Raw genomic sequence first — 72,089 nt, forward strand, 5'->3', positions numbered from 1 at the left:
CACATTCGTAATGATGTGACACAAGATGTAGATCTGGCTGTTCAGTCAGGCTCACATGTGAACACTTTAAGATCCGCAGGCACCCAGCCTTTGGCAGTTTTGTGAGGCGAGAAGTGAGTGTGCGGCAGAACAACCTCACACTTCAGCACGGATTCATTGTCACCGGAAGCTCAGTCTTTCACATTAAGACACCGTGAAAGGGTCGTGTGAATCAGCTTGCGGGAGATGCCAGCAGTTACAGCCAGCTGCACGGGGATTAATTTCAGGGCATTAACGGGCATCACATCTCTCTGGATGGTTGAGCTTCACTGACTTTAGTGCAATCTCAGCAAGGTCTTTCGAGGCTAAGATGGGCTCCGGCCAACCCTCATATCCTTGATCATTGTAGGGCACCATGATACGGAGGCTGCAGCTCGCTTATGGGGCTCCAGCGCTGTCTCTGACCACGGGAAAGATCCGTCTACGGCAAGAGGTAGAAATCAGGGTCTACGGGGATCATCCGCATGGCGCCTATCAGCAACTCCTTGGCATTAGAGCTGTAAGTATTGGATCAGCCAGGTCAGCTATGGCTTTGACTTAGAGAGGGCTCAGGAATGCTTTTGACTTGCAAGGTTCTACAGTCTGCCACGAGGCGGCCCAAGACAACCTTGGTGATGGCCCAGTCTGAGAGATGGACCCCAATATCCTCCACAACATGGCAGACAGACAGTGGGCATGCCTGTCAGTCTGTGTGCCAACCCATGCCATTGCCACCCCCACTCCAAAATTGCCACTACAAGGGAGGGTGTGGTTGCAGTCATGCCCCACTTGTAAGCTTCCCACAGGTAGCTGGTTGGCCATTGTGTGAACAAAATGGTGGACTAAACAGTCCTTTGGTCTGATTCTACAGGGCTCTTCTGAATGTTCTTCCGTTCTCTTGGCTTCACTGTGTTATCAGTCTGGTCCTGACATGTCAGGCATGTGGACTTGGGGCTGTGTGCTCTGGGCCTCCCAATACATTAAAATCAGGGGCCATAGCTAGACCTAAAGTTTATCCCTGGATCATCCAGGGGTCAAACCTGTTCATCTAGGTGACACCCAGGGGATCCAGTGCTCAGGCAGGGGCGGACCCTGGATGATCCCAGGATAAACCTTAGGTCTAGCTGTGGCCACAGGGGATCCAGTGCTCAGGCAGGGGCGAATCCTGGATGATCCCAAGATAAACCTTAGGTCTAGCTGTGGCCTAAGATGCCAAGAAAAGCCATATCCTGCACTAAGCAAATGTTTGCAAATGTGCAAAATTCACGTAGTTCCCAATTAGGTCTCCGTGTCTTGATTTTGGCATGGGAAAGTACTTCCTTAAAGTGCAACTAACGATGCAATCCCAAGCGTGTTTAGTCAGACATCAGTCTTATAACGCCCAGCATCACCCAGCCAGTCACGTTTTTTTTCAGAATGACCTCACTGGGAGAATTATGAAATAATGCTCCTTGTTCATGCTGGGATTTCCTTTGCACAGGTAAATGCACTCTTCTCGATCCTCCCAGAGTGCAGGACACAGAATAATGGGCTCAAGTTAAAGGAAGCCAGATTCCAGCTGGACATCAGGAAAAACTTCCTGACTGTTAGAGCAGTACGACAATGGAATCAGTTACTTAGGGAGGTGGTGGGCTCTCCCACACTAGAGGCCTTCAAGAGGTAGCTGGACAACGATCTGTCAGGGATGCTTTTGGGTGGATTCCTTCACTGAGCAGGGGGTTGGACCCGATGGCCTTGTAGGCCCCTCCCAACTCTACTATTCTATGATTCTATGATTCTATCTTTGCTCGTATCTTTTTCCCATTGTAATTCCTGTGCTGCCCTTTGGAATGTTGAGCTCCAAGCTTACGAAGAGCAACGCAGGAACAAAGAAGGGACAATGCAGACAGTGGGGGGAAATCAAAGTACAGCGGGAGCACATTAACCGAGAGCAAGCCAGTGCCCAAAGAGGCCAACCCTAGAGGCCAATTAAATTGAGCGAGTCCGGCCAGCCAGCCTTGGTCCATACATTCTGCGGTGGCGAGGAGTCACATAACTTGTCCTGTAACAGCCCAGTCCACCCCGCAAGTGGGGTTGTTTGTGCACTTAATTCCGCCATAGTGGGTGAGCTTAATTTATTAAATAATACATAAACCAATAAATAGCTTTGACTTTCCGCTTCTGTCTTTCTATTCCAGCATTTCTTTCTTTAGGATGTAGAATATCAGAATATCTGCTGGATCGCACCAAAGGTCCACCTCGTTCAGCACCTTCTTACCCACAGTGATTAACCAGACACTGCTAGGAAGTCCCCAAGCAGGACTGGTTGGGAAGTGCCCCCTCCTCCTTTTCAGGTTTCAGGCCAGAACGCAGCGGCATCAAGTGCTAACAGGGATCTCCTTTTTGAATTTCAGAAAGTGACTTGGCATGTCGCTGCTGCTGTTGTTGACGGCAAACTGAGATTCACTCTTAGCCTTGAAAGGTAGGTGTGTGTGTGTGTGTGCGTGCGTGCGTGCGTGCGTGCGTGCGTGCATGGTTAAAGCTTTCTTCTCTGGGCTTTTTAAAATCAGGTTTTTATTCTGGACTGAGAGCTTCATCCCACGTCCCTGCTTCCCTTAGATTATCCCCGCAGCGCTAAGCTTTCACGGTTGTTGTTGTTTTTGCTACCAGGCGACAGCGATCCTTTGCATACCAGGAAGTGAGTTGAAGGGGGGAAATGTTAAAAAAATCATAAAAAATCAACGGATGACCCAATTCAATTCAAATTTGGTATGCTTAAAGCTCTCGCTAATATCTATTACTGTGCCAATCTTGGTGTCTTTAGCTTTAAAGCTTACGCAGATGTAAGCATTTCTTTAAAATCCTGCTCCTGCACCCCAGCGGCGGCTCAGAAGATACGCTCAAAAAGTAGGAGCTAAATATGGCGAATCTTTTTGCTTTGTTGCACAATTAAGGCAGGATGCTTGGGAGTACGTCACAATCAAAGCAGATTATAAGGTGGAAAACTTCAGAGTCCTTTGCATGCAATTCGCAGTGATTGAGCAGTATAACGCTGGTGTGATCAAGCTCTGATCCTAGATACCAAACTACCCCCCTAGACAACCCTTTTCTGCTTTCTGGATCTGTTGTACTTCTTGGACTTTATTTTGCTGTGATCTTCAACAGTGAGAATAGTCCTGTCATGGTCAGCAGTCTGTGTTCATTTGGAGTGCAGAGAGAAAGATATTGGCTCAGTTCTAACAACACGTTTCTCAACGTTAGTTGAGAATTCCATGGTGGTTTTACACCGCCATTGAGAAATGTATTGTCTGGCAGGAAAACTCCACGCAACGGTGGAGGGTTTTTTTTTTTTAAAAAAAACCACTCCATGCTGAATATCCACGCTGTACAGAGAAGAGTTCCTGCACAACCGTTGTGTTGCATGTTGTGTGGAGGCTCTTGCCAGCAGGCTTGAATAAACAGCGGGAGCATTTCTTTGCCTCTACATCCTCTAAAAAAAGAAAAGAAACAGGTACAGAAAATCAAATAAGTCTCAGGCCTTAGCGAGACCTACCGGTCTGGTGGGATGGAGGGGTGAAGATCTCGTGATATTTTTATCATGAGATCTCCCTCTCTGTTTACATGCAGCGCTTGATGACCTCAGAAGGCGATGACATCACGGCTGCCATTTTTTTTCTTAAAGAAGAAGAGTGCACGAACGCTCATGCGCAGGAAGGTCGTTTTTTAAAAATTTAAACATTGGAGGGGATTTTCTGAAAATTTTGATGTTCCTCCCTCCACCACCACCCTGCCGCAAGTTTAATTGCCAAAAATACCATCACCAATTTTCCAAAATCAGAACAAATGTTTGGTCTATGTTTTTTGAGTTCTTTTTAATGGTGAAACTCTTTAGCTTTTATATTTCTTTAGCTGTTTAGGGAAAAATACATTAATTAAAAAATAGCTGTAGGTTTCTTAATTTTAATCAAAAGGAAAAGCGACATGTTGATATCTTGCATCTTATTGTTACAATTGATTTGTTTATATTGCATGTCCCGGTTGTTGGCTTTCAGTCGAATCTGGCTGAGATTGTTAGAACCAGGGCCCTGGACTACAGCTCATGGCCATGCTGTGTGGGGATGATGGGAGTTCTAGTCCATCACCTCTGGAGGATGCCCACGTGGGGAAGGCTTCTCTAGACCTTCATAATATGCTCATGTAGCAAGGCTATTCTCCCTTTGCAAACACAGGAACAGGCACACCAGACTGCAAGATCGCAGCATCCAAGTCATTGCCACTTGATTGTCTCTTCCACAGGCTTTCTTTTGCAAATCTTTGAACTGTTTCTTTTCCATTGCACCTGTCCCCACTGACTGAAATAGTTGAAGTTTGGCTTTCTTCTGAATGTTTTCAATTCATCCTCCCCACCCCCAGCCCCCCATCTGAGCTTTTCACTCTTGGACGTTTTATATTAGGGATGTGCTCCGCTTCTCCTCGAACCGAAGAAGCAGGAGCGGAGCGGGGGGCTTCGCCTGCCCTTAAGGCGGAGGCGAAGAGGATTGGGGGTCCGGCGGAGCATGGCAAAGAGGATCGAGGTGAAGGCGGATCCTTCGCCTCGATCCGGAGCTCCGCCAGAAAGGTAAGTGGGGTTTACCAGGCCCTGCCGCTGTCACTGTCGCCCATGCGGCCACAGCGGCAGGGCCCGGTAAACCCCCCCTCCTCTCCCTTACCTGCATCCGTCCACGGTCCGTCGGCTTCTTCAATTGAGCCCACGGTTCAACCAGGAAGTCTAGGCCGCGGCCCAGACTTCCTAGTTGAACCGCGGGCTCAATTGAAGAAGCCGAGGGACCGCGGACGGACGCAGGTAAGGGCCCCTCCCCCTTGGTCCCTTACCGGGCTCTGCTGCCGTCGCCGCACGGGCGGCGATGGCGGCAGGGCCCGGTAACCCCCCCTGTCCTCCTCTCCCGGCCTTACCTGGCGCCACTCCCCTCCACTGCGGAGCTCCGATTCGGAGCCGGAGCTCCACGGCGAAGAGGAGCGGAGTATGGGCGGAGCGGAGCGGGCCGATCTGAAATTTTCGGATCGGCCCGCGGGGCGGAGCGGGGGGTCCGTGCACACCCCTATTTTATATACAATGTTTCACATGGTTTCTTAGATTCAAAAGAGATATTCTTCAATAAATGTAAACTTTTAGCCAAGAGAGAACAATACTACTACTACTAATAATAATAATCTTTGTTCTTTCTTTTCAGACTTGACCATGTCTCCCTAATTCACTCTTCTTTTGGAAACTTTGATGTAAGTACCAAATCACAAGCAAGCTATGGCTAAGATGGTCAGGCAGAAGGCCTACAGTTCGAATCTCGTCTCAGTCACACAGATGGGCAGGAGAAATATCCAAGCCCCTGCCAGGCTCAGGCCAGCAAGATGAAAGCGAGGGAGGAGCTCTTTTTTTAATGCTCTTGCTGCAGGGTTTTTTGTTTTGCTATTTCCCTACCATTTCATGCAATGGGAGGGAAATAATTCAGGGCACAAGTGGGTCTTCATAGAATCATAGAATCATAGAATAGCAGAGTTGGAAGGGGCCCACAAGGCCATCAAGTCCAACCCCCTGCTCAAGGCAGGAATCCGCCCTAAAGCATCCCTGACAGAGGGTTGTCCGGCTGCCTCTTGAATGCCACTAGTGTGGGAGAGCCCACAACCTCCCTGGGTAACTGGTTCCATTGTCGTACTGCTCTAACATTCAGGAAGTTTTTCCTGATGTCCAGCTGGAATCTGGCTTCCTTTAACTTGAGCCCGTTATTCCGTGTCCTGCACTCTGGGAGGATCGAGAAGAGATCCTGGCCCTCCTCTGTGTGACAACCTTTCAAGTATTTGAAGAGTGCTATCATGTCTAGTTCTTTCAGTCTCTCTTCATAGGGCTTTGTTTCCAGACATAAAAATAGTTGTACAGCTCCCAGAATTCCCCAGCCAGCCCACCATATGAGCTGTAGTCAATTAAGTGTTTTGATCAAATTTGCATACATTTGCATTTGAGTTAAAACAATAGTTCTGGGGGAAGAAGTATACTCTGTCAGGGATGCTTTAGGGTGGATTCCTGCATTGAGCAGGTGGTTGGACTCGATGGCCTTGTAGGCCCCTTCCAACTGTACTATTCTATGATTCTATACCTTTGTTTATGGCCATGCATATATGTACCCATGCAGGCATTGTCTTAGGAGAGCTAGGCCCTCCTCTGTGCCAAAAAGTGGGCCTGCCTCTTTTTGGATGCTGTTCACCCTTTGTTAAGTCACTGCATTCAAAAAAATCTGCTCTCTAGTTTGTTGTTGTTGTTGTGTTGTATAAATGTTTGATTGTATAAATCTATCCTAACCATTTTCCTTCCTTGGTTTGTGTTTCAGATTCGGCATTTGAGTGGCACAGTTTCACACCTCTTGTCCTCTTACCTTTTACCGCATGAAAACAGTAAGCACTGCGTGATGATGGTGGAGAGCGTCTGTGTTGATTGCATATGTCACAGTGTGAAAGATTGTGTCCTGGGGCCCGGGGCGATGGCAGGCTTACCTGGGTGGTGGCGGGGGGATTGTCTCTGGCACTGGGGGACACTTGAGAAACAGACCTGAATTTGAACTTCATGAATTCTGATTTTTTAAAAAAACTGACCTCATTTCAACCCTGTGGAATAATGTGCAGAGTGGAACTTAGACATGCACAGGCTTCCACACTTCTCCAAATGTTCAGCTCAAAATACGTCTCAAAAATGCATAAAAAAATGCATATGTTGAGAGAAAAGAACTGTTGAGACGTGTGTTATGTTTACGTGGATTAAAGACATTCACAGATAACAGATAAATGCAGCATGAACAGAGCCCATGCAGAAGTGACACGGAGCAACGAGAGATAGGGTTACACAAGAAATTTGTTTCTGTTTGCAAATGATGCCAACGTGTCCTGATCCCAATCTCAAATGTGAACACGAGTAGGAGCGATCATATCCAAATCTGCAATCACATTAGAAAAATTTATGTTTTTTCAAAAAAAAATCTCACTTTGAAATGCACATTTTTAAACACGCACACGCGCATTTTCGCACTTTGGTCAATGAGAGGAGGCGAGACCTCATCAGTTCCATAGAACATTAAACCTTTTACATGTTAGATTGGTTGTGGGGATGGGGGGCACAGGGTGAGGGAGTGGGGTTGTGCATTACCTGTCCCCACTCCAGACCTCCACACATTCAGGTGCATATGTACGTTGCTTCGATGAAGACATTCAACTCAACGTGTAGATGCTACACAGGGGGAACCTCTGGCCCATTGACTAGGAATGGTCTGTGGAGGTTCCCCATTCAGCCTGCAAGCTTCTTCCCTAGGCAAGGGAAAGCTCTTATCTCCCATCAGCAGCTGATTGGAGATAAGAGCTTTTCCCTGCTGTGCAATCAGAAAGGGAGCTGATTGCAGATACTCAGGTTGGGTTTTCATCCCTGTCGATCCAGATTTAAACCTGTCTACTCAGTGAAAATGACCCCCTCCTCCGCTGATCTACATGGCTCAAAGGGTGTGTGCATGAATGGTATACTGTATGTGTGCGTGTATGTGAAATGTGCAGATAGAGTGTGAGTGTATGAGTTGTATGGATGGTGCGTGCGACTGTGAAGGCTGTGTGAGAGAGTGGGGAGGCCACGGCCACTCCGGGCTCTAGCCACGGCCACTGCTGGCATGGGGTGGGAGCCCCAGGTAGCATTCCCACCCAAGGGCAAAAATGTTCCTCCACACCTGGGTTAGAAGTTGGGAGCGGGTACATTTGCATGTGATCCTCTCACATACCTACTTCCTGTGTTCCATGTAACGTGTGCATAAAAAGGCAAACTGCCCCTCCTCTCTTTTGGGTTCACACAAGTGGGTGCATCTTTCCCTTTCAGATTTGCTGGCTCCTGGTATCCCATTACCAATGGTGCAACAGCTTGGTGTGACCCATCTGAGTGTTGCCTCTGGCCAGGTAAGGACAGTGGAATGGACCAAGCCAACCTCTCTAGGGAGGGTGTTCCGGAGTCTTGGTGCCCAAACTGAGAAGGCCCTGGTTGCCTCTGATGGCACAGACATCAGCAAGCGGGCAGGTTTATTTGAGAGAAAGTGGTCCTTCAGGTACCTGCATTGACTTGCGGGCATCTCCAGCTAAAAGGATCAAGTAGCGGCAGATGGGGAAAGACCCTGCCTCTGCCGGAGAGCCACTGCCAACCAGACGAGATAATAGTGGGATGGATGGGCCCAATGGCCCATTATAAGGCAGCCTTGAGCCTTCATCAGCACTGGGAGAAAAAGAGGATAGGAGCCGCTTCAGCTGCTTCTGCTCCGAGCGCCCTGGAATATCTGAGGCTGCTCGTGCCTCCTCCCTGCCCTTCCTGAGGAGCAGATGCTCCCCTACAGGCATGTAAATCCATTCCGTCCATGTTTCCTGGATAGCCAGGTGTCTTTTGTTCTGTTGTCTGCTCCTTGACGGAATAAAAATATATATAGAATCATAGAATCATAGAATAGCAGAGTTGGAAGGGGCCTACAAGGCCATCGAGTCCAACCCCCTGCTCAATGCAGGAATCCACCCTAAAGCATCCCTGACAGAGGGTTGTCCAGCTGCCTCTTGAAGGCCTCTAGGGTGGGAGAGCCCACCACCTCCCTAGGTAACTGATTCCATTGTCGTACTGCTCTAACAGTCAGGAAGTTTTTCCTGATGTCCAGCTGGAATCTGGCTTCCTTTAACTTGAGCCTGTTATTCCGTGTCCTGCACTCTGGGAGGATCGAGAAGAGATCCTAGCCCTCCTCTGTGTGACAACCTTTTAAGTATTTGAAGAGTGGATTCCTGCCTTGAGCAGGGGGTTGGACTCGATGGCCTTGTAGGCCCCTTCCGACTCTGCTATTCTATGATTCTATAATTCTATGAATACCTACTCAGGGCTGCAGTCCTGGCTCCTTCAAAAGACATGGCAGTTTTAGTTTTGTGAGCCTGCAGAGAAGCCTCCCTTAAAGAATGCCAGACCTTGATGGATGATGGTGGCGGCGGTGACATGGTGTTTTGCAAAGTACACCACCCTATGTCCCTGCCCCAGGGATCTTCCAGTCTAAGACACAAGGAAGACAATAGGAGGGTGGGCCAGGCCAATGCCTTTGGAAATAAATGGGGAAATGGGCATTCAGTTCTGATATACAGTTTATAGGCGTCTCTTGTGATAGCAACAGAGGCTGGAAATTGGTTTAGCCTTGGAGTATGGACAGAACTAACATGATTCTGATGTCTTGCATTCCACAGGATGCTCTCATGCTGTATGCTCCACAGGAGATGTAGTCTGAGTAGCCCTCTGCATGGGATTAAGCAGCCTGATCTGAGACAGGGAAATGATGAATGTGCAACAAAACGGATTATTGCAGCTGCTTCTCCGCCCCGCGGCCTTCATTGTTTCATTCACTCTGCTTTGACCCTTTCAACCCTGACCCATCCATGGACTGTGATCCTCTGGAGCTAAAGAGATCTCTTGCCATCCAAAGAGCCTTCATTTTCAAAGCTGGACTTGTCTCCTACCATTTCCAAACGACAGAAGGTCAGAACTAACAGCAAATGCAGCCAAAGCTTTGGCACTCTTGGCCTCCCCATCAGTCTTTTGCAAAACCTTCCCTTAAATTTCTGTGATTTGAAAGCGGTGCTGTGTTGGCAGCCCAGAAATTGAGTTTGTCTATGAAGTGACCTCTGTTCATTTCTAAGATGTTCTGCTTGCTTCTCTTGCGCTGATAATAAAACATCCTTCTTCACAACTTTGTCATGATTCCAGTGTTTATTTATTTATTTATTACATTTCTATACCGCCCAATAGCCGGAGCTCTCTGGGCGGTTCACAAAAATTAAAACCATTCAAAGTATAAAACAACAGTATAAAACCATAATATAAAATACAATATAAAATACAATGTTGGCTATTTTAACACAGCTAAGGCAAGAATTTCCCCTGCTCCTAACCAAAGGCAAGGCCTCCCTCTTGGAGATTCAGGACAGATACAAAATAGTAGGTGCATAGTTAAACTATGGAATTCACTACTACAAGATGTGGTGATGGCCACCGATTTGGGTGGCTTTAAAAGGGGGTTGGACAAATTCCTGGAGGCGAAGGCTATCCATGGCTACTAGTCCTGATGGCTCTATGGTACCTCCAGTATCAGAGGCAGTAAGCCTGTGTGCACCAGTTGCTGGGGATCATGGCCGAGAGGTTGCTGTTGCACCATGTCCTGCTTGTGGGTTTCCCATGGACAGCTGGTTGGCCACTGTGTGAATGCTGGACTAGATGGACCCTTGGTCTGATCCAGCAGGGCTCTTGATATGTTCTTATGATTTTGAGGTGGTGCATCTTTGGGAAGCTGGGCTCAATAATGGCTTAGCCCCAGAACCCACTTTCCATGTCAGGCTCCCCCAAGAGATGTGAAGTAGGGCTGTGCACGGACCCCCCCCCCCGATCCGCTCTGGATCCTGATCTGCAACTTTCGGATTGGGTCCGCTCCGCTTTAGGACGATCCGCCTCCGGTCCGCTCAGCTCCACAATCCTATGGGGGGGGAAATCCAACATGGCGGGCGGAGCTCTGTGAGTGAGCGGATCGCTTCGCAAATGAGAAAACTGCTTCGCAACGCTCTGCTGGCCACCCAACCCAATTCGAATTCGCCTTGGGCGGAGGCGAAGCAGGCCACTCTGCTACCGCTTCTGTGACCCGCAACGGAGCAGAGCACAGCCCTAATGTCAAGGGCTAATAGAGAAGAGGAGGGGCTGTGGGTCGGTGTGCCTTTGGTTCATCCCTACGTGTCCCGAGCCTGGGGGAAGAGCAGCAGCGGCTTGCTTGCAGGGGGTCCCTGTCATCTCCAATGAAAAGGATCTCAAGTCAAAGGGCTGGGGAAGACCTCTTGGCTGGTGGCCTTGGAGAGTTGCTTGCAGCCAGAAGAGCAGAGGCTTTGGGCTGAGATCAGGAATGGGCAACTTGCAACACACCAGATGGAAGCAGCCTGATGCAGGTGCCCAAGCTCCGCACCACCACCACCACCACCACCACCACACACAGTTCTCGCCTGTTAGAAGGAAGGAGGCAGGCGTGGAGAGCCTTGCACACACCTCCTCTCCCCCAGCACAATCAATCCTGATGCAGCCAGGATCCCTGGAGGGAAAATGGCTCCAGAGTGTTTAGCATCTCCTGTTCGGGCCCTGCAGCCATGGCAGCCTTGAGACAGAGAGTGATGGTCCACCAGACTTGCATTGGAAGTAGAGCACATCGGCAAGACTCTCTGGATCCTTGCTGTGGAGGCCCAGCCTGGCCCTATGGATCAAATGCCTCTTGCCATGAAGTAGGAGGAGCTTCATCAGGAAACCAAGTCAGTAAGCATGAGGGTTCGAGAAAGAGAGGTGAAATAGGATCATACTTAAGAGGACTCTTCATTACTATTATTTAGCCAGTTTACGCACTGCTTACCATATCAAAAGATATCTCTCAGCAGTTTGACAGCAACAGATTAAAATATACAGTTACAAACACAAAACAGCATCAGTTAAAGGGTTAAAAAAAATTAAAACCAAAGCTAAAAGTACAACAATGAATGAGAAGACTAACATTGCAGCACAGTCATTAAGGGAAGGCAGCCTAGGTAAAGAGATGGGTCTTGAATGGACACCTAAAACATGCCACAGATGGTGGCTCACAAATTTCATGTGGGGAGGGCATTCCAAAAGGTGCGTGTCACTACAAAGTAGGCCCATTTCAGATGGCTGCAAGATGCTGCAACCAGCAAGCCCTCTCCCAATGAGATAAGATAGTTCTGTACGGGGGAAGTTCAAATATTATCTCAGCCATGAACTCATTAAGGAGGTGGTGGTGTGGGGATATAAGCAAACCACCATTCCCTGAACCCCAAACTTCCTTCAGCAAAATTTATTTAACTTATTTCTACCCCATCTTTTGGTCCACCAAAGCAGCTTCCAGATTAAAAATAAACCAAATAATTAAAACACCAGCATGAAAGAGTACAAAAGAACTGGTTCAGTTTAAATACAGATTGGCGCTGCAATTTTCAGAGGGCAGTAAACAACCAAGCATCTAGTCGCACCTTAAAAACAAACACATTTATTTTTGGCACATCTTTTCATGGGCTATAGACCACTTCGCCAGACGCATGGAGTGTTATGGAGCGTTTCATGTTTATATACAGTACCTGTGGGGTGTGTGTGTGTGTGTGTGTGTGTGTGTGTGTGTGTGCAGGTAGAGGAGAAAGGAGGAATTTTAAACAATTGCACTGTGAATGACCACTGTAAATAATGTAATGCAATTGTCGCTTCCTGCATTGATTAATGCTCAGCTAGTAAAAAAGGGCTCACAGGGAGACTGTCATTACACTCTTCAAATACTGGAAAGGTTGTCACACAGAGGAGGGCCAGGATCTCTTCTGGATCATCCCAGAGTGCAGGACATGGAATAACAGGCTCAAGTTAAAGGAAGCCAGATTCCAGCTGGACATCAGGAAAAACTTCCTGACTGTTAGAGCAGTACGACAATGGAATCAGTGACCTAGGGAGGTGGTGGGCTCTCCCACACTAGAGGCCTTCAAGAGGCAGCTGGACAACCACCTCCCGACAGAGGTCATCCCACAGGGCGACCAAGGCAGTTTCCGTTCCAAAACCAGGCCAGAAGCCCGATTGAAATGGATCTAGATAATCCGTTTCATTCAAGAGTTGTCTGGAGTTGTCCTGCAACCACCCGCTCAAGCACCTTGCCCAAGAAGGGGATATTAGCTGTTGTGATGACAAGGGATTGTTGTTTCTTTATTGTTTGCTGTGATGTGTTGGGTAGCCTTGAGGGTATTTTTCGAACAATTTCCATTCATCTATTGTGTCATTTGAAGGATCAAATGAAGGATCAGGTCCGTAGTTTGGGGGTGCTCTTGGATCCAGAAGTGTCACTTGAGGCACAGGTGAACTCAGTGGCAAAGAGCACCTTTTATCAGCTTAGGTTGATATACCAACTGCACCCTTATCTGGACAGAGATAGCCTAGCTACAGTGATCTATGCTCTGATAACCTCTCGCTTGGATTACTGCAACGCATTGTACGTGGGGCTGCCTTTGAAAACGGTCCGGAAGATTCAGTTGGTACAAAACAGGGCAGCACGGTTACTAACAGCGACTGGCCGACGAGACCACATCACGACAGTCCTTTTCCAGCTTCATTGGCTGCCAGTCCAGGTCTGGGCCCAATTCAAAGTGCTGGTATTAACATTTAAAGCCCTAAAAGGCTTGGGGCCAGGCTATCTGAAGGAACACCTCCTCCCGTATGTACCTGCCCGGACCCTAAGGTCATCCTCAGGGGTCCTTCTCTGCAAGCCCCTGCCAAAGGAAGTGAGGCAGGTGGCTACCAGGAGCAGGGCCTTCTCTGCTGTGGCACCCCGGCTGTGGAATGAGCTCCCTAAGGAGGTTCGCTTGGCACCTACATTATATGCTTTTAGATGCCAGGTGAAGACCTTTTTATTCTCCCAGCATTTTAACAGTCTATAAATAAAGTTTAACTCGGTTTTTTAAATTCGTAATTTTGCATTGCTGCTGTTTTTACCTGGTTGAGCTTTTATACTGTATTTTATATTATGGTTTTATACTGTTGTTTTATACTTTGAATGTTTTTAATTTTTGTGAACCGCCCAGAGAGCTCCGGCTATTGGGCAGTATAGAAATGTAATAAATAAATAAATAAATAAATAAAACAGTGAAAGCTGCAGGAGCTATACTAGAGTGACCAGATTTAAAAGAGGGCAGAGCTCCTGCAGCTTTAACTGTTGTGATGAAGGGGGCAGGTGCTGCACACCTACAAATGACACCTGCCGAAATTCCCTTTTCAATACACCTATTAAAGATAAAGGAGCCCTGTCCTCCTTTCCACATGGCCACCCTGCCCCTGGACCTCCTCCTCCTCTTCCTGAGTGTAACCTACTTGTTCACCTGTATCTCGCTTTGACCCAAGCAACAGTGCTGGTGAGAAGGAGGAACAGGAGACACCCCCAAGGCCTCCTTGCTCACCAGGCCCCTGTCTATACGACATGGGATGGCTCCTCATTGAATATAAACCTGAATTTCCGTAGATTCAAATCTACGCAAAGCGAGTCACACTGCAGCAGCAGCAGCGATTTATCTCCTGATATTTTTTTTGTAATGCAGTTATTAATGCAGACACACGCACATACACGCATACGATGCTATGGAGTAGGGACAAGAGAAGCTATACATTTTGTATGTGGACCTGCGCAGATTCATAGAAGAGAAAAACCGAGGGCGGCGTCCTCCCCTCTTTGTTTTAATTTTAAAGCTCCATCAACATGAAAACGGGGGAGGGGAAGGAAAGAGGTCGCCAGAAGACGCGATAGGAGGGAACATGGGAAATCGGCCAAATCACTTTGTCCTGTCCGCAAAGTTACGCCCACATGTCAAAATGCAATTTAACTCCCCCAAGGTCACATAACTCTAATGCGGTACAAACTCGGACATTGACCCAAAAGTCGTAGTAATTTGTATCTACGAATATGCGCATCATCGCATTAAAAACCCGGCGCTGCGGAGAATGGGCAGGTGCGTCATGTGTCCTGAAACGCGAATCTGCGCATTTATGTCGGGGTAAAGAAGCCGTCTAGACAAGCCCCCGCTCTCTGCTTGTCAAGCAAGCAAGTGGCAGCAATTGTGAAAAAGACAATGAGGAGCAAGAGTGAGGAGGTAGATTCACTGAGGGAGGGGCTCCATTGAAGGCGTCTTGCCAACCCCCCCCCAATAACCTAGATCCAGCATTGAGAGAGTGGGGGGGGGAGAGAGATCCTTTTAGGCATTGTGGGCTTTTGCTGTGTACAGAGATAGATAATACTCTTCATTGTCTTGAAAAGCACTTGAGAATTAATGCAAACACTGATATGCTTTCATAATGAAGCAAAGAAATTGGGCAGGCGAGGAGGAAAACACTTCTCCCTTTGTCTCCTTGTTCTGCGTTGAGTTTCCGCTGTCACTCTTATCAACTTCTTTTCTATGAAACAATACACAAAGGGAATCACAGTAGTTCGTACGGACGTCACATCAATGCTTCCGGTTCTCAACGCAAACCTGGCTTTGCTGGTATCTGCAGGTGGAACGGGTGCTTGTTTTTCCTTCCTCTTGCAAGCCTCCAAAGAAAAGCCAAGAGCGGCCTCTTTCTGTCAAAGCGAAGAACATCAGGAGAGCCTTGACGCTGGAACGGAGCCACGCTCCATCTGGCGCTCTGTTGCCAACCGTAGGCACCTTCCAGGGCATCCCCAAGCAGGACGGCAAGGCAAGACCTATGCTATTGTCCAACCCCACCCCACCCCTGGTTTGGATTACTGCAAGGCCTTGTAGATGGGGCTGCCTTTGGAGATGGCTTTGAAACTTCAGTGGTTACAGAACTCATGTTAAGTCAACATGAACAAATTCTGACACTGTGGGCTTTGCGAGACCTACCTTGGAATCCGGGCCTGTAGAGGGGCCAGGCCGCGTTAGAAGTAGGCATGTGCTCCGCTCCGATTAGAAGCGTAGAAGCAGGAGCGAAATGGCCTGCTCCGCCTTGCCCAGAGGCGGAGTAGAAGCGGACCACGGACCCCTAGAAGCAAGGCGAAGAGAAGCGCCCATTTTCGGAGCGCTTCTCTTTCCGCAGACCAATCCGATCGCCATTTTGAAACATTTCGCCCATAGGATTGCATTGCGGAAAAGAAGATAACTGTGTTGTTTTTGAAGCTATCTTTCTGAAACTTCTTGTGCTTAGAGAGTCATGGATGGGGGTCATTTTGAGCCTACTCTCAGCTCTTTGCGTGGTGCGGTTCACTTGCTAGAATTTTTTTAAAAACCGGTGGGAAAAATACCTTTTAGGTATTTTTCAACTCCCGGTCATGATCACATGATCCCAAAGTTGGAGGAGGGGATAGGCAAAACGGGTAACTTGGGATTCTGGAAACTTCTCTTTCTTAGTCTGAACGGATTTTTCCCAGTGTTTTTTTAAAAACAGTAGCCCCACCAAATGCACAAACACAACCTGAAATCATATACTAAGCCAATAATAAGAGAGCACTGCTACCCACCCTAACTTTGGGGAACAACTGAAAAGATGTGGTGCAAGGGGATGAGCTCCCCTAGGGCATGCCATGTGGACGTGCCCCCACTCTCTCCTGTACTTGGAAGGCCATCAGAGCCCTCCAAAGAGAGTAACCTGGTGGAGCAATGCCTTTCATGAGTTGAACTGAGAGTGTTGCTTCTTAAAAGACTGGTCACTACTAGGACCAGACAAATTGGCAGATGCTTCCCCCTCCCCTGGGCACGTCCCCCTCTTACTGGTAAAGACAGATATAGCCTTTTTTAAAAAGTTCTTCTTGTTGTTTATTCAGCAACACTGCTGCTTTTAATTCCACCCCTCCTTCGTTTATTTATTTATTTCCATTTTATATGCATTACTGGCTTATCCTTGGCTCACTTCCTTATGCCCCCAGAAATGTCTGCTGCCTGCCTGCCTTCCCTCCCTCCTCTCCTGCCCGCCTCGCAGGGATGGTTTGTGTCTGGCTTTGACTCAGGGGAGAAGTCCTTCCTGCTCTCACTTGGAGTTTTGGAAGTTCCAAATACATTTTTCAAGTGTGGAAGAAGATTCATATTAGGTTGATGATCTCTACTCCCCAATTCATGTCATCTTGGGATTTCCTTTGAAATGGCCCCATTGAGCTGTCTGCAGGTTTAAGCCCCGCCAAAAATCAGGGGATGATGAGATTGCCTTGTACCTTGGCATGATTGTGGGTCTAGATGGCATCTGTGAGTGTGCCCACTTCCCTTTTTTTATATGTCCAAATGTCAGAGAACAGTCCATGTCTGCAAATGGGGTGCCCGATTTTCATAAATTCCCCAAAAATCAGGGCATGATGTGACTGCCTTGAGTCTTGGCGTGCGTGTGTATCCCTGGATAAGCTGTCATGGTGCCGAGTTTGAGGTAACTTTCTAACGTGCAAATTGACAGAGCTATCGAAAGGGGTGTGAATGGGGTGTTGGATTTTCATAAATTCCCCAAAAATCAGGGGATGATGGGATTGCCTTGAGACTTGGCGTGTGTGTGTATCCCTGGATAAGCTATCATGGTGCCAAGTTTGAGGTTTCTAACGTGCAAATTGACGGAGCTATCGAAAGGGGTGTGAATGGGGTGTTGGATTTTCATAAATTCCCCAAAAATCAGGGGATGATGGGACTGCCTTGAGTCTTGGCGTGCATGTGTATCCCAGGATAAGCTGTCATGGTGGTGAGTTTGAGGTTTCTAACTTGCAAATTGACGGAGCTATCAAAAGGGGTGTGAATGGGGTGTTGGATTTTCATAAATTCCCCCAAAATCAGGGGATGATGGGACTGCCTTGAGTCTTGGCATGCGTGTGTATACAGACATGACGGGATCTAGGAAAGCCCCGTCGCGTCTGCCATTTCCTTTTGTAGTTAAAGGGGCCACGTGAGCAGGAGCACACCAGCGCTAAAGGTAGGGATTTTTTTTTTTAAAAAAATTGGGATCCCTGCTCCCCCCTTCCCCCGATTCCCCCCCCACGTGATCTCCCCTGGCCTCCGATCCCCCCAATCTCCCATAGCCCTCCGTTTCCTGCCCCCGATCTCCTGTAGCCCTCCGTTTCCCACCCCCGAAGGCCTCCGTTTCCCGACCCTGATCTCCCTTAGGCCACGATTCCTGCCCCCCATGTCCCTTAGGCCGTGATCCCTGCCCCACCCCATGTCCCCCCCTAGCCCTAATGGCTGCAGCGCTCCTGTGCAGCGCGGCGGCCTGTCTGCCGCTTTCTCTGGCTACTCAGGAGTAAATGCGGTAGCTGGGAAAAGCAGCGGACCTGGTTACATGCCTGCGGTTTCGGGCTCAGCCCGAAACCGCAGGAAAAACCAGGCTAAAAGAAGTGCCGGTTACCCCGGGCCCAGGGAGGGTTGACCCCTGCCAGGATACCCTGTGCGTCATCTGGACGCACAGGGATGAGCCCAGGCCTTGCACTGGGCTAAAGCCTCGTCTAGCAAGGCCCTGTGTTGCCATCAGCATCGACTCTCAATCCATGTCTGGGACCAGTTCAAGTGCTTCTGAGGCTAACAGCTGAGGCTCCTGTCTGAGTACCACCACCAAAGAGATATGGCTCGTGACCCCCAGAGACAGAATCTTTTGGCCAGGGGCCCCTTGATGGAGGAATACCCTCCCCAGAGAGGATTGCCTGGTGCCTACTAATATTAGCCCTTTCTTTAGCCAAAAAATGCTTCCAGAGCAGCTTACAAAGATTCACTTGGGACTTTTTGTGCAAGCCTTCATCCAAATAAAAGAGAGCCACACATGAACCCATTCTTGGCTCAGGTGCCATTCCTTTTAGTGGAGCTGGCTTGAAAACGGTTCCAAATAGGTTGGGCTTATTAGGCTTAAAGTCACCTCTTCTGTTGTCTTCTGATGGATGAACTGAGCATGGAATTCTTCTGAAGGATGTCTATCTACAATTCCTCATGTATCCAAAAACCAATCAATACCTGATGAGTATGTTTTTACCCAGATTTGACCAGTGTGCCAATTGTTCTCCTGCCTGGAGAAGGTAGATTTTCTGGCCACAGTGATCACGATGATCATGTACTAAAGGGGGCTGCGACTAGTGGGAAATGCAATAGCCAGATGGCTCTCTTTGCACACTTTGTGCACACATTATTATTATTATTTATTTATATAGCACCATCGATGTACATGGTGCTGTACAGATAACACAGTAAATAGCAAGACATTACACCAGCCTGATATGGGCACACTTTAAGGTTCTGGTGCTTACCTATAAAATTCAGTTCAATTTCTACAGCATGAATACTCCCAACTCAGCAGAAAACTGGGGGGGAAACTAATATTCCTTTTGGATTAAACTGCCAATTACCTGAATATTTTGGCTTCTTACTATGGTTGTTTTGCACCAACTGCTTCGAGCTCATGGACCTAATGAAATGTATCCATTGTAAAGAAAAAAATCATCCCATATCCAGTTTCTGGTTGATGCAACCTGAATGTCTCTATCGATGCTTCCAGAAAGTAGCCAGAGGTGGCAGGCAGAGCTGAAGGGGAGTCTCTCTTTGATGTGTCCTTGTTATTCTGACATGACTCCCAAGAGTTGGATATTTGCCCAAAGTAGGACGTGGAGAAGTAGACACGTCATTTGCACAAATTACTAGAAGATATTGGAAATCTTGGTGGTTTCTTCAAAGTAAACCATACAGCCCAATCCTAGCCAGTGTTTAGTCAAAAGTAAACCCTACTGAAGTCAATGGTACTTAATCCCCAGTAAATATACATACAGTGGCAGACTTAAGGTCCTGCCCTTGGGCAAGTCCAGGTAGCTCCATAGTGGCCAGAGTGGAGTCACACCCAATACAATTTGCTTTGGAGTTATTCAATAGGTGGGTTTTGCTCTATGGATGAGGCGGATTACCATGTTTGGCATCAGGGAGGAATTTTGCCCTGGGATACACACTGTAGGTCAATGACCCGGAAGGATTTGGTCCTCCCTTTTCCACTCATCACCATCGTCATTGGTATGAAAGAATCTTCTCAGTTTCCATATAGAGTTGGATTCCATTCATTGCTCTCTGCAGGGGTAGATGAGTGGGACAGCCATATAAACAGGAAGCTACCTCATACTGAATCAGCCCAATAGCTCATCTGGCTCAGTTTTGGTTTACTGGGCCTAATCTACACCAAGCAGGATATGGCACTATGAAAGTGGTATGAAAGTGGTATAAAGTATGTGTCAATGGGCCCCAACAGTTGTCAGTGTACTTCAATATTGCTATAAAGCAGTCATGTAGATCCTGCCTTTTATACACTGCTTTCATAGTGCAATAACCAACTTGGTGTGGATTAGGCCCATCTCTCAGGCAGCAGTGCTGCAAAAGACAACTCTCTCAGGTTCTTTCAATCCAAGCTGGCCTTAGAGCAGAGGTGCAAAAGGTGCAACCCCCAAGCCCTGTCTGATGGCCCCCAAACCCTGAGCATCTGCTGCCACCTCCAAGCTCTCTAGGAATAGGTTCTATGTTCCTTATCACAAAGCAGGAACCTCATTCCTAGAGCATCCCAGGAAGCAGAGATTGAAGAACATAAGAAGCGCCATGCTGGATCAGACCAAGGGTCCATCTAGTCTGGGATCCTCTTTGTAGTGATCAACCAGCTACCTGTGGGAAACCCACAAGCATAATAAGAGTAAAACAACAGCCTCCTGCCCATGGTATCCAGCAACTGCTGTACATTGGAGTACGGCCTCAGATATTACAGAAGGCAGCGAACAGACATCCAAATTAGTGGCCATCCCTACACCTTGTGGTAGCGAATTCCACTTCTATCAGTCCTGAAATGGGTTGTAATACTGGGTGATGATAATACTGGATTCTAGTATAGGGAGAATGTCTCCCGATCCACTTTCTCCATATACTACTAGCTTCATCACACCAGCATTATACTGTGCAATCACTGCGAATTGCGTGCAAAGGACTCCGAAGTTTTCCAGCTTATAACCTGCTTTGACTGTGAAGTACTCCCATGCATCCTGCCTTAATTGTGCTTCAAAGGCAAAAGAACCGATGTATTTTACTACCCCAGTAGGAGCGAATCTTTTGTTGTTCTCCGAGTGGCCACTGGGGGCGCAGGAGGATGATTTGTTATGTTTAAAGTACAAATTAAACAAATGCTTACATCTGCATAAGTTTTAAAGATAAAGACATCAAAACTGGCACAGTAATAGATATTAAGGAGGGACTTAAGCACACCAAATTTGAATCGGATTGGGTCATCCGTTGATTTTTTTTTTTTTTTTTTTTTTGCATTTCTCCCCCTTAAACCCTTTTCCTAGTATGCAAAGGAAAATCTTAGGAGCACTGCCACCTGGGGTGTGATTTAGCTAACAACAACAACAACAACGACAGCTTTACGCTATGGGGGTACGTGGGATGAAGCTCTATGCATAATTGTGTACACTTCTATCATTTCAACCTTCACTCACCCTTTTTTTTTTTTTCCCTAAGTGGAACAGTACCAAATATTGTAGCCTTTCCTGGAATTGCTCCAGCCACTTTTAGTTGCCCTTTTCTACGTGTGTGTGTGTGTGTGTGTGTGTGTGTGTTCCCCGTCACCCCAGCAAACACCCGATGTGGCCCTCAGAACCAAAGCATATGCACCCCTGCCTTGGAGCAAAAGAATGGAGCGAATGTCCCTCTGGTTCTCTCAACTCCACTAACTGATCCTATGATATGATGACTTAATAAATGTGCTCCTTATTTCCCCAAAGCTAGATCATGCCATCGTGAGCTCCTTGGAGGAATGGCAGGATACAAACGTAATTTAAATTCCGGAAGCTCAGGGCAGTACAACCATGATACTAACCAAGCTTCTGTTGGCACTTGGCAATGTTGAGAAATGCGCCCCTCAAGCTCAGTCCAGTTGTTCCCTCAATGCCACTAACCAATTGCTGCTATTATGGTGCCGTCTCCTGCTGTCATAGTTTGTGATTGTATTACTCTTGTACCCAAATCCTTGGTCCTTGCCCCACCACCACTGTCTATACCTCCAGGCATGGACCATTCCCAAATCTGCAGTCGCAATGCCAGATATGCCCTCTTGAGTCAACTTATGACTCAGGGCGGTTGGGTTAAGCTAAGCATCCCAATGAGGTAGTTGTGTTATTTGTCAAGTGAATGGCATATAGATTTATTCATGCTTTGTAGGACTCATGGTTAAGCTAAACAACAGGCAACCCCTCCTACGGTCAACTTCTAAAGCTCTTAGCAGGACCTACGAACTGAATCTGGATTAGAGGAACAAATACGTTCAACTGGGCTTTGGTCAAGCAAACATTTTCTGTCCGTGCCTTAGTTCAGAGAACAGATGCAATAAAGGAAATGTTACTTGAAGGGGAACCCCTTGTAGATGGGGTTAGACACAAAATCATTTGTGTTCAGAGGACACAAAATCCTACTCTGAACAAAACCCTCCTTTGAACATGCTCCAGCTTGTCTGCGTCCTTCTTGAATTGTGGAGCCCAGAACTGGACGCAATACTCTAGATGAGGCCTAACCAGGGCCGAATAGAGAGGAAACAGGACCTCCCGTGATTTGGAAGCTATACTTCTATTAATGCAGCCCAAAATAGAATTATGTAATAAAACGTATTACTAATTATATGTTTTATATACTTAGGTTATCTTATTGACCTTTTGCTTGGAATAACTGTACCTTTCTTTTTCTCATCTATTGACTGTAAATAAAGGATTGATATATATATAGCATTTGCCTTTCTTGCAGCCATATCGCACTGTTGGCTCATATTCAGCTTGCGATCTACAACAATTCCAAGATCCTTCTCGTTTGTAGTATTGCTGAGCCAAGTATCCCCCATCTTGTAACTGTGCATTTGGTTTCTATTCCCTAAATGTAGAACTTGGCATTTATCCCTATTAAATTTCATCCTGTTGTTTTCAGCCCAGCGCTCCAGCCTATCGAGATCACTTTGAAGTTTGTTTCTGTCTTCCAGTGTATTAGCTATCCCACAAAGTTTTGTGTTATCTGCAAATTTGATCAGCGTTCCCTGCACCTCCTCGTCCAAATCATTAATTAAAATGTTAAAGAGCACTGGGCCCAGGACTGAGCCCTGCGGCACCCCACTCATTGCCTCTCCCCAGTTTGAGAAGGTTCCACTGATAAGTAATCTTTAAGTCCGATTCTGTAGCCAACTGTGGAACAACTGTTAGGTGGATTCACAGTTGGCTACAGAATTGGATTCAAAGAATCGGACTCAAATCCTACACACTCAGTGAGAAGTGAGCTTTCTTCCAGAAGAGAGCACCCTGTCAAGCTAGCTGATGCTAACGTCCGCCAGAAGCTAAAACGCTCAGAGCGAAAAGAAAGTGTGAGAAAGTCAGTCTGCCAGCAGAGGAAACGATTAGATTTTGGAATCAGGAATGATCCCGAGGTGGGGGGTGCACTTTTATGTTAAAAATGATTATGTTGTAGTATGATAATGTATAGGTAATAGTTATTCAACATATATGTACTCAACATTTATTTAATATGTATGAAGCAGTTGTTTAATGTTTTTCTTTTGTCATTATTATTACTATTGTAATGTTTTATGTATGTTTATATAGTGTAGAAAACAAATAAAAACTATTAAAAAAAAAAAGAAAGTCAGTCCGACTAAGATTGCGCAAGAACCTGCCTCTGCATCAAGCTCTCTGAACTGGGCATGTTTAGCCTGGAGAAGAGAAGGTGGAGGGGAGACAGGATAGCACTCTTCAAATACTTAAAAGGTTGTCCCACAGAGGAGGGCCAGGATCTCTTCTCGATCCTCCCAGAGTGCAGGACACGGAATAACGGGCTCAAGTTAAAGGAAGCCAGATTCCAGCTGGACATCAGGAAAAACTTCCTGACTGTTAGAGCAGTATGACAATGGAATCAGTTACCTAGGGAGGTTGTGGGCTCTCCCACACTATAGGCCTTCAAGAGGACAACCGTCTGTCAGGGATGCTTTAGGGTGGATTCCTGCATTGAGCAGGGGGTTGGTCTCGATGGCCTTGTAGGTCCCTTCCAACTCTGCTATTCTATGATTCTATGATTCTATGAAGTTACAAGCATTTAAGAAGGCGCTTACTGTTCTCCTTAGTCGGACAATTGTCTCGCTTAGTTTGCATAGTTTTGCTTAAAAAGACGTTTCCAAGAGATTAGACTCTCTTCAAGTAGAAGAGATGTTTGCTGCTTAATAAAATCTTTGTAGATTACCTAGCAAACCTTGTCATTTGTCTCCCATCGAAAGCATGAGCTTTCTGAGAAACATGACAGTGATTTGGGTATTTTCACATTAAAATGTGAGCCTAAGAAATTTCTCACCCATCCCTAATCTGGATACATGGTTATGGGATGGAGAAGTGGGGGATGGAAGTGAAGCACTGGCCACCGTGTGTATACATTTACATGCATTCACATGGAGGTCCACTGTCACAGCTTTCAGAAAAATAAACCTAGAGACTTGGGAGAGGCAGAAGTATTGGGAAGAACAATTAAGAAGTCCGAAGTATTATTGGTTGTAAGTGCAAAGCACATTGGTGGGCTATGGGGACTCTGGTAGGCCATGTGGGACTGGTCAGCCCACCACTCTTACAATAATAGAATCATAGAATAGCAGAGTTGGAAGGGGCCCACAAGGCCATCGAGTTCAACCCCCTGCTCAATGCAGGAATCCACCCTAAAGCCTCCCTGACAGAGGGTTGTCCAGCTGCCTCTTGAAGGCCTCTAGTGCGGGAGAGCCCACCACCTCCCTGGGTAACTGGTTCCATTGTCGTACAATTATAAGAACATAAGAAGAGCTTTAATGCGGGATCAGACCAAGGCCTCATCAACACCAAGCAGGATATTGCACTATGAAAGCAGTATATAAAAGGCAGGAGCCACACCAAGCTGAAAGCGGTATGAAAGCAGTATATGGCATGTGTCCATGGGCCCCAACAGTTGTCAGTGCACTTCAATACCTCTATTAAGCAGTAGTGTGGCTCCTGCCTTTTATATACCACTTTCATAGTGTTAGATCAATGTTCTTGCCCTAGGGATGAAATCCAATCAGCCCCTAAGCACGACTCCACACTTCCAGCGACAGAGGGTTCAAAAGCGCTTTATTGATTAGTAATCAAGGCCTGGTCTCTTGAAGGCGAGCAGTCAGACAACTGAAACAGGGGATTCAGCACAGCATTTGAGGCTTGAAAGGGTCAATTCCCAATAGCAGCATGAGCCAATCAGAACGTAACACTGGGGCATAACTAATTTTTGCTAAACAACCACTGTAACCTAACCTCTGCTCTACAGTAAGTTACAGTAAGCTAACTTTGAAAGCTCTCTGTTTTCATTAGATAAGACAGATACAAGGAGACAACCAAGGAGACATTCTCACATACGTGACATTTCGCCTGCTGTATAATGGCTACTTCATAGCTTCCTTTAGAAAATGGAGGTACCTATGCTAACAATTGTGGAATATCCTGCTTGGTGTAGATGCAGCCAAAGGGTCCATCTAGCTCTGTTCACACTGCGGCCAACCAGCCATCGGCCAGGGATGAACAAGCAGGACCTGGTGCAACAGCACCCTCCCACCCATGTTCCCCAGCAGCCGGTGCACACAGCCTTACTGCCTTGAATACTGGAGATTATAGAATGATCTCCCCACTGAGGCTCACCTGGTGCCAAGACAGTCATCTTTTTGGCTCCAGGTTAAGACTATCTTCCACTCTCAGGCCTTTAATGCCAGATGATCTTGGCTTTATGCCAGCTGTCTGAACAACTCTAGTGTTTTATTGAAATTGTTTTTAGCTGTTTAAAATATTTTTAATAATAAAGAGAGAGATAGAAATAAAGAATAAGGGGAAAAAAGAAATAGATAAAAAGAAATACATTGAATTTAAATTGAATTATTGACAGACAACAGGCACTCAAAAGCTCTAGTCAAATTTTTTCACTATTACTCTACAGTTCAAGACATACGTGGAATCCATGGTCTGCCTTGAAGTTTTCTTTATAATTCTTCTGTATGTCAAATTTATGTTTAGTCTCTTTTTTCCATAATCTGAAGAATTGTTTTGACAAATACTGCTGTGTGTGTGTGTCTGTGAGCCATATATAGAATAAAGCCCTGGCATATTTTACAAAAGTCAGATGTTTTGACTTTGCCTTCAGCTAGTTTCAGTGAATATGGCAATTGTTCTGCCATGGCTATTTGCCATTATTATTATTATTATTATTATTATTATTATTATTATTATTATTATTTACATTTGTATACCGCCCGATAATTCCATTTACCAGGATTTCAGTGTTAGAATTTCTGCCATTTTCCAACTTTGGGCTATGATTCTTTTTATGCTGCCTTTTATTTTGTGAATTTTTATGAACCACCCAGAGAGTTTTGGCTATTGAGTGGTATAGAAATTAAATAAATAAATAAATAAATAAATAAAATCCCATCAACATCCTTTTGCCATGAGGAATAAGGAAATGCCAATGGCCCCAACCATACATTGCACAGATCCATTGTTAAGGTATGGATCAATGACTTCAGGCAGAGTGTGTCATGTGGTACCTCCCAGAAGGTGGATTTGGCATCTGTCACTCATTTTATTTATTTATTTATTTATTACATTTTTATACCGCCCAATAGCCAAAGCTCTCTGGGCGGTTCACAAAATCTCTCTGGGCGGTTCATGTTAATCTCCCTTACATTACATAAGAGGCCAGGTGAACATATATAGTGAGAATAAGGGCTACGTATTCTACTGGCCTGAGGAGCAGAAGGAAGAGAATGTGGTTCTGAAACTCTTGATGAAGAGCAAAAAGCATGGGGGTAAGATTAATTATATTACCAATGCGCTCTCTCTCTGTCTCTCTCTCTCTCACACACACACACACACACCCTTTCTTGCTCTCCTGAAGTTCTATGTTAGAACTTATACTGCAGAGGTACAATTACTAAGACAGAAATCCACAGAGGCAGGACGACAGTTTGAACCCCTAAAAGCTTGGCCAAGCATCAAACATCAAAAATAGAGTGCATTGCAGAGATAGATCCCTTCCCCCGCATTTCAATTTACAGAGGGGGGAGGCTTGATGGAGGTTTACAAAATGGCAGATGGTAAGAGAGAAAGAAAGGTTCTTTTTCATGGAATTGATTAGCAGTAGATTCATGAGAAGAAGAAAAAGTGAGCCAATAATCGAGAGCCCTTCTTCTCACATCACAGTATTGACGTATGGAATTCCCAGCTACGTGATAGAATAAAGGAAGCCAGATTCCAGCTGGACATAAGGAAAAACTTCCTGACTGTTAGAGCAGTATGACAACAGAACCAGTTACCTAGGGAGGTTGTGGGCTCTCCCACACTCAAGGCCTTCAAGAGGCAGCTGGACAACCATCTGTCAGGGATGCTTTAGGGTGGATTCCTGCATTGAGCAGGGGGTTGGACTCGATGGCCTTGTAGCCCCCTTCCAACTCCGCTATTCTATGATTGTATGATTCTATGATGGGGTGACAGACACCAACTGAGATGGCTTTAAAGGCAGGATAGAGTAATTAGACATGTGGGTCTAGCAATGGCGACTAGTCATGACAACTGCATGAAATCTTGATGTTCAGTATATCCTGGGAAGTGTTGTATTGAAATCAGGGCTCACTAGGTTGAAGTGCCAGGACATTTGTCATCTGCCCCCTCCCCACTCCAGCTTTGCTGTTTCTTCTGAACTTCTGAGCTGTTTCTTCTGCAGTCCTCACAGTATCTAGAAAATACTGTGGGGTTTTCCAGCAGCAATATATTGCTGTAAGCTATTCCTGTTGTAATGAAAAGTATTTTGGGGTAGCTTGGCCTTGAATGGATAATTATTAAGACCCATTGCCCTACAGAAGACATCTCTCTCTCACACACACACACAAACACACACACACACACACACACAGAGAGAGAGAGAGAGAGAGAGAGAGAGAGAGAGAGATTAACACAGCTGCCTGCATTTTTAGATTCTCCTCTGGGGCATGGCTATTGTCATTATGAGCACCTCCACTTCAACATTTACCATGATACCATTGATCCCCGGGTTTATTTAGAGTGACCATATGGAAAGGAGGACAGGGCTCCTGTATCTTTTGAAAAGGCAATTTCAGCAGATGTCATTTGCGTGCATGCAGCACCCAGTGAAATTCCCTCTTCATCACAACAGTTAAAGCTGCAGGAGCCCTGCACGCTACAAAAGAGACCAGGCCTCCTGAAGCTTTAACTGTTGTGATGAAGAGGGAACTTCACCAGGTGCTGCATGCATACAAATGTCACCTACTGAAATTCCCTTTTCAACACAACTGTTAAAGACACAGGAGCCCCTGTCCTCCATTCCATATGGTCACCCTAGTTTATTCAAGACATTCTGCTGCCTGAGACAGAGCAGTGAATATCATGTCTCCCATCCCTCGCCTTATCTCTAGGCTAAGCCGTCCAAGATGCCGTAACCTCCAGTCCCTTGATCATATTAGTTGCCATTTTCTGCAATGGTGAGGCCACACAGCCCTTCAGGAGAACCAGATGCTAGGGGAAAACGGGGAAAGGACATGCATGGTGGGGCTGCCAAATTTTTGGTCTGTAAGAACGTAAGAAGAGCCCTGCTGGGATAGTCCCAAAGTCCACCTGCTCCAGCAGTGGTCAAACAAATGCTTCTGGGAAGCCCAACAGAGCATGAAGCAGAGCATTCATGAAAAGAGCCCAGCTGGATCAGACCAAAGGCCTATCAGAGCACCCTGATTCTGGAGGAGCACATAGCCATCATGACTGATAGGTAGGGATGACCGAGGAACGCATGTCTTGCCAAATTTGACATGAACTGACCTGATTCTTTGGATTTCACCCTTCTCCAAATTTTGTGATGCTTTCTCAGCTCAAGAAACACACTGTAATAAGTTTTGAAATGTGTATTTTAGGATAATCTATGTTTACAAATGCATATCTTCAGATAGAATATGTTTACAAGTGTGTATTTTGTGAGAAAATCCAGTCAAAAATACATATTTAACTATGCATTTGTATACAAATGTTCATGCACCTCACTGCTATCTCCAGATCATTAATGAACAAGTGTAAATACACCAATATCAACACATATTCTTCATCCTCTAATGTCTATTCCTACACTCTGCTTCTTGTCCTTTAACGAATTACCAGATTACTTGTCCTTTAACCAATTACCAGATCTTCCATGGGAAGATCTCTCTTATTAACCCATTACTGCTAAGTTTACGCAGGAACCTTAAGGTAGAGATTCGTCAATGGCTTTCTGAAAATCCAGTTATACAATATGTACCAGATAACCTACACCCACCACATGCTTGTTGAAAGAACTCTAAAGGTTTAGCAAGACAGGATTTACCTTTCCAGAAGCCATGTTGACTGCTCTTCAGCAAGACCTTCTATTTGCTTGATAATTTTATCTTTAATAATGCTTTCCACTACTTTGCCCAGAACATACACCAAGTTAAGGGGCTTGTAAATTTCTGGATCAAGCCCCAATCCCTTTTGAAATATTTGGTTGTGACAAAGGGAACAAGGTCGACCTTTCCAGTCATAGAATCATAGAATCACAGAATAGCAGCATTGGAAGGGGCCTACAAGGCCATCGAGTCCAACCCCCTGCTCAATGCAGGAATCCACCCTAAAGCATCCCTGACAGATGCTTGTCCAGCTGCCTCTTGAAGGCCTCTAGTGTGGGAGAGCCCTCAACCTCCCTAGGTAACTGATTCCATTGTCATACTGCTCTAACAGTCAGGACGTTTTTCCTGTGTCCAGCTGGAATCTGGCTTCCTTTAACTTGAGCCCGTTATTCCGTGTCCTGCACTCTGGGAGGATCAAGAAGAGATCCTGGCCCTCCTCTTTGTGACAACCTTTTAAGTATTTGAAGAGTGCTATCGTGTTCTTAGGGACATGTTGCATATTTTTCTCATAAGATCAGCGATTTACTTTCAAGTTCCATAAGTTACCATGGGCTTCTTTAAATTGCCAAGATCATTTGGCCAGAAGCCAATTCATGCTAGCTTTTTCCTGCTTCAGACTGAGATAAGCCACAAAAACTAGCCCTAAACTAGCCCATCTTGCTAGAGATGTCAAGAATTTGCCCTGAATTTTAATGTTTGCTAGCTGGCAAAGCTATTGGAGTGATGTATTTGCAGAGCAAAAGTTTCTTTCATGTTTACATTTTCAACAGAGCAAAACAACTTTATGATGGTGCAAAATCCATGTGGATTATGGTGGATTGGCCCAACCCAATTCTTCAGCAATGGAAGATAGAATAATGTACTTTTCTTCCTTATGAAGGGCTATGCTCAAAGTCTGCTTTGGTGACAACTGTATTGTTCTAGTTCAGCATGCAGGCTGAGGGACTGAGGCAAATAATGATGACAAAAGATGAAGTTGTCAACCTTATTGACAATTTGAAAGTAAATAAATCACTGGGCCCTGATGGTATCCAGCCTAGAGTTCTTAAACTCAAATGTGAAATTGCTAATCTAACAAAAACATGTAACATAGAATCATAGAAACTGATCCAGCACTGGCTCTACTTTCTATTTTTAGGAATGCAAATAGAAACATTATTCCCAAAGCCTTGGTCACCCATTTGCTGGTTGCAGCCAGGTGGGAAATTGCCCAATTCTGGGAAAGCGACAGAACTTTTGACCATCAACGCTGGTTTGATAAGATTTGGAAACTAGCTTTAAATGATAAATTGACACAACACAGCAGGTTAGCAAGAGGAGAAACAACATCAGACACATTTGTGGAAAACTGGTTGGGCTTTTTCACATTTATTAATATGAATCCTGGCAAACCTAGACCCCCAATGACTCAGGAACCCTTTTGGTCAGAGGTTCTAACTTAACCTGCATCTTTTTCTGTACCAAGTGCTCATTGAAGGAATGAACGCCCCTGCTTTTTTATAGTGGTGCTGCGGGAACATTTATATTGTTGTTGAGTTTTTTCTTTTACTCTGTGTATTTATTGTATTTGTCCTTACTTGAAAATCAATTAAAATAGTATTTTTTTAAAAAAAGAATAGTCGGGTTGGAAGGGCCTATAAGGCCATCAAGTCCAACCCCCTGCTCAGTGCAGGAATCCACCCTAAAGCATACTTGACATGTCCCTATGCTCAGCCTCCCTACCAGAAGGCTGGAAGATGGCCAATCTAACACCAACTTTAAAAAAGGAAATTACAGGCTGGTGAGCTTAACATCTGTTCTGGGTCAACTGGTTGAAAACATGATGAAAGATAAAATTAGTAAGTATGTAGAAGCATTTATTTATTTATTTATTTACAATATTTATATACCACTCCCCATTCAAAATTTTGGAGCGGTGTACAAGATAAAATAAAATAAAAACAGAATAAAACACTTTAAAATAGATTTTAGAAGAAGCAAAATGTACAGTGAACCGTGGCTGGTCATTAAGAAAAGGCTTCCTGGAATAATGACATTTTCAGGAGGCGCCGAAAAGAGTACAAGGTTGGCGCCTGCCTGACCTCCAGAGGCAGGGAATTCCACAGGAGGGGGGCCACCACACTGAAGTCTCTTCCCCTGGTGGATTCCAATCGGAGGATGGATCTATGTGGAACCACCAGGAGCAGGCCTTTGGATGACCTCAGTGACCGGGCAGGTTGGTAAGGGAGAAGGCGCTCTCTCAGGTATCCTGGTGCCAAGTTGTTTAGGGCTTTGCACACTAGTGCAAGGACCTTAAACCTGGCCCAGTAGCCAATTGGCAGCCAGTGCAGTTCCCTCAGCAGAGGAGTTATATATTGGAAAGGGGCAGCTCCCGACAACAGCCAAGCTGCAGCATTCTGCACTAGCTCCAGCTTCCGGAGCAGCTTCAAGGGCAGCCCCACACAAAGCGTGTTGCAGTAATCCAGCCTTGAGGTTACCAATGCCTGTAGCACTGTGGCCAAGCTGTCCCTGTCCAGGAGAGGCCGTAGTTGGCGAACCACCCGAAGCTGGTAAAAGGCACTTTGAGCCACCAGGGCCACTTGAGGCTCCAGCGACAGAAATGGATCTAAGGGTACCCCCAAACTACGAACCTGGTCTTTCAGAGGGAGTGCAACCCCATCAGGAACAGGCAATGAGCCTATCTCCTGGACAGGGGAACCACTCACCCACAGGGCCTCCGTCTTGCCAGGATTCAGTTTCAGTTTATTGGCCCTCATCCAGCCCATTACTGAGTCTAGGCACTGGTCCAGGACCTGCACAGCCTCTCCTGATTCAGATGTCACAGGGAGATAGAGCTGCGTGTCATCAGCATATTGATGGCATTTAGCTCCAAATCCCTTAATGACCGCTCCCAGCAGCTTCATATAGACGTTAAATAACACTGGGGACAAGATGGTGTCCTGCGGCACCCCATAGCTCCATTGCCAAGGGGCCGAGGAGTGGTCACCCAATGCTACTCTCTGAAAATGACCCCGTAGGTAGGACCATAACCACTGTAACGCAGTGCCTCTGAAGCCCATCCCATGGAGTTGGTTCAGGAGGATACCATGGTCGATGGTATCAAAAGCCGATGAGAGATCGAGCAGGATTCACAGGGTTGCATTCCCCCTGTCCCTCTCTCGATAAAGGTCATCCATCAGGGAGACCAAGGCTGATTCAGTCCCATAACCAGATGGGAATCCAGACTGGAATGGATCTAGATAATCAGTATCCTCCAAGAGCGCCTGTAGTTGCTTTGCCACAAACCTCTCAAGTACCTTCCCTAAAAAAAGGGGTGTTTGTGACTGGGCGGTAGTTGTCCAGTACTATCGGGTCCAGGGTGGGCTTCTTCAGGAGTGGTCGCACTACTGCCTCCTTGAGGACAGCAGAGACCACCCCTTCCCTGAGTGAGGCATTTATCACCCCCGGACTCGCCCAGTCAAACCCCTCGGCTTGCTTGTGTAAGCCAGGAGGGACAGGGATCGAGAGGGCAAGTGGTTGGTTGCATTGCTGCAAGCACCTTGTCCACAGCATCAGGCCACAATAACTGGAATCAGGAAAAATAATCAGCATGGCTTCTGCAAAGATAAGTCTTCTCTAGGGGTTGGCAGGCCTCCATCGGCCAGGGTGTTAATAGGGTGTAAAATGGCAGCTCAGGCTTTTCCAGGAAGGTCATGTTGTGTAGTGGCAGCCATAAAGTGTTCATTTATGCAACATTACAGGCATGTAACGGCAGCTTTATGGCTGCCATTACGCAACATGACATTTGTGGAAATTTCTGAGGCACCATTTTGTACAACAATGGTGACCCAGTACGGGGCAGGCAGGTTTGTCGGGAGTGTGACAAGCCCCAGGACATTTACAAGCAGGCCTGTGCTCACCCCATAGCTCATTGAGTGGGGTCCAGGTGAGCGGATGTGGGGGAATCCATCAGGCCTGATCTCCAGCGCAAAAGCTCACGACATCCCTATTGAGAGAAAGTCATAACAGGAAGTAAGCGATTAATCATCTTTAATGGTTGCGTGTTTCTTCCAACCATGTGACAGAAATTATCTGATTTGGACAAGGAGGTACAGGGAACGCTTATCAAATTTGCAGATGACACCAAATTGGGTGGGATAGCTAATACCCTGGAAGACAGAAACAAACTTCAAAGTGATCTTGATAGGCTGGAGTGCTGGGCTGAAAACAACAGGATGAAATTTAATAGGGATAAATGCCAAGTTCTACATTTAGGAAATAGAAACCAAAATGCACAGTTACAAGATGGGGGATACTTGGCTCAGCAATACTACAAATGAGAAGGATCTTGGAATTGTTGTAGATCGCAAGCTGAATAGGAGCCAACAGTGCGATATGGCTGCAAGAAAGGCCAATGCTGTTTTGGGCTGCATTAATAGAAGTATAGCTTCCAAATCACATGAGGTACTGGTTCCTCTCTATTCGGCCCTGGTTAGGTCTCATCTAGAGCACTGCGTCCAGTTCTGGGCTCCACAATTCAAGAAGGACGCAGACAAGCTGGAGCGTGTTCAGAGGAGGGCAACCAGGATGATCAGGGGTCTGGAAACAAAGCCCTATGAAGAGAGTGAAAGAACTGGTCAGGTTTAGCCTGGAGAAGAGAAGATTGAGGGGAGACATGAGAGCACTCCTCAAATACTTAAAAGGTTGTCACCCAGAGGAGGGCCAGGATGTCTTCTCGATCCTCCCAGAGTGCAGGACACAGAATAACGGGCTCAAGTTAAAGGAAGCCAGATTCCAGCTGGACACCAGGAAAAACTTCTTGACAGTTAGAGCAGTGCGATGGTGGAATCAGTTACCTAGGGAAGTTGTGGGCTCTCCCACACCAGAGGCCTTCAAGAGGCAGCTGGACAACCCTCTGTCAGGGATGCTTTAGGGTGGATTCCTGCATTGAGCAGGGGGTTGGACTCGATGGCCTTGTAGGCCCCTTCCAACTCTGCTATTCTATGATTCTATATCCCAAGACTTGTGCAAGGGGGACCAGTCTTATTATCATGATATGGTAAATGGGTTGGGGTTGAGCCTAGGATCAAAGGACCCATCACGAGTTCAGGGTTCAGGTGAGAGTTGAACTCAGCAATTCCTGGTGCACAGCACCTCCTCCTTCACAGAACATTTCAGCATCTCCCAAAACATGGAACCTTGGTGGGGGGCCCAAAGATAAGGGTCAGGATTCTTATAAAACTCTACTCTATGCATAGGCTGTTAACTGAAAAAAGAAATACTTTCCCCTCTCCACAGGTGTCCAAACTGAAAATGTCCCCACTCTGTTTCTTAATCATCTTCACAACAGTAGCCAGCAATTTCCATGTGTTTGGTAAACCAGTCACCAGTTCGGGACCAGGTGATTTCGAGCGTAATGTGGCACAAGGAAGCCTGGTGAATACACCAGAAAACAGGGAGCTTACAAACTCATCAGAGGGACAAACAGTCAGGATCAAGACTAGGAAATGTGCGAAAACTGGGTCTGGTCATGAGTTGAAGCCCCAAATGCCAGAGGGTCTTCCTCAAAGCAAGGAACAGCAAAAACTTGTGTTCACAGATGAAAAACCCATTAGCGTGCACAAGAAAAAATGTTGCAGAAAGAAAGGGGTAAATAAGAATGGAGCAGATTCAATTACCTCTAAAAAGGACGATGACGTACGTGATGGTCAGTTCACTAACATATCTGGCCAAGACAATGATACTTCCAAACTATTGAAGAAAAAATGCAAGCCCAAAGGTCCTTTTTCAGCAGGAAGTAATGGTCAGAACCTCAAAGGTGGGAAATGGGAGTTCACCAGTGCGACTAAGACTGGAAGTGAAGTCATTGAGCACTCGGAAGGGAAGATGGAGCTCAGACCTGGGTCAGAGGGAGGAAGTAATGGACCCCATCTGGCAAAAGGGAATGAAGAGGGAGACAAAAGTGTAGCAAATGAAGGAGGTCACGTGACTTCTAGTAAGAATGGACAGCCCAAAAGTGGATCTGAAGATGATATGGATATGGAGATATTTTCAAAGGGAAAGGGGTCAGTCTCTGGAGGTTCTGTGGCAGAACAAAAAGTGCCCATAACAGAGAAAGGGAAATATCTTCCCATCTCAGGTGGAAATAGTGAAAAACCAGGAAAAGGTGTCTCTTCCTCAAATGGAAAAGGCAATGGGGATTTCCCAGCCCCAGATGGTCTTCCCAGCTCAGGTGTTTATGTAGGAAGCCCAGACAAAGGAATCCCTTCCTCAAATGGAAAAGGCAAAGGGGATTTCTCAGCCCCAGATGGTCTTCCCAGCTCAGGTGTGAATGTAGAAAACCCAGACAAAGGAATCCCTTCCTCAAATGGAAAGGGCAAAGGGGATTTCTCAGCCCCAGATGATTTTCCGAGCTCAGGAGTGAATGTAGAAAGCCCAGACAAAAGAATCCCTTCCTCAAATGGAAAGGGCAAAGGGGATTTCTCAGCCCCAGATGATTTTCCGAGCTCAGGAGTGAATGTAGAAAGCCCAGACAAAGGAATTCCTTCGTCAAATGGAAAAGGCAAAGGGGATTTCTCAGCCCCAGATGATTTTCCGAGCTCAGGAGTGAATGTAGAAAGCCCAGACAAAGGAATTCCTTCGTCAAATGGAAAAGGCAAAGGGGATTTCTCAGCCCCAGATGATTTTCCGAGCTCAGGAGTGAATGTAGAAAGCCCAGACAAAAGAATCCCTTCCCCAAATGGAAAAGGCAAAGGGGATTTCTCAGCCCCAGATGATTTTCCGAGCTCAGGTGTGAATGTAGAAAGCTCAGACAAAGGAATCCCTTCCCCAAATGGAAAAGGCAAAGGGGATTTCTCAGCCCCAGATGGTCTTCCCAGCTCAGGTGTGAATGTAGAAAGCCCAGACAAAAGAATCCCTTCCCCAAATGGAAAAGGCAATGGGGACTTCTCAGCCCCAGATGGTCTTCCCAGCTCAGGTGTGAATGTAGAAAGTCCAGACAAAGGAATCTTTTCCTCAAATGGAAAAGGCAAAGGGGATTTCTCAGCTCCAGATGGTTTTCCAAGCTCAGGTGTGAATTCAGAAAGCCCAGACAAAGGAATCCCTTCCTCAAATGGAAAAGGCAAAGGGGATTTCTCAGCCCCAGATGATTTTCCAAGCTCAGGTGTGAATGTAGAAAGCCCAGACAAAGGAATCCCTTCCCCAAATGGAAAAGGCAAAGGGGATTTCTCAGCCCCAGATGGTCTTCCCAGCTCAGGTGTGAATGTAGAAAGCCCAGACAAAAGAATCCCTTCCCCAAATGGAAAAGGCAAAGGGGATTTCTCAGCCCCAGATGGTCTTCCCAGCTCAGGTGTGAATGTAGAAAGTCCAGACAAAGGAATCTTTTCCTCAAATGGAAAAGGCAAAGGGGATTTCTCAGCTCCAGATGGTTTTCCAAGCTCAGGTGTGAATTCAGAAAGCCCAGACAAAGGAATCCCTTCCTCAAATGGAAAAGGCAAAGGGGATTTCTCAGCCCCAGATGATTTTCCAAGCTCAGGTGTGAATGTAGAAAGCCCAGACAAAGGAATCCCTTCCTCAAATGGAAAAGGCAAAGGGGATTTCTCAGCTCCAGATGGTTTTCCAAGCTCAGGTGTGAATGTAGAAAGCCCAGACAAAGGAATCCCTTCCTCAAATGGAAAAGGCAAAGGGGATTTCTCAGCTCCAGATGGTTTTCCAAGCTCAGGTGTGAATTCAGAAAGCCCAGACAAAAGAATCCCTTCCCCAAATGGAAAAAGCAATGGGGATTTCTCAGCCCCAGATGATTTTCCCGGCTCAGGTGTGAATGTAGAAAGCCCAGACAAAGGAATCCCTTCCTCAAATGGAAAAGGCAAAGGGGATTTCTCAGCCCCAGATGATTTTCCCGGCTCAGGTGTGAATGTAGAAAGACCAGACAAAAGAATCCCTTCCTCAAATGGAAAAGGCAAAGATTTCTCATCCCCAGATGATTTTCCCAGCTCAGGTGTGAATGTAGAAAGCCCAGACAAAAGACTCCCTTCCACAAATGGAAAAGGCAAAGGGGATTTCTCAGCCCCAGATGATTTTCCTAGCTCTGGTGTGAATGTAGAAAGCCCAGACAAAAGAATCCCTTCAACAAATGGAAAAAGCAAAGGGGATTTCCTTGCCCCAGATGGTCTTCCCAGCTCAGGTGTGAATGGAGAAGGCCCAGACAAAGGAATCCCTTCCCCAAATGGAAAAGGCAATGGGGATTTCTCAGCCCCAGATGATTTTCCCAGCTCAGGTGTGAATGTAGAAAGCCCAGACAAAGGAATCCCTTCCTCAAATGGAAAAGGCAAAGGGGATTTCTCAGCCCCAGATGATTTTCCCAGCTCAGGTGTGAATGTAGAAAGCCCAGACAAAAGAATCCCTTCCTCAAATGGAAAAGGCAAAGATTTCTCATCCCCAGATGATTTTCCCAGCTCAGGTGTGAATGTAGAAAGCCAAGACAAAAGACTCCCTTCCACAAATGGAAAAGGCAAAGGGGATTTCTCAGCCCCAGATGATTTTCCTAGCTCTGGTGTGAATGGAGAAAGCCCAGACAAAGGAATCCCTTCCACAAATGGAAAAGGCAAAGGGGATTTCGCAGCCCCAGATGGTCTTCCCAGCTCAGGTGTGAATGTAGAAAGCCCAGACAAAGGAATCCCTTCCTCAAATGGAAAAGGCAAAGGGGATTTCGCAGCCCCAGATGATTTTCCCAGCTCAGGTGTGAATGTAGAAAGCCCAGACAAAAGAATGCCTTCCTCAAATGGAAAAGGCAAAGATTTCTCATCCCCAGATGATTTTCCCAGCTCAGGTGTGAATGTAGAAAGCCCAGACAAAGGAATCCCTTCCACAAATGGAAAAGGCAATGGGGATTTCTCAGCTCCAGATGGTTTTCCAAGCTCAGGTGTGAATTCAGAAAGCCCAGACAAAAGAAACCCTTTCCCAAATGGAAAAAGCAATGGGGATTTCTCAGCCCCAGATGATTTTCCCGGCTCAGGTGTGAATGTAGAAAGCCCAGACAAAGGAATCCCTTCCTCAAATGGAAAAGGCAAAGGGGATTTCTCAGCCCCAGATGATTTTCCCAGCTCAGGTGTGAATGTAGAAAGCCCAGACAAAAGAATCCCGTCCCCAAATGGAAAAGGCAAAGGGGATTTCTCAGGCCCAGATGATTTTCCCGGCTCAGGCGTGAATGTAGAAAGCCCAGACAAAGGAATCCCTTCCACAAATGGAAAAGGCAAAGGGGATTTCCTTGCCCCAGATGGTCTTCCCAGCTCAGGTGTGAATGGAGAAGGCCCAGACAAAGGAATCCCTTCCCCAAATGGAAAAGGCAATGGGGATTTCTCAGCCCCAGATGATTTTCCCAGCTCAGGTGTGAATGTAGAAAGCCCAGACAAAGGAATCCCTTCCACAAATGGAAAAGGCAAAGGGGATTTCGCAGCCCCAGATGGTCTTCCCAGCTCAGGTGTGAATGTAGAAAGCCCAGACAAAGGAATCCCTTCCTCAAATGGAAAAGGCAAAGGGGATTTCTCAGACCCAGATGATTTTCCAAGATCAGGTGTGAATGTAGAAAGCCCAGACAAAAGAATCCCTTCCTCAAATGGAAAAGGCAAAGATTTCTCATCCCCAGATGATTTTCCCAGCTCAGGTGTGAATGTAGAAAGCACAGACAAAGGAATTCCTTCCACAAATGGAAAAGGCAATGGGGATTTCTCAGCCCCAGGTGATTTTCCCAGCTCAGGTGTGAATGTAGAAAGCCCAGATAAAAGACTCCCTTCCCCAAATGGAAAAGGCAAAGGGGATTTCCTTGCCCCAGATGGTCTTCCCAGCTCAGGTGTGAATGGAGAAGGCCCAGACAAAGGAATCCCTTCCCCAAATGGAAAAGGCAATGGGGATTTCTCAGCCCCAGATGGTCTTCCCAGCTCAGGTGTGAATGGAGAAGGCCCAGACAAAGGAATCCCTTCCTCAAATGGAAAAGGCAAAGGGGATTTCTCAGACCCAGATGATTTTCCAAGCTCAGGTGTGAATGTAGAAAGCCCAGACAAAAAAATCCCTTCCTCAAATGGAAAAGGCAAAGATTTCTCAGCCCCAGATGATTTCCCCAGCTCAGGTGTGAATGTAGAAAGCACAGACAAAGGAATCCCTTCCACAAATGGAGAAGGCAATGGAGATTTCTCAGCCCCAGATGATTTTCCCAGCTCAGGTGTGAATGTAGAAAGCCCAGAGAAAAGAATCCCTTCCTCAAATGGAAAAGGCAAAGGGGATTTCCTTGCCCCAGATGGTCTTCCCAGCTCTGGTGTGAATGGAGAAAGCCCAGACAAAGGAATCCCTTCCCCAAATGGAAAAGGCAATGGGGATTTCGCAGCCCCAGATGATTTTCCCAGCTCAGGTGTGAATGTAGAAAGCCCAGACAAAAGAATCCCTTCCTCAAATGGAAAAGGCAAAGGAGATTTCGCAGCCCAGAACACTTCTCCCAGTTCAGGGGAGAATGGAGAAAACCCTGGCGTAGGTGTCTTTCACCCAAATGGAAATGGCAAAGGGGATTTCTCAGCCCCAGATGATTTTCCCAGCTCAGGCGTGAATGTAGAAAGACCAGACAAAAGAATCCCTTCCCCAAATGGAAAAGGCAAAGGGGATTTCTCAGGCCCAGATGATTTTCCCGGCTCAGGCGTGAATGTAGAAAGCCCAGACAAAGGAATCCCTTCCACAAATGGAAAAGGCAAAGGGGATTTCTCAGCTCCAGATGATTTTACTGGCTCAGGAATGAATGTAGAAAGACCAGACAAAAGAATCCCTTCCCCAAATGGAAAAGGCAAAGGGGATTTCCTTGCCCCAGATGGTCTTCCCAGCTCAGGTGTGAATGGAGAAGGCCCAGACAAAGGAATCCCTTCCCCAAATGGAAAAGGCAATGGGGATTTCTCAGCCCCAGATGATTTTCCCAGCTCAGGTGTGAATGTAGAAAGCCCAGACAAAGGAATCCCTTCCACAAATGGAAAAGGCAAAGGGGATTTCCTTGCCCCAGATGGTCTTCCCAGCTCAGGTGTGAATGGAGAAGGCCCAGACAAAGGAATCCCTTCCCCAAATGGAAAAGGCAATGGGGATTTCTCAGCCCCAGATGATTTTCCCAGCTCAGGTGTGAATGTAGAAAGCCCAGAAAAAGGAATCCCTTCCACAAATGGAAAAGGCAAAGGGGATTTCGCAGCCCCAGATGGTCTTCCCAGCTCAGGTGTGAATGTAGAAAGCCCAGACAAAGGAATCCCTTCCTCAAATGGAAAAGGCAAAGGGGATTTCTCAGCCCCAGATGATTTTCCCAGCTCAGGTGTGAATGTAGAAAGCCCAGACAAAAGAATCCCTTCCTCAAATGGAAAAGGCAAAGATTTCTCATCCCCAGATGATTTTCCCAGCTCAGGTGTGAATGTAGAAAGCACAGACAAAGGAATCCCTTCCCCAAATGGAAAAGGCAATGGGGATTTCAATGCCCCAGATGATTTTCCCAGCTCAGGTGTGAATGTAGAAAGCCCAGACAAAAGAATCCCTTCCTCAAATGGAAAAGGCAAAGGAGATTTCGCAGCCCAGAACACTTCTCCCAGTTCAGGGGAGAATGGAGAAAACCCTGGCGTAGGTGTCTTTCACCCAAATGGAAAAGGCAAAGGGGATTTCTCAGCCCCAGATGATTTTCCGAGCTCAGGAGTGAATGTAGAAAGCCCAGACAAAGGAATCCTTCCCTCAAATGGAAAAGGAAATGGGGGTGTCTCAGCCCCAGATGATTTTCCCGGCTCAGGCGTGAATGTAGAAAAACCAGACAAAAGAATCCCTTCCCCAAATGGAAAAGGCAAAGGGGATTTCTCAGGCCCAGATGATTTTCCCGGTTCAGGCGTGAATGTAGAAAGACCAGACAAAAGAATCCCGTCCCCAAATGGAAAAGGCAAAGGGGATTTCTCAGGCCCAGATGATTTTCCCGGCTCAGGCGTGAATGTAGAAAGCCCAGACAAAGGAATCCCTTCCACAAATGGAAAAGGCAAAGGGGATTTCTCAGCTCCAGATGATTTTACTGGCTCAGGTATGAATGTAGAAAGACCAGACAAAAGAATCCCTTCCCCAAATGGAAAAGGCAAAGGGGATTTCCTTGCCCCAGATGGTCTTCCCAGCTCAGGTGTGAATGGAGAAGGCCCAGACAAAGGAATCCCTTCCCCAAATGGAAAAGGCAATGGGGATTTCTCATCCCCAGATGATTTTCCCAGCTCAGGTGTGAATGTAGAAAGCCCAGACAAAAGACTCCCTTCCACAAATGGAAAAGGCAAAGGGGATTTCCTTGCCCCAGATGGTCTTCCCAGCTCAGGTGTGAATGGAGAAGGCCCAGACAAAGGAATCCCTTCCCCAAATGGAAAAGGCAATGGGGATTTCTCAGCCCCAGATGATTTTCCCAGCTCAGGTGTGAATGGAGAAAGCCCAGACAAAGGAATCCCTTCCACAAATGGAAAAGGCAAAGGGGATTTCGCAGCCCCAGATGGTCTTCCCAGCTCAGGTGTGAATGTAGAAAGCCCAGACAAAGGAATCCCTTCCTCAAATGGAAAAGGCAAAGGGGATTTCTCAGCCCCAGATGATTTTCCCAGCTCAGGTGTGAATGTAGAAAGCCCAGACAAAAGAATCCCTTCCTCAAATGGAAAAGGCAAAGATTTCTCATCCCCAGATGATTTTCCCAGCTCAGGTGTGAATGTAGAAAGCACAGACAAAGGAATTCCTTCCACAAATGGAAAAGGAAATGGGGATTTCTCAGCCCCAGGTGATTTTCCCAGCTCAGGTGTGAATGGAGAAAGCCCAGATAAAAGACTCCCTTCCCCAAATGGAAAAGGCAAAGGGGATTTCCCAGCCCCAGATGATTTTCCCGGCTCAGGTGTGAATGTAGAAAGCCCAGACAAAGGAATCCCTTCCTCAAATGGAAAAGGCAAAGGGGATTTCTCAGACCCAGATGATTTTCCAAGCTCAGGTGTGAATGTAGAAAGCCCAGACAAAAAAATCCCTTCCTCAAATGGAAAAGGCAAAGATTTCTCAGCCCCAGATGATTTCCCCAGCTCAGGTGTGAATGTAGAAAGCACAAACAAAGGAATCCCTTCCACAAATGGAGAAGGCAATGGAGATTTCTCAGCCCCAGATGATTTTCCCAGCTCAGGTGTGAATGTAGAAAGCCCAGAGAAAAGAATCCCTTCCTCAAATGGAAAAGGCAAAGGGGATTTCTCAGCCCAAGATGATTTTCCCGGCTCAGGTGTGAATGTAGAAAGCTCAGACAAAGGAATCCCTTCCTCAAATGGAAAAGGCAAAGGGGATTTCCTTGCCCCAGATGGTCTTCCCAGCTCTGGTGTGAATGGAGAAAGCCCAGACAAAGGAATCCCTTCCCCAAATGGAAAAGGCAATGGGGATTTCAATGCCCCAGATGATTTTCCCAGCTCAGGTGTGAATGTAGAAAGCCCAGACAAAAGAATCCCTTCCTCAAATGGAAAAGGCAAAGGAGATTTCGCAGCCCAGAACACTTCTCCCAGTTCAGGGGAGAATGGAGAAAACCCTGGCGTAGGTGTCTTTCACCCAAATGGAAAAGGCAAAGGGGATTTCTCAGCCCCAGATGATTTTCCCAGCTCAGGTGTGAATGTAGAAAGCCCAGACAAAGGAATCCTTCCCTCAAATGGAAAAGGCAATAGGGGTGTCTCAGCCCCAGATGATTTTCCCGGCTCAGGCGTGAATGTAGAAAAACCAGACAAAAGAATCCCTTCCCCAAATGGAAAAGGCAAAGGGGATTTCTCAGGCCCAGATGATTTTCCCGGTTCAGGCGTGAATGTAGAAAGACCAGACAAAAGAATCCCGTCCCCAAATGGAAAAGGCAAAGGGGATTTCTCAGGCCCAGATGATTTTCCCGGCTCAGGCGTGAATGTAGAAAGCCCAGACAAAGGAATCCCTTCCACAAATGGAAAAGGCAAAGGGGATTTCTCAGCTCCAGATGATTTTACTGGCTCAGGTATGAATGTAGAAAGACCAGACAAAAGAATCCCTTCCCCAAATGGAAAAGGCAAAGGGGATTTCTCAGGCCCAGATGATTTTCCTGGCTCAGGTGTGAATGAAGAAAGCCCAGACAAAGGAATCCCTTCCTCAAATGGAAAAGGCAAATGGGATTTCTCAGCCCCAGATGGTCTTCCCAGCTCAGGTGTGAATGGAGAAAGCCCAGACAAAGATAATGGGGATTTCTCAGCCCCAGATGATTTTCCTGGCTCAAGCGTGAATGTAGAAAGCCCAGACAAAAGAATCCCCTCCTCAAATGGAAATGGTAACGGGGATTTCTCAGCCCCAGATGATTTTCCCAACTCAGGTGTGAATGTAGAAAGACCAGACAAAGGAATCCCTTCCTCAAATGGAAAAGGCAAAGGGGATTTCTCAGCCCCAGATGATTTTCCCAACTCAGGTGTGAATGTAGAAAGACCAGACAAAGGAATCCCTTCCCCAAATGGAAAAGGCAATGGGGATTTCTCAGCCCCAGATGATTTTCCCGGCTCAGGTGTTTATGTAGGAAGCCCAGACAAAAGAATCCCTTCCCCAAATGGAAAAGGCAATGGGGACTTCTCAGCCCCAGATGATTTTCCCAGCTCAGGTGTGAATGTAGAAAGACCAGACAAAGGAATCCCTTCCTCAAATGGAAAAGGCAATGGGGATTTCTCAGCCCCAGATGATTTTCCCGGCTCAGGTGTTTATGTAGGAAGCCCAGACAAAAGAATCCCTTCCCCAAATGGAAAAGGCAATGGGGACTTCTCAGCCCCAGATGATTTTCCCGGCTCAGGTGTGAATGTAGAAAGCTCAGACAAAGGAATCCCTTCAACAAATGGAAAAGGCAAAGGGGATTTCTCAGCCCCAGATGATTTTCCCGGCTCAGGTGTGAATGTAGAAAGCCCAGACAAAGGAATCCCTTCCCCAAATGGAAAAGGCAATGGGGATTTCTCAGGCCCAGATGATTTTCCCGGCTCAGGCGTGAATGTAGAAAGACCAGACAAAAGAATCCCATCCCCAAATGGAAAAGGCAAAGGGGATTTCTCAGGCCCAGATGATTTTCCCGGCTCAGGTGTGAATGTAGAAAGCCCAGACAAAGGAATCCCTTCCCCAAATGGAAAAGGCAAAGGGGATTTCTCAGGCCCAGATGATTTTCCTGGCTCAGGTGTGAATGAAGAAAGCCCAGACAAAGGAATCCCTTCCTCAAATGGAAAAGACAAAGGGGATTTCTCAGGCCCAGATGATTTTCCTGGCTCAGGTGTGAATGAAGAAAGCCCAGACAAAGGAATCCCTTCCTCAAATGGAAAAGGCAAAGGGGATTTCTCAGGCCCAGATGATTTTCCTGGCTCAGGTGTGAATGAAGAAAGCCCAGACAAAGGAATCCCTTCCTCAAATGGAAAAGGCAAAGGGGATTTCTCAGCCCCAGATGGTCTTCCCAGCTCAGGTGTGAATGGAGAAAGCCCAGACAAAGGTAATGGGGATTTCTCAGCCCCAGATTATTTTACCGGCTCAGGTGTGAATGTAGGAAGCCCAGACAAAAGAATCCCTTCCACAAATGGTAAAGGCAATGGGGATTTCCTTGCCCCAGATGATTTTCCCAACTCAGGTGTGAATGTAGAAATCCCAGACAAAGGAATCCCTTCCCCAAATGGAAAAGGCAATGGGGATTTCTCAGCCCCAGATGATTTTCCCGGCTCAGGTGTTTATGTAGGAAGCCCAGACAAAAGAATCCCTTCCCCAAATGGAAAAGGCAATGGGGACTTCTCAGCCCCAGATGATTTTCCCAGCTCAGGTGTGAATGTAGAAAGACCAGACAAAGGAATCCCTTCCTCAAATGGAAAAGGCAAAGGGGATTTCTCAGCCCCAGGCGATTTTCCCGGCTCAGGTGTGAATGTAGAAAGCCCAGACAAAGGAATCCCTTCCTCAAATGGAAAAGGCAAAGGGGATTTCTCAGCCCCAGATGATTTTCCCGGCTCAGGTGTGAATGTAGAAAGCCCAGACAAAGGAATCCCTTCCCCAAATGGAAAAGGCAATGGGGATTTCTCAGGCCCAGATGATTTTCCCGGCTCAGGCGTGAATGTAGAAAGACCAGACAAAAGAATCCCATCCCCAAATGGAAAAGGCAAAGGGGATTTCTCAGGCCCAGATGATTTTCCCGGCTCAGGTGTGAATGTAGAAAGCCCAGACAAAGGAATCCCTTCCCCAAATGGAAAAGGCAAAGGGGATTTCTCAGGCCCAGATGATTTTCCTGGCTCAGGTGTGAATGAAGAAAGACCAGACAAAGGAATCCCTTCCTCAAATGGAAAAGACAAAGGGGATTTCTCAGGCCCAGATGATTTTCCTGGCTCAGGTGTGAATGAAGAAAGCCCAGACAAAAGAATCCCGTCCCCAAATGGAAAAGGCAAAGGGGATTTCTCAGGCCCAGATGATTTTCCTGGCTCAGGTGTGAATAAAGAAAGCCCAGACAAAGGAATCCCTTCCTCAAATGGAAAAGGCAAAGGGGATTTCTCAGCCCCAGATGGTCTTCCCAGCTCAGGTGTGAATGGAGAAAGCCCAGACAAAGGTAATGGGGATTTCTCAGCCCCAGATGATTTTACCGGCTCAGGTGTGAATGTAGGAAGCCCAGACAAAAGAATCCCTTCCCCAAATGGAAAAGGCAATGGGGATTTCTCAGCCCCAGATGATTTTCCCAGCTCAGGTGTTTATGTAGGAAGCCCAGACAAAGGAATCCCTTCCTCAAATGGAAAAGGCAAAGGGGATTTCTCAGCCCCAGATGATTTTCCCGGCTCAGCTGTGAATGTAGAAAGCTCAGACAAAGGAATCCCTTCCCCAAATGGAAAAGGCAATGGGGATTTCTCAGCCCCAGATGATTTTCCCGGCTCAGGTGTTTATGTAGGAAGCCCAGACAAAAGACTCCCTTCCTCAAATGGAAAAGGCAAAGGGGATTTCTCAGCCCCAGATGATTTTACTGGCTCAGGTGTGAATGTAGAAAGACCAGACAAAGGAATCCCTTCCTCAAATGGAAAAGGCAAAGGGGATTTCTCAGCCCCAGATGATTTTCCCGGCTCAGGTGTGAATGTAGAAAGCCCAGACAAAGGAATCCCTTCCACAAATGGAAAAGGCAATGGGGATTTCTCAGCCCCAGATGATTTTCCCGGATCAGGTGTTTTTGTAGGAAGCCCAGACAAAAGAATCCCTTCCTCAAATGGAAAAGGCAAAGGGGATTTCTCAGCCCCAGATGATTTTCCCGGCTCAGGTGTGAATGTAGAAAGCCCAGACAAAGGAATCCCTTCCCCAAATGGAAATGGCAAAGGGGATTTCTCAGCCCCAGATGATTTTCCCGGCTCAGGTGTGAACGTAGAAAGCCCAGACAAAGGAATCCCTTCCTCAAATGGAAAAGGCAATGGGGATTTCTCTGCCCCAGATGATTTTCCCGGTTCAGGTGTGAATGTAGAAAACCCAGACAAAGGAATCCCTTCCTCTAATGGAAAAGGCAAAGGGGATTTTTCAGCCCCAGATGATTTTCCCAACTCAGGTGTGAATTTAGAAAGCCCAGACAAAGGAATCCCTTCCTCAAATGGAAAAGGCAATGGGGATTTCTCAGCCCCAGATGATTTTCCCGGCTCAGGTGTTTATGTAGGAAGCCCAGACAAAAGAATCCCTTCCCCAAATGGAAAAGGCAATGGGGACTTCTCAGCCCCAGATGATTTTCCCAGCTCAGGTGTGAATGTAGAAAGACCAGACAAAGGAATCCCTTCCTCAAATGGAAAAGGCAAAGGGGATTTCTCAGCCCCAGGCGATTTTCCCGGCTCAGGTGTGAATGTAGAAAGCCCAGACAAAGGAATCCCTTCCTCAAATGGAAAAGGCAAAGGGGATTTCTCAGCCCCAGATGATTTTCCCGGCTCAGGTGTGAATGTAGAAAGCCCAGACAAAGGAATCCCTTCAACAAATGGAAAAGGCAAAGGGGATTTCTCAGCCCCAGATGATTTTCCCGGCTCAGGTGTGAATGTAGAAAGCCCAGACAAAGGAATCCCTTCCCCAAATGGAAAAGGCAATGGGGATTTCTCAGGCCCAGATGATTTTCCCGGCTCAGGCGTGAATGTAGAAAGACCAGACAAAAGAATCCCATCCCCAAATGGAAAAGGCAAAGGGGATTTCTCAGGCCCAGATGATTTTCCCGGCTCAGGTGTGAATGTAGAAAGCCCAGACAAAGGAATCCCTTCCCCAAATGGAAAAGGCAAAGGGGATTTCTCAGGCCCAGATGATTTTCCTGGCTCAGGTGTGAATGAAGAAAGACCAGACAAAGGAATCCCTTCCTCAAATGGAAAAGACAAAGGGGATTTCTCAGGCCCAGATGATTTTCCTGGCTCAGGTGTGAATGAAGAAAGCCCAGACAAAAGAATCCCGTCCCCAAATGGAAAAGGCAAAGGGGATTTCTCAGGCCCAGATGATTTTCCTGGCTCAGGTGTGAATGAAGAAAGCCCAGACAAAGGAATCCCTTCCTCAAATGGAAAAGGCAAAGGGGATTTCTCAGCCCCAGATGGTCTTCCCAGCTCAGGTGTGAATGGAGAAAGCCCAGACAAAGGTAATGGGGATTTCTCAGCCCCAGATGATTTTACCGGCTCAGGTGTGAATGTAGGAAGCCCAGACAAAAGAATCCCTTCCACAAATGGTAAAGGCAATGGGGATTTCCTTGCCCCAGATGATTTTCCCAACTCAGGTGTGAATGTAGAAATCCCAGACAAAGGAATCCCTTCCCCAAATGGAAAAGGCAATGGGGATTTCTCAGCCCCAGATGATTTTCCCAGCTCAGGTGTTTATGTAGGAAGCCCAGACAAAGGAATCCCTTCCTCAAATGGAAAAGGCAAAGGGGATTTCTCAGCCCCAGATGATTTTCCCGGCTCAGCTGTGAATGTAGAAAGCTCAGACAAAAGACTCCCTTCCTCAAATGGAAAAGGCAAAGGGGATTTCTCAGCCCCAGATGATTTTCCCGGCTCAGGTGTTTATGTAGGAAGCCCAGACAAAAGACTCCCTTCCTCAAATGGAAAAGTCAAAGGGGATTTCTCTGCCCCAGATGATTTTCCCGGCTTAGGTGTGAATGTAGAAAGCCCAGATAAAGGAATCCCTTCCTCAAATGGAAAAGGCAAAGGGGATTTCTCAGCCCCAGATGATTTTACTGGCTCAGGTGTGAATGTAGAAAGACCAGACAAAGGAATCCCTTCCTCAAATGGAAAAGGCAAAGGGGATTTCTCAGCCCCAGATGATTTTCCCGGCTCAGGTGTGAATGTAGAAAGCCCAGACAAAGGAATCCCTTCCCCAAATGGAAAAGGCAATGGGGATTTCTCAGCCCCAGATGATTTTCCCGGATCAGGTGTTTTTGTAGGAAGCCCAGACAAAAGAATCCCTTCCTCAAATGGAAAAGGCAAAGGGGATTTCTCAGCCCCAGATGATTTTCCCGGCTCAGGTGTGAATGTACAAAGCCCAGACAAAGGAATCCCTTCCCCAAATGGAAATGGCAAAGGGGATTTCTCAGCCCCAGATGATTTTCCCGGCTCAGGTGTGAACGTAGAAAGCCCAGACAAAGGAATCCCTTCCTCAAATGGAAAAGGCAATGGGGATTTCTCTGCCCCAGATGATTTTCCCGGTTCAGGTGTGAATGTAGAAAACCCAGACAAAGGAATCCCTTCCTCTAATGGAAAAGGCAAAGGGGATTTTTCAGCCCCAGATGATTTTCCCAACTCAGGTGTGAATTTAGAAAGCCCAGACAAAGGAATCCCTTCCTCAAATGGAAAAGGCAAAGGGGATTTCTCAGCCCCAGATGATCTTCCCAACTCAGGTGTGAATGTAGAAAGCCCAGACAAAGGAATCCCTTCCTCAAATGGAAAAGGCAATGGGGATTTCTCGGCCCCAGATGATTTTCCCAGCTCAGGTGTGAATGTAGAAAGCCCAGACAAAGGAATCCCTTCCTCAAATGGAAAAGGCAATGGGGATTTCTCGGCCCCAGATGATTTTCCCAGCTCAGGTGTGAATGGAGAAAGCCCAGACAAAGGAATCCCTTCTCCAAATGGAAAAGGCGAAGGAGATTTCTCAGCCCACAACACTTCTCCCAGTTCAAGGGAGAATGGAGAAAACCCTGGCGTAGGTGTCTTTTACCCAAATGGAAAGGGCAATTGGGATTTTTCAGCCCCAGACACTTTTCCTAGCAAAGGTGAAAATGTTCAAAACCCAGCCACAGGGGACTTTTACCTGAATGGACTGGAGAAAGAGGACTTTTCATCCCTGAATTCGCCTGACGTTCTCCCTGGCCTTCCACTTGGACAATTTCCATCTTTAAACAAGAGTGCCACCACAAACCAACGCATAGACGGAATCCCTGGTAACCGCCTTAATGGAGTTTCATCCTCGAAAAGAAGGTTTTGGTCTCTTCCTCCTTCCGTCATGATCCGGGTCAATGCCAACAGAATTCTTCAGGGTAAGTGATAAGTAATTTGGTTTTCGCATCAGATCAGTGCTATTTTTATCCTTTAAAAAAAAAATCCTCTCCTTTGTTGCCTTTGACTTTTAGTAATTATGACATTTCAATGTATCTTTGATTTTACTATAGGCCACTTTAGAAATTTGGGTTCAAATTGAAAAGTGGGATATAAATCTCTGAGAATAATAAATAAAAATGTAAGGTCCTGGATGGTGTTTCACTTCCCTGAAGACTTTGGATGCTGGTAAATCCATAGAAACTGAGCTGGATCTTAGGTTTCAGACCACTGCAGTCCATACCTGGTCCAAAGTTAATCCAGACCAGGTCTCTGGGCAGCTTTGGCACCACTTAGTGGTTTCTAGGCCCTGGTAGAGGGTAATAATACCTTAACTTAGGGTGACAGTATGAAAGGGCTCCTGTATCTTTAACAGTTGCATAGAAAAAGGCATTTCAGCAGGTGCTGTTTGTATGCATGCAGCACCTGTTGAAATTCCCTCTTCATCACAACAGTTAAAGGTGCAGGAGCTATACTAGGGTGACCAGATTTAAAAGAAGGCAGGGCACGTGCAGCTTTAACTGTTGTGATGCAGAGGAAATTTCCCCAGGTTCCCCATATCTACCAATGACACCTGCTGAAATTCCCTTTTCAATACAAAGAAAAGTCATAGGGTCACCCTACTTAACTTTGTAACAGGAACTACAGGCTCACTTTAGGCCTCATCCAAGAGAGAATGTTTGGGAAATTAATTCTGTTCTCATACAACAACAGTCTTCCTTGCAAAGAATATTTCCTCAAGTTTAAACACTTTCACCCCTCCCTCTTTTACACGACATGAACCTCTCCATCTCTAGACCATCCAAGAACATTTTCTTATTTGGTGATTTCCCTTTAAGACTGAGGTTGACTAGACCAGAAACTGCATTCCCTCTGGTCTGGTCAATTACACCACTGTGTTGACCTGCTTGGATCAGAACCAGGGAAAGTGGCTGCAATTACAAAAGAAGAAGAAGAAGAAGAAATGGAACAAACTGGATTTTTTTCTCTTGCAGTTTGGTTCTCTCTGCCCCTGTTTTCTTTGTAGGAGCATCATGCTCTAGTTATTCTCACTAATGGCTAGTGCTGAGGTAACTCTCAGGAAGAAGGGGCTCCATTTGCCATACAGAAATGATTGCCTGCTTGCAGCCTAAATCAAACCGATTTGCTCCAACTAATCAGCGAGTCTCACTCTGAATATCCAGGGATCTGGTAGATGGTGCCCCTGTATTATCCATAGCTGATGAAACCTGCCCCTTACAATTATCTGCAGTTACATAGGCAATAATCTGCGATGATTCCACCCATCTGGAATAAATCCAATGACACTGCAGTTACATCTGAGCCAATCTGATTGCCAATAAGTTTCCAGGCAAAGTATAAAGTGTTGGTTGGCGCAGAGTGGTAAAGCAGCAGTTTTTGCAGCTGAAACTCTCCCCACGGCCTGAGTTTGATCCCAGTGGAAGCAGGTTTCGTGCAGCTGGCTTGGGTTGACTCAGCCTTCCATCCTACCGAGGTCGGTAAAAATAGGGTGACCCTATGAAAAGGAGGACACGGCTCCTGTATCTTTAACAGTTGCATAGAAAAAGGCATTTCAGCAGGTGTAATTTGTATATATGGAGAAACTGGTGAAATTTCCTCTTCATCACAACAGTTAAAGGTGCAGGAGCTATACTAGAGTGACCAGATTTAAAAGAAGGCAGGGCACCTGCAACTCTAACGGGTGTGATGAAGAGGAAGTTTCCCCAGGTTCCCCGTATATACAAATGACACCTGCTGAGATTTCCTTTTCTATGCAACTGTTAAAGATACAGGAGCCCTGTCCTCTTTTTCATATGGTCACCCTAGTAAAAAGAGTACCCAGTTAGCTGGGGAGAAAGTAATAACGGCCGGGGAAGGCAACGGCAAACCACCCCACTATAAGGCCTGCCAAGAAAACGTCAGCGAAAGCTGGCATCCCTCCAAGAGTCAGTAATGACTCAGGTTCCTTTCCTTTCCTATCACCTTTAAAGCCCTACGTGGTTTGGGTCCAGGCTACCTGCGGGATCACCATCTCTCATACTGGGAAGAATTTACTTCAGTCAGTGAAAACTAGGCTGACAGGTATTACCCAGAGGACCTTCTCTTCCGCCGCTCCCAGATTATGGAATGGCCTTCCGGAAGAGATTCGTCAACTTAACAGTCTTTCTGTATTTAAGAAAGCCATAAAGACTGATCTCTTCCAACAAGTCTACCCAGTTGAATTTTAAGATGTCTGACTGTTATTTTAATAATGTTTTATAGGTTTTTATCAGTTTTATGTATTTTATAGTACTTTGTATTCAATGTTGTTCCCCGCCTCAATCCAGAGGTGGGTAAGAAATTATATTATTAATTATTATTATTATTATTATTATTATTATTATTATTATTATTATTTATTATTATTATTATTATTATATTGCTTTCAGGTTTTGAAGACCAGCTCAAACATGGCATCCCAGGTCTCATACAGAAGCAAAATGCCCAGACCATGTTCCACGGTCTCATGGAGGGTCTTTCTGAGGCAGTCCGAGGTGGAAAAGAGATTCTACTCCATACTTTCCATGACAAGAATGGACTGTTCAAAAATGTATATCAGAGCCAAGGTCTGGATGAAGGCCTGCTACTCAACAAGCTTCTCAGCCAGGTCGGCGGGGGGAACGTGGTAGGAAGCACTCCCGGGAGCACAGACAATATAGCACCGGTTGACAGTCCGGCTGGCAGCTTGCCTGGAAACCTTCCAAACCTTCTTAAAATGGCGTCCCAGAATGAAGATTTCGTGCACAGCCTACCCAGAAGTATCCCAAGGTAAGCGAAACATGGCAGCACGTCTCAAGATGGGATGCATGAACCTGGAGGGCAAAGGGGATTAAAACCACCATGCTGGCCTGGAGCAAAGTCCCATTCAGACCAACACTTTCATGCCAAGAATGGTGGATCAGGTGGCCCCGGCAAACTCATAAGGGAATGTGGGAGTGGTCCTGCCCTCTGGCTGTATGAGTACAGATGTCCCATTTCCTTATCTTGGCCCAGCACCAGTGACAGATCCTTCATTTGTGAATCTGTTAATCCTTTTTAAATTATTATTTCTAGAGCCACTTTACATAATGGTAATCATAGAATCGCAGAGTTGGAAGGGGCCTACAAGGCCATCGAGTCCAACCCCCTGCTCAATGCAGGAATCCACCCTAAAGCATCCCTGACAGATGGTTGTCTTGAAGGCCTCTAGTGTGGCAGAGCCCACAACCTCCCTAGGGAACTGATTCCATTGTCATACTGTTCTAACAGTCAGGAAGTTTTTACTGATGTACAGCTGGAATCTGGCTTCCTTTAACTTGAGGCTATAGCAATAGGTTCTATAGGATGCATTGCAACACGTGCTTCTTAGTTTTGCTGCCAGTTCACTTTTATGGCAAGATGATGGGGTCTAGTGTCTTGAATAGGGTGGGGGGGTGTAGAGAGAAAATACTGTTTCTCTAGTCGCTCCCCCCGGAACATTTATGATTTTATAAATTCGTGGCAAGCCTTCAATGAGTCCTGCTTTTCTACGAATGAGCACCACGTGTGTTAGTCAGAGTTTGCTGTGCAGGTGCTACTGTCTGGACTGCACAGAGTTGACTATGGAGCTGCCAAATGCTTTTATTGCTGGTTTGATGGTTTTACTGTTGTTCGTAATTTCCTGTGAAGCACCCTGGGAGCTGTCTGGCTGAAGGGTGATAGACAAACATACAAAACAAAGATGTAAAACACCTGAGCCTTCCTTGAAGAAGTGGCTTCGATTACGGCCTTTTGATCCCTTCCCAGTCTACCATGCTATCTGTAAAACACTCACATGATTTGCTCTTGAAATGGGAATTTCTTACACTCTCTCCCCCCACCCCCAAATTTTTCTGCAGTTTAAAGGTGGTACGAGTCACACAGCCAACGATCCTGGAGAAGGGGAAACAAGGTGTCTTGAAAGCCAGCTTCCAAATCACAACCAAAGGACAAAGGTATTTTTTCTAAGATCGATGGACACCATTCCGCACCAGTTGAAGGTGCTGTTTCAGTCCATCACTAGCGCAACGGCCTCTGCTTATGCATGATTTCAAGTACTCTGTCCTATGTGGCCTCTACAACCTGTGGCACACACACTTTCAAGTAAAGGGATATGTGTTTGTAGCATAGAATCATAGAATAGCAGAGTTGGAAGGGGCGTACAAGGCCATCGAGTCCAACCCCCTGCTCAATGCAGGAATCCAACCTAAAGCATCCCGGACAGATGGTTGTCCAGCTGCCTCTTGAAGGCCTCTAGTGTAGGAGAGCCCACAACCTCCCTAGGTAACTGATTCCATTGTCGTACTGCTCTAACAGTCAGGAAGTTTTTCCTGATGTCCAGCCGGAATCTGGTTTCCTGTAACTTGAGCCCCTTATTCCATGTCCTGCACCATGGGAGGATCGAGAAGAGATCCTGGCCCTCCTCTGTGTGACAACATTTTAAGTATTTGAAGAGTGCTATCATGTCTCCCCTCAATCTTCTCTTCTCCAGGCTAAACATGCCCAGTTCTTTCAGTCTCTCCTCAAAGGGTTTGTTTCCAGATCCCTGATCATCCTGGTTGCCCTCCTCTGAACACGCTCCAGCTTGTCTGCGTCCTTCTTGAAGTTTTTTCCTTGATCGGGTGGTTGGTAGTAGACTCCAACTATCATGCTCCTTTTATTCCTTGCCCCATTTATTTTAATCCAGATGCTCTCGATGGGGCTGCCAGGCTCATCTGCCTTTATTTCTGTGCAGGGGTTGGTATTTTCAACATATAGTGCAACTCCGCCTCCCTTATCGCAGACCTGAGGAGTTGCAGGGAACCATTTGTGCACCTGCTGAGTACTTGACATGGGCTTTCACTTCTTCAACAGCACCCAGTCTGGTGATTTCACCAGCACAGCCGATGTGGAGACGGCCCTGAAAATGGTGCTGAATCACGATGGCTCCGATATTGCATTTGAAGCCGTGGGCTACAAAACCGACATCAGGAACATGGAAACTAGGTTTGGCAATGGGTGAGCGGCAGCTGTCACTTTATACTTCGCCAGCCTCCTTTGGTTTGATCCTCTTCTGCCCACTAGTGTGCTGATTTAGGCCACGTTGTGTAGCCAGCTCTTTTTAGGCACCCATGTGTTTTACACAACTAACATTTTTCTTCTCCCTTCCTCCCATCCCGAGCTTTTCAACTGCTCCTGCATCCCTAAGATGTCAGACCTACAAAACTGCCGGCCCACTTGCATTTGAAGCTCCCTTAAATCATAGCTCCGCCATGATTACAGAAATGAAGTGGGAGTTTGCTTCTGCTGCTCTGCTGTGCTTATCACCTGCCACATTTGCGGTGGTCAGTTGTGGGGTGGGGACTGGGCTGTGGAGCCCTGGACTTTGGCCCCAAGGTCCAGCCCTACCTGTCCCTCTTGTCCCACCCTGGAAGAATGCAAGACCACGTCCTCTTTTTCTCCCTGCAGGAACGACCCACCCCACTTGACGGAGGCCATAAATCTGCTCTCTGAAGTCCTATTGACAGACATGGTAAGGCTCCACTCAGCAAAAGACAAGCATTGCTTTGCCACACCCAGCCGGTGTCTGAGTTGTGGGTAGCTTGCAGTCGCAAAATCACAGAGATACACATACACACACACACACACACACACACCCCTGCCCTTCAGGTGTGCCCCTCCCCGTTCCACCACAGCCCCTTGGGATAGAGGAAACTTCCACCTGGCTGCCAGGTATTTCTAGTATCTGCTCTGATCAGGCCGTTCAGTTGTGATTCAGAGGGCGGCGCTGCACAAGTTCTAATGACAGGCTTAAGAGAGGCAAATTTCCCACTCGGTCCATCTCATCCCCAAATCTCTGCTGCCCTTGGGCCTCCCCGCTCCTCTTTCTCAAACAATGAGAGATGTGACTCCCCTTGTGTGCGTTCCAGGTGGCTGGCATCTATCCTGACCTCATCAGCACCATCAATGCAGAACGTCTGACTGGTCTGAAAGGTGAGCGGCCCTTCCGTGTTTTGTTCACTTGTGCTCTTGTTCAGAATCCACACACACACACCCCACATGCCAATGACCTCACTTTCGTAAATAGAACCAAGGCAGTTTAAAACCAAAGACACAGCCTCCCCTAGCCAGGGGCATCTGTGGTAGGGTGACCATAGGAAAAGGAGGACAGGGCTCCTGTATCTTTAACAGTTGTACTGAAAAGGGAAATTCAGCAGGTGTCATTTGTATGCCTGCAGCACCTGGTGAAATTCCCCCTTCATCACAGCAGTTAAAGTTGCAGGAGCCCTGTCCTCTTTTGTATCTGGTCACTTTAGTATTGCTTCTTCAGCTTTAACTGTTGTGATGAAGATGGGATTTCACCAGGTGCTGCAGGCATACAAATGACACCGGCTGACATTCCTTTTTTAAAGATGCAGGAGCCCTGTCCTCTGTAACACAGAGTCACCCTAGTCATGCCCTCAGCCCCATCTCCAGTTCAAAGGCATCTTGGGTACCAGGGCTAGGAGAGACATCTCTGCCTGAGACCCTGGAGTGCTGCTGCCAACCAGAGCAGGCCACACTGGGTTAGATGATCACATAGCATGACCTGGAGCAATGGAGGCTGCCATGACTCCATGTATGTTTCCTTGCAGCTTTGCTGCCCCTCAGGTCAGAAGACGACCGGATCCGGTTCCTCCCATTGGGGCCTGCAAGGATCACTGACGACGCTTTCAAATTCTGCTATGCGGTGAGTGCTGTTGATCTGGATTCGGTGTCCCTTCCGGGTATGGTTGCCAGGGCCAGGTTCCTGTCACAGGAGAGTGTTCTGGAGGCTGTTGAGGGCATTTAAAATACATGCTTGAAGGAGCGCCTTCCTCTGAGACAGCCTGCCTGCATCACCAGAGACCCGTCTCATTTGCCCGCCAATAAGAGCAATGAGGCTGGTGACTAAAAGGGAGAAGGCCTTTTTGGTGGTGACTCCACACCTCTGGAATCAGCTTCCATCAGGGATTCATCAGGCCCCTTCCTTGTAGGTCTTCAGAGCTCTTCCCAGTAGTGTCTTGGACTGCTGGTTTTTATTGGTAATATTGATTGTACTGGGTTTTGGTTTTTTTAATTGGCAATCACTGGTTTTATTGAACTACTATTGATTATGAACTTGTTGGTTATTATTGTATCAGTTCAGTATTTATTTATTGGGATGGTTTTTATCCACCCTTAAAGGCAGCCTAAAAATAATGTTAAAGTATTCCAAAGGTGCAGCCACGTCTGTTTCAACCAGCCCACAGCAAAGGAAAATAATTTCTCAAGTGTTTTTCTTTTCAATCACCGCTATCCAGCTGGCAGCCACACCCAAACCAACCTACAGTGGCAAAGGCGGTTGCGTTTCAAATTGGGTGGTAGCCCCATATTCTGAGCATGTGACTTGGCTCACATTTTCTGCCTCCATATAACCACACGAGGGAGGGTTTTCCAGAGGGTGGGTTCCACTACAGAGAAGGTCCTGCCATCGAGGTTCTTCATGGTGACATTCTCTTCACGTTGGGATGATGAGCAGGGCCTCCTCTGAAGATCATAAACGTCGCCTGGGTGTGTATAAGGGAAGGCAGCCGGCTAGGAATTCTGGTCCTCTAAGATTCTGCAGGTGCTGTTTTCTAGTCCCACCCAAGAGTGTGTATTTTACCATCATGCATTGTGGCCGGGGTGGTTGTGTTAAAGACTCCCGGACACCCACCTAATCAACTTTCATGGACCCCTGAAACACTAGCAAGTCCCTCCACGATGAATTTTTTATTTTATTTATTTATTTATTACATTTTTATACCGCCCAATAGCCGAAGCTCTCTGAGCGGTTCACAAAAATGAACCGTTGCAAAAGTTCCGGAGCAGGACACACTTCGTCTTTCTCAGGTTTCACGAGTGTGTTTCGTTTCCCTTGAAACTCCTTCCAGACCGTGGTGACCAGAGCAGATGGGAGCCACATGGTGCTTGCCGGCGCGCCCCCTTCCCTGCCTCCAGAGCAGGGCCCCCGAGTGGACGTGGCTGTCAGTGCCAGCGTTCCCAATCTCATGTTGTCAAGCATCGCTCCCAGGAACCTCTCCGCAATGGTAAGCAGGAAAGGCAGCACACAGCTTAAGATTCATCCGTGGGAGGGCAGTGCTGCATTGCCACCCTCAAACCTCTGAAAAATGGGGACTAGATGTCCACCCAGAGGGTTTTACCTGGCGCGTGATATTCTGGACGTTGGCAGACCATTCTTTATGACGTTGGCCATGGTCAGATATAATCAACGCATTTCAGCCATGGGAGTCATGGGAGGAGCTGTTTTCCTGATGGCTGGGGATCTCTCTACAGCTGATAGATTGCAATGCCCATCAGCGTTTGGGAGGTGGAACTCTCCACTTCCCCCCCAGTGGGAGGGGCAGAAGGGAGGGGCCATAGCTCAGTGGTGGAGCGCAGTCTTTGCATGCAGAAGCTACCGTGAGGCAGGCTGAGGCAGAGTCACCTCCGGCGGCAGCTGCTGGGAGGTGGCAGGACGATGCGGAGGAGAGCGCTCTATGCCACGTTGGCCCTGCCCTATGCCCCCTAAGTTGGCCTGCTGCCTTCAGGTGCCATAGAAGGCACTGTCCCACAGCCAGGGTAGAAGGAAGTTTCAACGGCCACGCCAATCAGCTTTGGTACATGGAGGAGAAGGGCTGCCATCTTGCCTCAGAAAGCAAAATGTCCCGGGCTGGTCCAGTGCAGGAGGTCCCAGATGCCATTCCCAGAATCTCCAGGTAAGGCTGGGAGAGTTCCTGCCCGGAACCCTAGAGGGACGTTGCTGCCAGTCAGTGTTGCTGCCCCTCCCAAAATGTTGGCCTGGGAAACAAACCCACCATCCCTCCTACTGCACACGAGAGATATAAAATCAGAGAGTTGGAGGGGTCTTGGAGGCCATCTAGTCCAACCCCCTGCTCAACGTAGGAAATCCAGAGTTAGAGCATCCCCGACAGTTGGCTCCCCAGCCTGCGCTTGGAGACCTCCAAAACATCCGTCCCCCGTTCAGCATCATTCCATCCGTCAAGGCAGCTGGCGTGAAAATAAACACACCGCATCGCACATACACATCTCACACCCTCTTTCTTTCTTTCTTTCTTTCTGGCAGGTTTTTGGCGATGGGGGTGTCTTGTCAGCCGAGGAACGGAGCCTGCTGCCAGAGGTTAGCAATTGCTGTGTTGCCATTAATGGGCAGGGCGCAACGGGGGAGCCCAGATCGCATGTGAGGGCTAGAACCTCATTTAGTTGCTACAGAATTCCTAGCTCTTGTGCTTCTGAACCCCAGCTGTGTGTTCTCTGTGTGCTTTAACGGCCATGTTTCCCAGTGCGTATGAATGGGAGAGAAAGATGCACCAAATAAGAGGTGTGGATGGGAGACAAGCTCTGGTGCTGTGAGGTTTGCAAAAAAAACCCTTTTATTAATTTTATTTAGCAGACAAGAGCCATCACTGTTTGCAGCACCCACTGAATGCTGGGTGTGTGTGGCAGAATCGAATTCGAAGCATATTCTGAGTGCTCCCTTCCAAACTCAGCGCAGCTGCAGAGGAAAACTCTGTTGGGGCACTTTTGCAGCTGGGGCACATTTGCCTCCACCTCCTCCACATACGTCTCTTCTTCACAGGTTCCAGAAGGCACAGCTGTCCAGGCAAAGCTCCTCCGTGTCAGAAGGCCGCGGATTTCGTTCACTGCCAACCCAGCCAATGCAACGTTATCATTTAGCGTTAAAGCCTGCGCAAAGGCTGGCAAATCCACTACCAACTTGTCTACTCTAAACCTAGTAAGTGTTTCCAGTCAGTCTAGAATTCCTGTATTATCCTCTTTCCATGCTGACCCGAATCTGTAACTTTCTGACTAGTTCTGGTACAATCCTAGAACTCCAAGTCAGATGAGGAATCGGAGCAGGGCTCTGAATGATTCCAGTCCCTGGGGAACAGCAGCAGGAGAGGGAGTCTTGCTGCCGTGTCTTGCTTTAGGGCTTCAGGGGCATCTGATTGGCCACTGAGGGAAACAGAATGCCGGTTCTCCCCTCTCATAGAATTGTTGCGTTGGAAGGGGCCACGAGCATCATCTAGCCCAACCCTCTGCAATGTGCAGGAAAACCAATTAAACCCTCCGTGAGCGATGGCTGCCTCAGTCTTTCCTCCTATAGGTCTGTGTCACATCAGGACTGATACACTTAAAAAACGAAGGGAGTCCATCAACCTGGTACAGTGGCCTGCCAGGTTCCAGGCCTCAAGTAGGCCGCTGAACCAAGGGTAGCTGGGCTGCCACAGCGGTCCCCAACCTTTTGGCACCAGGGACCGGTTTTGTGGAAGACAATTTTTCCACGGACCGGGGGTGGGTGGGTTGAGGGGATGGTTTTGGGAAGCCCCACCCCCAACCCCCTCCAGTGTCCTGGCTTCACTTTGGCTGGTTGGGTGTCCAGCAAGAGCAAAGCCAGGACGCTGGGGCAGCGTGCTCGGAAGTCGTTCTCCCAAAGCGGTTTCCAGGCGGGCGCGCCGTTCCGAAGCTGCCCTGCCCCGCCCCACCCCACCCCAGCGTCCTGGCTTTGCTTCGGCTGGGCAGGCGAGATGGCGCTCCGTGCCCAGGTACGCTGGGGTGGGGGGTTGGGGTGGGTGAAAGCAGCTCACCTGCGCAGCCCAGTTCCTAACAGGCCATGAACCCGGACCGGTCCGTGGCCCGGGGGTTGGGGACCCCTGGGCTACCAGACATGGTGGGCGGCCTACATTCAGCTCAGTGAAGGTCTGCATGGTGTGACCTCTCCAGAGCAAAAAGGTAGGGAAGGCAGCACTTGCAGGAGTCGAAAGAACAAACAGGAGGGTTGAACCTCAACCAGGTGTCAAAGGATGTTTGAATCAAAATGACCACTGACTATCCCTAGATGCTTTCATCAGCGATGAACATTGGACGTCCCCTTGCATATAATACAGAGTTTTACAGTGCATATTTACTCTGTACATATTTACTCAGAAGTAAGTCCCATTGCGTTCAATGGGATTAACTCCCAGGAAAGCAGGGATAGAAGTACATCTTAGTTCACACAGCATGCATCTTCGTGGGCAACCGTTGAAACAAATCTGCTTCTTTGAGATTTGGTGGCTCATATTGCTGACAACCATAACTTCAAAATTTCCGATGACCTGGACAAGTTTGCCACCCACCCCACCCCCACATTTAGCCAGCAGCAGAAATAAGGTATGGAGTGTATCCTAGACACATAAATGTGCAGCGCTGTGACTTTTTTAGAATCGTAAACTACATGGCGTATATAATGCACACAGTAGCTGTATCTTGTAAAATCAAGCCTGGCATCCTATGAGTCAAATTAGAATCATAGAATCATAGAACAGCAGAGTTGGAAGGGGCCTACAAGGCCATCGAGTCCAACCCCCTGCTCAATGCAGGAATCCACCCTAAAGCATCCCTGACAGAGGGTTGTCCAGCTGCCTCTTGAAGGCCTCTAGTGTGGGAGAGCCCACAACCTCCCTAGGTCACTGATTCCATTGTCGTACTGCTCTAACAGTCAGGAAGTTTTTCCTGATGTCCAGCTGGAATCTGGCTTCCTTTAACTTGAGCCCGTTATTCCGTGTCCTGCACTCTGGGAGGATCGAGAAGAGATCCTGGCCCTCCTCTGTGTGACAACCTTTCAAGTATTTGAAGAGTGCCATCATGTCTCCCCTCAATCTTCTCTTCTCCAGGCTAAACATGCCCAGTTCTTTCAGTCTCTCTTCATAGGGCTTTGTTTCCAGACCCCTGATCATCCTGGTTGCCCTCCTCTGAACACGCTCCAGCTTGTCTGCGTCCTTCTTGAATTGTGGAGCCCAGAACTGGATGCAATACTCTAGATGAGGCCTAACCAGGGCTGAATAGAGAGGAACCAGGACCTCCCGTGATTTGGAAGCTATACTTCTATTAATGCAGCCCAAAAAAGCATTTGCCAAAATAGCATTAGATCATTTAGAATACCCAGTCCATTTATACGTATAAACTGGGAGTACAGGTAACCCCAAACGGTATGCAAAGTGGGAAAGTACAGAGGAGGTCCGGAGTGAAGACCTTTTTCAGGCGCTCAGAGACAGAACGGCGCTTTCTACAAGAGCTGCTTCTGAAAGGAACCGCTCATGTCTGCCTCTGCGCACTGCAGCAGCACATTGGTGCTGCTGAACTAGCTACACCGTGTGCAGCGAGGCCCTTAGAAGCAAGAAATAAAGGACTATTGAGTTTCAGGTAACCGGTGACGGACTCCCCTTGTGTGATTTCAGGAAGCTCACTTGAAAGCGACTTTCGGAGTTTCTGGAAGCAAGCTGATAGCCAGTCTTTCTTTGGACAGGTAATGAACCTGATATCTAATAAGCATTGATAGAGCGCATTACATGGGGGCCTAGAAGACTCGGTTCTGCCTACCTTGACTGGCAGTTGCCGACTCCAGGGTTTCAGGCGGGAGGGTAACCCAGCCTTACCCGGAGAGGCTTCCGGGGTCCGAACCCGGGACCTTCTGCAGAAGACCGTGCAGTTGAGCCCCTGCAGCCCCTGAGCTGGGATGCTTCCCCTCTTTCCAAGTGTTCGAGAGCTGCTCATGCATTCATGGAGCGCACGTGGCAACAGCCATGTAAGGTAGGCCAGCCAAGGTGATTATTAGTGGCCTGCAAATGCTAAATATCACTGCTGTAATATTTATTTATTTATTGGAACCTTTCTTAGCCACCTCTCAGGGAAGAAGCCCTCCCAAGGCGGCTTACAACCATACATAAAACAATATAAACAGTAAAAACAATGAAAGCACAGACAGTAAAAACTAACGATATTCATTTATGAGAAGGCTGTAGTAAAAATAGGAGGTTTTTAAGACCTTCTTAAAAGCCTGCAAGGATGGTGCATGGCGGAACGCTGGTGGGAGCTTGTTCCACAGGTGTGGGGCCACTGCTGAGAAGGCCCTCTCCTGGGTGGAGACCCACCTAATTTCTCTCACAGGTGGGCAGACGAGAAGGACCTCTCTTTTTGATCTTACAGTGCGGGCAGGCTGATATGGGTGAAGGCGGTCCCTCAAGTAGCTTGGTCCCGAACTGTTGAGTAATGTCACAAGTCGCCTTGCCCAGACATGAAAGCATTGTTTTATGCATTTGTTACCTTTCTGTCCATCCCTTCTTTCAAGGCTGTCATAGCGGCATTTTTGTCCTCATCCTCATCTCCCCCCCCCCCAGTGAAATAGATTGGGCAGAGTGCGTGAGACTTGCTCAGGGCACCCAGAAAGCTGCAGGGCTGAGCTGAAGCTGAGTTTTCTGCCTCCATTTATTTATTTATGTATTTATTTATTACATTTTTATACCACCCAATAGCCGAAGCTCTCAGGGCAGTTCACAAAAATTAAAACCATAATAAAACAACCCACATGTTAAAAGCACAATTTCAAAATACAGTATAAAAAGCACAACCAGGATAAAAACCACACAGCAAATTTGATATAAGATTAAATTCTCGGTTGGACTACTGCAACCTTATTCTCTCTGGCCTTCCTTCTTCTCACATCAGTCCGCTGGTTTCTGTTCACCACTCTGCCGCAAAGATCATCTTCTTGGCTCGCCGCTCTGACCATGTTACTCCGCTTCTGAAATCTCTTCATTGGCTTCCAATTCACTTCAGAATCCAATATAAACTTCTCCTGTTAACCTTCAAAGCTTTTCACAGTCTAGCTCCTTCCTATCTCTCCTCTCTCATCTCACACTATTGCCCCGCTCGTGCTCTTCGCTCCTCTGATGCCATGTTTCTCGCCTGCCCAAGGGCCTCTACTTCCCTTGCTCGGCTTTGTCCATTCTCTTCTGCTGCCCCTTACGCCTGGAACGCTCTTCCAGAACATTTGAGAACTACAAGTTCAATCGCAGCTTTTAAAGCTCAACTAAAAACTTTTCTTTTTCCTAAAGCTTTTAAAACTTGATGTTGTGCGGACTTTATACTGTTAGTTTTACCCTACCCTGTGCCTTACCCTACCCTGTGCCTGTTTGCATTGTCTTCCCCTCCTTATTGTTTTACTATGATTTTATTAGATTGTAAGCCTATGCGGCAGGGTCTTGCTATTTACTGTTTTACTCTGTACAGCACCATGTACATTGATGGTGCTATATAAATAAATAAATAATAATAATAATAATAAAATACGGAGAGAATAAAAAGGTCTTCAGCACAATGGTAGCTCTTAGGAAGGACTTCAGTCATACCAAATTTGAAACAGATCCGTTCATCCATTGATTTTTTAGGAATTTTTTAAAAATTGAGGTTTTAAAATTATTATTTTTTAAATTGTCATTTTTAAAGATAAAGTGATGAAACTTTGTACTGTGATAGGATTTAGGTAGAGCTTTAGCCACACCAAATTTGAAACAGATCCGTTCATCCATTGATTTTTTAGGAATTTTTTAAAAAATGAGGTTTAAAATTATTATTTTTTAAACTGTCATTTTTAAAGATAAAGAGCTGAAAGTTGGCACCATGATAGCTTTTAGGTAGAGCTTTAGCCATACCAAATTTGAAACAGATCTGGGACCAGTAGCAAACCTTGTTAACAACGACAACAGCTTGCAATGAGTGAAGATACAGTCAGAAAAGATATTTGAGGGAAGGGGAGAATGTAACACACAGAGTTTAGCAAAAGCTTCAAAGTACAGCAAAACCTACAAAAGTAGGAGTGAGTGAAGTTAATTTCAGATACATTGAATCTCTCACTTGTTCTTTATTTCAGTGATTTTAACATTAAGATGTTATGTAGAACAGATTTGTCTTAAATGTGTCCTGTAAAATCAGACATGTGACCAAGGCTATGTTCGGGTGGGCACGCCCCCTTGGTACTGGACACAACCCCTTGGGAGGTGACCATGTTGTCCTCCTTTTTGGTTTCCAAAATATGGTCACCCTAGATTAACTCCGGGGAAGTGGTTGTTGCCTGACCGTTGGAGGCCCAATTTGATTTCCTTTCCCTCCTTGTTTCCCTCGCAGTGTCGACGACCTACTAATTTCCACACCTGTAGCAGGTACCTCTGTAAGTACCCTTCTGCCCTTCGGCTCTTCTTGCTCATGTTTGAACAAGTCATACTGAGGGAAACGCTCTCTCTTGCAAAACTTCGTTCGGTCTGGGAGGCCCCGTTGACGGCTTTAGCTTCCTAGAAAAAACCCACCACCTATATTCGGAATCCCCACTGGAGCGTACGGCGGCGAATTCTTTGATCAAAGGATCACGGCCACTGGCATGAAGGGGGGGGGGAAGACAACAAAAGACTGACGTTGATCATGACCTGGCTAAGTGCCCGTGATGCTTGCACACACCCATCCCATTGGCAGACGGCAGCTACTGGGAGTCAGGAATTCTAACCAGAAAATTGATGGAATGAGACAAAGCCTAGTGAGCTCCCATGGACTACCTGTGCTCAGGCCTCCATCTTCAAAGGAATAGGACAGCCTTCCCCAGCCATACACCCTCCAAGGTCTTGGGTTGCGACTTCCATAATTCCATGGAAATCAGGGTAGTTGCAGTCCAAGACATCTGAAGGGCAACAGGTTGGGAAAGGTTGGAACGGGGCCATGAGGTACCCACTCTCGCTACTGGGAAGTAGCGTGAAGCCAGGTGAAGAGGACCTTTATTTAGTGCCCATCAGGTCCACTTCAGGTCCTCCTCGAAGCAAACTCAATTGACTTCCAGGCCAAAACAACACTCGGCCCTCCTCCAGATGTGGATGCGGCTGCCTACGGCCAGACAGTTGCTGTGTCCCTGCATCCATCCCACAGATGCTCTAAACTCGCTCCTCTTCCTTTCCAGACGGACCGGTACAAGCCGTGGGGTGAAGCTGTTGTGAGAAAAACCCTTGGTGTGCTGAACCGTAAGTGAGCTTGGCCCTTTGGAAAACCCCTCGCCCATTTCCCAAACGAAGGGAGAGCCCGGACCTGCAGTCCCACAGCCGTGAGGGTTGGGGGTCTCAGCTCAGTGATGAGAGAAAGAGCATTTTTCGCATCACATTGGATTGCATCCGGCTGCCTTTTGAAACGCCCTGCCTCAAATTAGGGGACACAGGGTGCCCCAATGCAGACTGGGAATGATCTACCAGTGTGCTGTGGTCTGAAGCGCCCTGACATCTAGAGCGATCGCACAACTTTCGTGCTGCTTCTTGCAGGTCTGTACCAAGAGCAAGCTCCCACCCTATCAACCCTGCAAGGCATATGTCACCCGGGAGTGGCCATCTCACAGGTAAGTGACGCCCAACACAACGAAGACGCGTTTTCTCGCAACAGCAATTTCCTCTTAGAAATGAGGAAACCAAGTCTTGGATGGGAAGAGTTCACGCAATATTACCCACCTCTGCTCTTCCGCTGTGCCATTTCATTTGAACAGGACTTGTGCAAGAGACCTCCCTGTTGCCTGCCCCCCCGATGGGTCAAAATGTCCCCCTCCACTGCCCAAACCATGCCCAGAGATAGCCACCGCCACCACTACCCCACCCTGGTTTCATAAGAGGCCCACCTCTTGGCACAACGCACAGCTGGCTCCTTTTTTTTTTTAAAAAAAAAGAGTGAGCTGTTTAGGAGAGATATTCTACCAATGTTCTCTTACCATAGAATCATAGAATAGCAGAGTTGGAAGGGGCCTACAAGGCCATAGAGTCCAACTCCCTGCTCAATGCAGGAATCCACCCTAAAGCATCCCTGACAGAGGGTTTTCCAGCTGCCTCTTGAAGGCCTCTAATGTGGGAGAGCCCACCACCTCCCTAGGTAACTGATTCCATTGTCGTACTGCTCTAACAGTCAGGAAGTTTTTCCTGATGTCCAGCCGGAATCTGGCTTCCTTTAACTTGAGCCCGTTATTCCGTGTCCTGCACTCTGGGAGGATCGAGAAGAGATCCCGGCCCTCCTCTGTGCGACAACCTTTTAAGTATTTGAAGAGTGCTCTCATGTCTCCCCTCCATCTTCTCTTCTCCAGGCTAAACATGCCCAGTTCTTTCAGTCTCTCCTCGTAGGGCTTTGTTTCCAGACCCCTGATCATCCTGGTCCTGCCAGTATCTCAGAAGTATTGATTTTAGGATCATAAAAGCTTCAGGAATTGCAGGCAGGGGGCAAATGCCTTCGAATCAATGTATGGAGGTCAAGGATCAGGACAAGGGGTGCAGTCTCCCCCACCCCACCGTTCCCGAAGCAGTGAAAACTGCCTGAGCCTGGTTACTAAGGCTGGGAGGGAGCTTCGGCTATTGGGCGGTATAAAAATGTAACAAATAAATAAATAAATAAATAACCTGAGCTCTGTTGTGAACCAGGGGACTCTGCACATTGGAGAGAAGGCAGGAGCCAGAAAAGACAAGCCACGTTGCCTCAACCGCTCACCACCCCGGCTCGCTGCTGCCAACCCAGGCCCACGTCATCCTCAATAACCTGAAGCCGACGGCCGTGCCAAGACGCTTCCATTGAACAGGCCTACAGCTCACCCTGAGCGCCTGGCTACCCAAAGGAGGGGCTTCTTGGTAGCAGCACCTCAACTGCAGAACTCTTTTTGACCACATTTAAGCACAAGTGACGGCTCGCCCACCGCCATCCTCCCGTGTATTTAAGGCCTCGTTCGTTCTGAGTCTTTTCCACGGCTCTTGCTCTGCTGCTGACTGGTCATTTGTGTTTTAAGTGCTCCTGTTATTGACTTTTAAAGGCCTTGAGGGTCACTGTGGAAGGCTTTTAAATCTGGAAGAATTTTTGTTAATTAATCCTGGGGTACGAGAGACATCCCCCACTACAATCTGTTGCTCTGTCTCTTAGATCACATGGAGCTGGTAGGATAAATAAAGCATGCAAAATGAGCTCAAAGCCTGCACGCCACCTTCATTTACACGGATTCCAGAATGTGTCCTGGGGAAGAGTTTAGGTTGACCTGGCAAAGAATGTTGATTGCTCTCTCCTGCCCTGCACTGGGTACCACACAGTCCTGTTAAGAACATCATGGAATAGCAGAGTTGGAAGGGGCCTACAAGGCCATCCAGTCCAACCCCCTGCTCAATGCAGGAATCCACCCTAAAGCATCTCTGACAGATGGTTGTCCAGCTGCCTCTTGAATGAAGAGCCCTGAGGCTGGATCAGGCCAAGGGTCATAGAATCATAGAATAGCAGAGTTGGAAGGGGCCTACAAGGCCATCGAGTCCAACCCCCTGCTCAATGCAGGAATCCATCCTAAAGCATCCCTGACAGAGGGTTGTCCAGCTGCCTCTTGAAGGCCTCTAGTGTGGGAGAGCCCACAACCTCACCAGGCAACTGATTCCATTGTCGTACTGCTCTAACAGTCAGGAAGTTTTTCCTGATGTCCAGCTGGAATCCAGCTTCCTTTAACTTGAGCCCGTTATTCCATGTCCTGCACTCTGGGAGGATCGAGAAGAGATCCTGGCCCTCCTCTGGGTGACAACCTTTCAAGTATTTGAAGAGTGCTCTCACGTCTCCCCTCCATCTTCTCTTCTCCAGGCTAAACCTGCCCAGTTCTTTCAGTCTCTCTTCATAGGGCTTTGTTTCCAGACCCCTGATCATCCTGGTTGCCTTGTTCACACAGTGGCCAACCAGCTGCCCGCAGGAAACACACAAGATTCTAACAGCACCCTCCTGCCCATGTCCCCCAGCAGCTGGTGTAACAGGCACACTGCCTTACATACTGCAGCAAAATGCGTCAACCAAGCCATTCCAGCATACTTTCGAAACATTTATTTATCATTCCCACGTCTTCCCCCGCACCCACACTGCCTTGGTCAGACAGGAAAGGGCGTCACACCCACCCCGATGCTACTGCGGACGGGAGGAAGAGGGGGCTGCAAAATGTCAGGCACATCGCCCGCCATGCGTCCTTCAGGGAGGGAACTGTTGGTGCAGAAGTCAGCAGAAGGAACCTGGCGGGGAGCTAATGGCAGAAACAGGGTCGCGACGGAGAGGGTGCAAAAACCTCAGGTCTGCCAGCAGTTGTTACCAGAAGACTAGAGGGAGAGGTCTGTAAATGAAGCACCCACGTTATGTGAGTCATCAGGGCAGCCGGCAACTTCAGTCAGGCCCTTGAAGCTTTGCAGCCTGCCAGCCTCCGCTCTTTTCCCCTCTTCCGGCACCTTCCACTACCTCTCCAGCAGGTATTGGTGCCTCCTTGGCTGGCTCTCTCCTACCATAGCACACACGTTCCGCGCCGCGCAAGGGAAGGGAGCTGGCTGGACCTCGGTGGCAGCAGCTGCCTTAGAAAGGTCACTGCCCCCGCGTCGAGGTGAGGGTGGCGGACTGAGCCACCACGTCATCCAGCTGAGTTGCGCTGGGACCAGCGAGGAGCCGGGTCGCCATCTGGCCCAGGGACGGCATTTATCATCTTAAGTTTATACATTTAACACCCACTCTGACAATCATTCACCTAAGCAGATATAACTCACAGCGCATTATTATATATATTAAAATCCATTCTCCATTTTAAACCCCTTTCTCCACATAGTTTAGAGGAAAGTGGGTTTTATCCCTCGCCTCAGGCGTATCAAGCGGTGGTGCTTAGCTTGAGCAGGGAGTGTCCGCGGCCGGGCCTGGCGTTCAGAGCCTGTGTCGTGGCATAATAAGTGGTGGCAGCGTCGGGATCCGAAGTAGACTCTGTTCATTTATAGTGACAGAAGTCAAAAAGGATTTTATTTGTGAACAGGACAGAGGGTGGTTACTGTAAAGCACCTCGGAGGTCCTTAGCTGTGAAAGTTACATAATACCCAAGTCAGAGGTTGCGCTGATACAATTCTCTGACAGGATATTTTTGTCTGTAGTGAGATACATATTATAAAATATCAAGTTGACCACTCCTGACCTCAATTGAAAACTTCCAGTACCATTTTATTTATTAAGGTTAAGTCTCTGTCTGATAAAAATGGATATCTTAGCGTTGAAGAAAGATGCCCTTTCAGACAGATGTAAATGTTTAAATTTGCCAACTGAAGGAAAGTCAGTTGATGAAATGAAATGGGCTCTTATAGAATATTACAGAGTTCATGCTGCAGTTGAAACTGAGGTAAATCCTCTGAAGCAAGTGCCTGTAGAAATGTCTCCTCAATACTTGCAGCTAGAAAGGGAGAAATTAAAACAACAAAGAGAACTTGAATTAGAAAGAATAAAGTTGAAGAGAGCTGAGTTGGAACAACAAGAAAGGCTGAGGGAAAAAGATCGTGAGGCAGAAATAAGATTAAGAGAAAAAGATAGAGAGCTGGAGCTAGAACAAATTGCTTTAGAAAAGAGAAAATTTGAGCGGGAAGATCAGAGGAGAATTGAGGAAGGGGCTAGACCTCCCAAATTATCTCCTAAAGACTTTACCCCTTACGTTAAGGGGCAAGATCCCCAAATTTTCTTCAATACCTTTGAAAAGGCAGCCATGATGTGGGAAGTAAAGCCACAAGATTATATGAAGTTTATCCCTAACTTGATCAAGGGAGATCTGGCTGAAATTTATAACAGTTTTCCTGTGGGGGAAGCTTTAGATTTTGCCTCATTTAAAACAGCAGTTTATAAAAGATTTCGCTATGGGCCTGAATATTTCCGGAAGAAATTTAGAAGCCTTAATGCTGTGTCATCCAAATCTTTTGTGGAGTTGGGACACAAAGTAGCGGATCATTTTGAGAAATGGATCACCTGCGCTGAGGTGAAAACCAAACAAGATTTAGTTGATCTGATGATTAAAGATCAATTAATTTTTCAAATCCCTCAAGATATAAGATTGCTGGTGAGAGATAGACACCCAAAGACTTATCAAGATGCAGCTTCCCTGGCTGATCAATTTTCCTTAAACTGGGGCTATCATATGACCAGCAAGTCTATTAAAGAAAATAATATTAAACCAGGGTATATACCTATGGGGGTAAAAAGGAAGCTGAGGTAAATAAAAATCAGTTGCCAACAGAAAAGGCGGGAAACACCACCAAACCTATGTGTGGAAAAACAGACCTCACATGCCATCATTGTGGGTTGGTGGGGCATATTAGACCACAACGTCCCCGGCTGAGAGAAGAGAAAGAGAAAAGTACCTCAGTAAGGAGAGTGGATATTAATAAAGATGCTAAACATCCCCAAAGTTCCCAGTGTTACACATTAGTGTGGGGAGAAATGAAAGAATCAGATCAATCTTTGTGGGAAGATGTTTTAATAAATGGAAGAAAGCATAAAGCTATTCTAGATACTGGAGCTCGTTTATCTCTGATTAGAGCAGATGTACATTGATGGTGCTATATAAATAAATAATAATAATAATAATAATCTTGTGATGAATGAGATTATTCCTCAGGGCCCATAATTGAAATTCCTGTAGCCGAGATGGAAGTTACATGGAGGGGAGTCACAGGGAAATATATTTTAGGTGTTAATTCCTGTCAGGAAGAACCTCTAATCCTAGGTACTGATATCATGGGGTTAGAAGGTAGAAAAGTGTTTATTATTACATGCCCACAAGCAGCAGTGGAGGGCTTGTCAGAGAATTGTAGTGAATCTGGAGATGCTGAGGGCATGCCTCTGCAGTTGCCTAGCAGCCCAGCTGAAGGAACTGCTGTGCCAGGAAACATCGTTGCAAAAACTGATACCACGTTTGCTTTACAAACAGGAAATGATCCCAGCTTGGAAGTTTTAAGATCCAAAGCTGAAGCACAAAAAACCTCTTTTAGTGACACTCAGAAAGAACAGGTTTTCTGGGATCGGGGACTCCTATACCAAAAGTGGTTGCCCAGGAAAAAACAAGGAAGTTGGGGGGCTGAAAAGCAGCTTGTGGTACCAATACCATATAGGGATCAGCTGCTGAAATTGGCTCATGACTCCTTTTTGGCAGGCCACATGAGGATAGATAAAACCCAGAAAAGGTTGATGACTAATTATTACGTGCCAAATATTTTTAGGAAAGTCACAGAGTTTTACAAGTCCTGTGAGAGTTACCAGAAGGTGGGGAAAAGTAGGGACAAGGTCAAGGCTCCCCTAAATCCCCTACCACTTACCAACCAACCCTTTTTAAAAATAAGACTGGACCTGGTAGGACCCTTCCCTAGACCTACACAGACAAGACAAATGTTTCACTTGACCAGTATAGACTTTGCCACAAGGTTCCCAAATGCTGAAGCCCTTCAAAATGTTGATGCCTTGTCAGTAGCAAAAGCCCTATTAAAAATCTTTTGTTGCTGGGGTTTCCTCCATAAAATTTTGAGGGATCAAGGCTCAGCTTTTCTCTCAGATGTAATGAGATGTTTGTGGAGGTGTTGCGGTGTCAAACATATAACATCCACTGCTTTCCACCACCAAACAAATGGGCTAGTTGAAAAATTCAATGACACCATTAAGCTGATGATTGAGACCTACGTAGTAGACTGTTTCTTTAATTGGGACAATGAATTATCCTACTTTCTTTTCGATTATAATGAAATTCCCCAAGACTCCCCTGGATTCTACCCCTTTCAACTAATGCTGGGGAA

This window comes from Elgaria multicarinata, chromosome 1 (assembly GCF_023053635.1).
Source record: "Elgaria multicarinata webbii isolate HBS135686 ecotype San Diego chromosome 1, rElgMul1.1.pri, whole genome shotgun sequence".
NCBI lineage: Eukaryota > Metazoa > Chordata > Lepidosauria > Squamata > Anguidae > Elgaria > Elgaria multicarinata.